This window comes from Nelumbo nucifera, chromosome 6 (assembly GCF_055504915.1).
Source record: "Nelumbo nucifera cultivar China Antique chromosome 6, China Antique-T2T, whole genome shotgun sequence".
Lineage (NCBI taxonomy): Eukaryota > Viridiplantae > Streptophyta > Magnoliopsida > Proteales > Nelumbonaceae > Nelumbo > Nelumbo nucifera.
In genome coordinates this window covers 15,956,905-16,028,348 of record NC_142654.1, presented here as the reverse complement: position 1 = coordinate 16,028,348, position 71,444 = coordinate 15,956,905, and the positions used below count along the sequence as shown (strand labels likewise).

Sequence of the window (71,444 nt, the reverse complement as noted above, 5' to 3'; positions counted from 1 at the left end):
AATGAAATATAAATATATTTATGATATTGGAACAGATTCGTTTGGATTAGATAGGAGCAATCCAGATTCAATTTGATTTTTAAACAAATAATATTTTTCAATATGATCCTATTTGAAAATTTGATAGAGGGATGTCTAAATTCGACAAAATAGGATTGGATTTGAATTTGAATCAGATCATGATCCAGTCCATTTGCACCCCTACCCAACGGCCAACACGAAGATAGTGTGCACATCTCTCTTAAAATTTTATGGCTTAAACCTAGGTCAGTTAGCACCTTATCTTAAATGTAGCTTTAAGCTATTAAGCCACCATTAAGTGTAGCCAAACCGTGAGGCACACGGTTAACATCTGACCGTGCACCACATGGTTTATCTACACCGTGCAACCGCAGTCCAACCCAAGCCGTGAACCACATGGTTTTCTCATAACGTTTGATGCACGGTACAATAAAAATTACTGAAATAAATAAAAAAGTAATTAAAATTGCTTTTGACTGAAAATTATTATACTATTTATTTAATTACTTAATTTATTTTGACTGAAAATAATTAATGCACATTAATGAAAAATCACTGATATGCAAAAAATGCTGAAAATATTGAAAATTATTGCAAAAATACGCTAAAAATGTGGAAATTTCTGAAACATCTAAAACTTAATTAAAATACTGAAAATAATTAAAAAAAAGCAAAATTAACAGTATTATATTGCAATTTTTTTATACTTATTGAAAAAATGTTGAAAATTAACAGTATTTTTTATTCACTATGGCATTTAATTAATTCACATTATTTATTAATATAATGTATTTTAATAAATACAGTTTTTGAATAATTATAGGATTATTAAGTAATTAACAGTATTTACTAAAAAATAGTATTTTATTAATTAACCATATTTTTAATAATTACAGTATTTTAATAAATATAGTATTATTAATTAATTAATAGTATTTATTAAAATAATATATTTATTCATTACCAATATTTTATTAAGTAAAAATTTAACTGTATTTATTAATAAAATCAATAGTACTTTAATAATATTGACAATTAATTTTAATATAGAAGTACTTATTCATTAAATTAATTATAGTATTTGTTAATTAGTATATAATTAAATTAGCGGTTATTAATTATGGTATTTAATTTATTTCTGAAAACAAATGCACATTAATTTTGTAGTAAAAATTAATTAAAAATGAATAATACAAAAAATTCTAAAAATACTGAAAATATTGAAAAATACCAAAAATTAAGAAAATACGGAAATTTATGAAAAACCTAAAAGTTAATTAAAATACTAAAAATAAAAAAAAATAAATTTAACAGAATTTTATTGCAAAAAAATTTTGAAAATTATTGAAAAGTAACAGTATTTTTTATTAATTATGGTATTTATTTGATTATTTAGTTTATTTAATTAATTAAAATTATTTATTAAAATATAGTATTTTTGAATAATTACAGTATTATTCATTAATTAATAGATTTTATTAAAAACAGTATTTTATTAATTAATAGTAGTTGTTAATTATAAAAAATAAATAAGTTAAATTAATTACTGTATTTATTAATAAATAATAATAATAATAATATTTAGGTTGTCATTTGACGTATATTAGTTTGTGTTTTTAGTGTTTCCATCTATACTATTACATTAGAATAAATTAATTTTCACAAAAAAATCTAACTCTAGAAAATTAATTTTTAAGAAATTTTATTAAAAATTTAGTGTACTTTTCAAAATTTATTATTTATTAGGGTACTTTTGGAAAATTACCAAAAAAAAATGTTGTAAAATATGTTAGCAACATGTTATTACACCACTTAAACCATATAGGTCCAAATCGTGTACTACATGGGCTTCTAAATATGCTACCAACCCATGTACTACATGGGTTGATTTTTGGGAGAAAGATGGTTCAGCCTAGGGTCAGAATTTATAGGCACTACAAAGTACTGTTGGGGTAGGTGCCATCTCCGAATTGATACCAAGTGATGGGCATTGGTGCATAGAGTGTGGGTTGTTGCCATTTTGAATGTTTATAGCTATGTAGTTGAAATCAGAAATCTACATTGGGCATGTCCGTATTTCTCTGTTGATTTTTATTCATTAATAATAATAATAATAATAATAATAATAATAATAATAATAATAATAATAATGATGATGATGATGATGATGATGATGATAGCAATAATGAAAATTTGTGTATATTTCATTATAAAATTATTGAGCATCATAGTTAAATTAGAGTTAATTAAATTTTGATTTCTTTGAATATGTTATTAAATTAGAATAAATTAATATTTAAAAATTCAACAAAATCCAACTTCAGAAAATTAATTTATAAATTTAGTGTAATTTTCAAAATTTATTATTTATTAGTGACTTAGTGTACTTTTGGAAAATTTCCTCAAAATGTTGTAAATAATTGTTGATATTTACTTTTTGTATTTTCAATAGTTACTGAAAATTATTGCATTTTCAAAAGTTTTCTGAATTTTTTTATTTTCAATAAAATATTACATTTCTGAAATTTTTTAGAAAAGCATATTTTGGAAGATAAAATGTAAATTGGTATACTTTTCAAAAATTTGGAAAATTTATTAAAATTTATTAGATTTGTGCAATTCTGAAAAATTATTGAAAATTTGTGTAGTTTTCATAGTAAATAATTATTGTCATTGTAAATTATTCGATATTGGGTAATCCATAACCCAATATGAGCCTGCTCAATACAATAAAGCATTTGCATTCCATAAAAAATTTATAAAAATTAGTTAAAATAAGATAACTAATAGTGGTCCAATTAGAAATGTCATAAAACTCCTACTTAGGGATGACCATTTTTAGGCTCAAGCAATTGCTATCTTCTAAGCAAGGTCTAACTTAGATCTGCACCAATTCCATACATAACGCGAACTATAGGGTTGTAAATGAATCGTATTCGGTTGCATCTGCTTCCGCATTTGATTATGAAGTATCTAGATCCACATCTACATCCGATTATTATGTCATATTTTGGATTGGGTTTGGATTTAATCCACAGCCATCTTATTGTGTTTAAAAATTACCAAAAAAATAAAAAAAGTTTTAAAAAAGCTAATTATTTTTAAAGTATATAAGTATAATAAATGTATATAATATAAAATATTAAAATAATATTTTTATTGGACTCAAATTTTAGATGGGTCAAATGGGATTAAATTCACATATAATCTGATTATTAATTAGATGCAAGTTCTAATATCCAAATCCATGATAATCCGATTCAAAGTTGAATCAGGTATCAGACTTTCAAAGTCCATTGATAAACCTAGCAGGCAAGGCCCAAGTTAAGCATCCCTAAGCTCGGCTTGAAAGTTATATACATATATATATTTAGAGAACAATTTTTTTATTAATATATCAATAAAAATTATTATATATTTTTTATAATAGACTAGCACCTCCCACCCATGTATTGGGAACATCTCCCCATGATAAGTATGAGAGATATTTCTAATGCATGCTGAAATGTGTATGTGGAGGGAATTGGGATTTGTTCCTCACGAAATGCATCTCATACCGACTTCATGGTCCTATCCCACTGTGTATTGGGAACATTCCCGATTAATAACAATACAAAATACGAGAAATATTTCCCATTTGCGGGGAGGCATTGTGAGGTTGGTATGAGGACTGATCAGGAGCGCTTTGTAAGGAGCTGATCCGGAGTCTGTGGGGCGTCAATGTGATTTTGGTGTGACACGGGGATAGAATATGAGTTCATATCTCTGCCCCACAGAACATCCCCCCCATGTATTGGAAACATCTCCGGATGATATATCAGAATCGATGATATTATCATTGAAAATATTCCCAATACACTGTAGGGATGTACTATTGGGCGGCCGCCTATGGGGCAGAGATGTAAACTCATAAAACATAGAAGTGGGTAGCAGATTCGAAGCCCAGTTATTGACTTATTGTTGGAACGTTTTGGGATGGCTTTTTTTATTGGGATGAAAATGAATATCGTTTGACAGAAAAGTACAAACAGGCCTAATATAGATTTCTAATTTCTACTGGAAAGCTATAAACATTAAAAATATCAACAACCCACACTTCTGATTTGTTTGAAAGTGGTTATCAGTCGTCACTTATCACTTATCACTTCTGTGCCTTTTCGGTATTATAGACAGAATAAGTAAAGATAAGAATAAGAAAAGGAAGGGAAAGTAATGGTGGACGCTGGCACAATGCTTTGTTCATGGAAGATAAGAATCAAAACCCTAGAAAGGTACATTTTGGTAAAATGTACAGTGTTTTATTGTTCTGGTTTCCTTTGTCAAAAATTGTCTGTTCTCATTTGTGGTTCTCTTCATTTCTAGTTTACACTCTTCTTTTTGAATCTCAAATTCTGGGTTTTAATTATTTTTGGTTTGATTGCAGAAGGTTTATCAAGACTTCGATGAAGTAATGTGGGTTCTCTGAGAGGGAGCCATGGAGGATCATTGGAAGCTAGTTTTCGCAGTTTTTCTGTGCTTTGTTTCAGTGGTTTCTTGTGCCACTGACCCTAACGACCTCAAAATTCTGAATGACCTCAGAGACGGCTTGGACAACCCAGAACTGCTAAATTGGCCTTCTAACGGAGATGATCCATGTGGCCCTCCTTCATGGCCGCATTTGTTCTGTTCTGGCAGCAAGGTTTCGCAGATTCAAGTTCAAGGCTTGGGATTGAAGGGATCTCTCCCTCAGAACTTCAACCAGCTGAAAATGCTCTCAAATTTGGGACTTCAGAGGAACAACTTCAGTGGGAAGATACCGACGTTCAGCGGATTGTCTGAATTACACTACGCTTATTTGGGTAATAATCAATTTGACACGATCCCTTCCGATTTTTCCAATGGACTTACTAGTTTACAGGTACTGTCCTTGGATAACAATCCATTGAACGCGAGCACTGGTTGGTCTATTCCTAGCGAGTTGCAGAATTCAGCTCAGTTAACCAATCTGTCCTTAATGGGATGCAATTTGGTTGGTTCTGTGCCGGATTTCCTAGGCTCAATGCCGTCGCTGACAGTCCTAAAACTTTCCTACAACAATCTCACCGGAGAAATTCCGGCGAGTTTTAACCAGTCGCAGTTGCAGATTCTGTGGTTGGATAATCAGAATGGTGGCAAGATGACTGGTCCAATAGATGTAATTGTGAACATTCCCTCGCTGACGCAGCTATGGTTACATGGAAATAAATTCAGTGGGACGATTCCTGAGGGCATTGGACAATTGTCTTCTTTGACAGATCTCAACCTCAATACTAACCAACTTGTGGGTCTCATTCCCAAGAGCATAGCAGGTATGCAACTTCAGAAATTAGATTTGAGCAATAACATGTTGATGGGTCCTGTACCAGAATTCAAATTTCCGAATTTCAGTTATGATGGAAATTCATTTTGTCAAGGTATTGGGCTTCCTTGTACTCAGGAAGTTATAGCCCTCCTTGATTTTCTTGGTGGTGTGCAATTCCCATCAAATCTTGCTTCTGCTTGGAAGGGTAATGACCCATGTGCGGGCCCATGGTTAGGAGTGAGTTGTGAAAGTAATAAGGTTTCTGTTATTAATTTGCCTCGAAGAAACCTTAGTGGTATTCTGAGTTCTTCACTAGGGAAGCTAGATTCTCTGTCTGAAATCCGACTTGAAGAAAACCATCTAACAGGTTCAATCCCAATGAATTTGATTGGTTTGAAATCTTTGAAGTTGTTGGATCTAAGTGGGAATAATATTGAACCTCCACTGCCAAAATTTAGTGAAAGCGTGAAGGTTGTTATAGATGGGAATCCTCTATTCAACACTAATCAGTCTGCTACACCTTCCTCAGGTAATAATTCATCCTCATCAGGGACTTCAAGGTCTCCACCCAGCAACCCTTCTTCTCCACCCAAAGGCTTGAAACTTGTTGGTATTGTAGCCCCACTTGCATGTTTTGCTTCCTTGGTTCTTCTGGTTGTTCCTCTGTCTATATGGTACTGCAAGAAGAGAAAATGCACCTTCCAGGCACCGAGGTCAATTGTGGTTCACCCCAGAGACCCATATGATCCAGAAAACATGGTTAAGATTGCAGTTTCTAATAACGTTAATGGAAGCTTATCTAATCTAACAGAGAGTAGTTCTCAGAGTATACATAGTAGCAGAATGGGAGAATGTCATGCGGTTGAGGCTGGGAATTTGATTGTATCAGTTCAAGTTCTACGTAATGTGACCAAGAATTTTTCTCCAGAAAATGAACTAGGACGTGGTGGTTTTGGGACAGTTTATAAGGGGGAACTGGATGATGGTACAAAAATAGCAGTCAAGAGAATGGAGGCTGGTGTGATTAGCAACAAGGCTTTGGATGAATTTCAGGCTGAAATTGCAGTTCTTTCAAAGGTCAGACACCGGCATCTGGTATCTCTGTTGGGATACTCCATAGAAGGTAATGAGAGGCTTCTAGTGTATGAGTATGTGCCTCAGGGGGCTCTGAGCAAGCATCTTTTCCACTGGAGGAGTCTGAATTTGGAACCTCTATCTTGGAAAAGGAGGCTCAACATTGCCTTGGATGTTGCTAGGGGAATGGAGTATCTTCATTCTCTAGCTCATCAGAGCTTTATACATAGAGATCTTAAATCTTCAAATATACTCCTTGGTGATGACTATCGAGCAAAGGTTTCAGATTTTGGGTTGGTAAAACTTGCCCCTGATGGAGAGAAATCTGTGGTGACGAGGCTTGCTGGGACTTTTGGATATTTAGCACCAGAATATGCTGGTAAGTAATCTCTTCTATAACTACTGTCCATCTATTATTTTCCATTTCTAATACACATAGAAGTGAGCTTTCTTAATATTTGGAGAAATATGAAAAGTCATATCATAAAAAATTTGAAGAAGTTCCACAATTTGTGCAAAATCTGCTTCAGTTTTGAGCAACCAGTCCATATAAATTTAGATGAATAGGAGGATATATCATCTTACTTAGTGTTGTATTAAAGGAATAATAGCATATTATCGTATTACATTAACTCTTGTATAATGATCAAGATGTAACACAAAAGAACCTGATTTAATTCTTGACAACTCTGTTCTGGAGACAAAAAGATCAATGAGTTAGCTCCAACTAGAAGATCACCTAAGCGAAGTCGATTAGATCCTATGTTTTGAAATGTGGAAGCATGATGCAAGGTGTTCTACCATCCTAAGGTGTGAGGCACAAACTAGAATACAAGAGGCATAAGCTTCCTGAGCATGGATTTTTTAATTAACAAATAATTAAAATATCCCATAAAAATAGGAAAATTTATTAGAAATTAGAAATTTCATATTTTCAATTTCTATCAATAATAAAACCATCATATTCAAATATAGAATTGAAGTATCCCCGCATTAAGGATCATTATCCATAATTATACAAGTATCATTAGCCATGAATGTGTCACTTAATCAAAATTTTAGAACTAACAATTCACATAAATTGCACAACATTAATGCAAAGAAGTGTATCATCTCTTATTTAATTGAATATAATGCATTAAAAGAAATCAAAGCTTTGGTGCTTCTATTTCTTTTTATAACATTTTATTGTAATATTACAATAAACAAATTTGGAGGATTTCCATCCTCTGTTTTGCATTGATATATAATTGGAAACATGATATAATGGTTCCCCAACTTTAATAACATATTTTTATTAACTAGCTTAAAAGGTAAAGAGCATATGAGGTGTATGACTCCTGTATAAAGGTGCAAGAATCATACCTTTACTGGAGGCACATGCCTTTATACTGGAGGTATATGCCTTTATACTGGAGGTATAGCACCTCACCTGGAGTCATGCCTTCAAGCACACCTCCAGGAGCTTTTAAAACACTGATGAGATCAGATGATCCAAAAATTCTAAACTGTTTTTCTTGTTTGATGTATTTATTTTCATTTTTAAGGGTAGCTTATATGCATAGAAATATTGTCCTGTGATGATTTCTCAGCTAAAGAGATATCCATGTAAATATTAGTGAGATACATACTGCAGTATCATCACAGTTTGGTTTAATGTATGTAATTGCCTACTAATTTTTATTTCCATTGGTCAATATGTGCAGTCACAGGGAAAATCACGACCAAAGCTGATGTCTTCAGCTTTGGAGTCGTGTTAATAGAGCTTTTGACTGGACTGATGGCACTTGATGAGGAGAGGCCTGAGGAGAGCCGATATTTGGCTGCATGGTTCTGGAACATCAAATCAAGTAGGGAGAAGCTAATGGCTGCAATTGATCCAGCTCTTGGTGTGAATGAAGAGACGTTTGAGAGTGTATACATCATAGCTGAACTGGCTGGGCATTGCACGGCAAGAGAGCCCAACCAGCGTCCTGATATGGGCCATGCAGTGAATGTACTAGCGCCATTAGTTGAAAAGTGGAAACCATTGTTTGATGAAACTGAGGAATATTCAGGCATTGATTACAGTCTACCCCTCACTCAGATGGTGAAGGGCTGGCAGGAAGCTGAAGGTAGAGATAACAGTTATACCAGCCTTGATGACAGCAAGGGAAGCATCCCAGCAAGGCCCATTGGTTTTGCTGAATCCTTCACTTCTGCTGATGGTCGGTAAATCATAGTTTAAATGCCATTCAGCAATTGGTGATTTGCCACTCTTTGCATTTTAGATCTTTGTCTAGTCAGTCTAATCAGTGAAGGTTTAGTGGGTTTGATGGATAGAACCATAGATTCTTGTTTTTAGGATTTCCCATGTATTTTCTTTTTTTCCTTTACTTTTTCGTTTGTTTTCCTTTTGAGAGTGAGAATGTGTGGAGTTGATGCTGTATATAGAAGTATAAAAGAGAACTTTGTTAAGTTCTCTCCTGATTTATATTCATATGTTCCACGTTTTCAGTGGTGTGCTTGCTAAAAGATTTGTCATTCAGTTCTGTTTTGATGTTAAGAATGCTTCTGTACTATTCTGTTCTTTGCATCTTGTTCTCCAACTCATTGTTCTAAACCAATCAATAAGCGGGAACCTTTTGGTTTGGATGAGGCTTAGCCCCAGCAACAAGACTGACTGTACCACATATACCCATTTCTTTTATCTAATTCCATTTGTCTGGATTAATGAGAACCATGCTTATAAACAAACTCTGCAATCTCTGTGAACCATAGAATAGAGTTGTAGCACCAGGTCTATTCTATCCAGCACAGAGCTATACTTGGAACCAGAAACCAGTGGTCCTTCATCCCTTTAAAACTTATTATGCATGGGGGGACCCCCGGCCTTGGAAACTGTATCATCTGAATCATTTCTTAATTACTCTCTGCTGTTTGTTATAAAGATAAAGCTCCATTCAAGTTTAAACATTCTGGAGTTGGCAAAAAAAAGGTTTAAACGTACCAAAGAAAGAGAAACCAATTCTGCAGGGTCCCTAGTACCTTTTGAGTTACTGTAGGTATATTTTCTCAAAAACATAAAAAAAAATTAATACCTCTTCTCTAATTCTAGTTTCTATAAAAAAATAAAAGCACCTTATTACTCAAATAATATAGATGCTGAAAGAGTTAATATGAAATTTAATAAAATTTTTTAGTGTTTTATACGGGGCATAGCTGCATTGGCAGCTGTTAGTTTTTCATTATTTTTTGACTAAGCTTTCAATTGAAGAAACCCAATTACCTACATCCACATGCATCAAAATAAGCACCTCACTAACAAATAGAAGGTTGACGTATAAAAATCTAAAAGAAAAACAAATCATAAAAAAAAAAAGAATTTCCTACTTAAAAATTGTCTCATTTGTGGACAGATTAAGAAGTTTGAAATAAGAAATTAAATGAGGTTGCATGGCATGCCTTTTGACAGTTGTTTACCAATAAGAAGCTAATAGCTGTCTGATGTGGACTTCTTGATTCTAACATCTTAATTTGTATTTTATTGAGGCCAGTTGAAAAGAAAACGAAAATAAGAAAAGAGTAGCTTTTGCAAGAATGACCCATGAAATAGTTAAGAGGAAGTGAAGTCTCTTTCATTGCGTATCTGTTGGTTAGATATAGATAACGCCTTATTGGAATGACTTGTGATCAAATGACAAAAGAGAATGCCGTCTTGTGACATTTTATTATTTCATTGGCTAAAAAAAAGATTTTTTTTTTTTTGGTCAGACTCAAAGCCAATGACAGAAACTGAGGCTAAAATGGTTCAGACTTCAGCTTAAAAATTTTGATTTCAAGAAAGCTAGAAAAATTAAGAGCTTTGTTTTGCCACATGGCAAGTGTTGCTGATGTGGAAAATATGCTAACCCTTTTTGCCTTTTTGGGTTAACCACCAAAGCTTAGCTGGCCCGTCAAAGATCCCCACGTCACAAATAAACTGCGGTATCATATTAATTAATTATAAATTATTTAAAAAGGGGGGGTTTGATTCACTGAAGCATTCCCCACATGAGGGGCCACTTCTCTGTTGTCAAATTGGCAGTTGTTGAGACCCATACGCCACCAATCTATCGGTAGATTGCATGTGAGGGTATCCTCATTAAGAAATGAATAAATAAATAATTGATTGACGATTGATATTAAAAAATGGCGTTTTGGACAATGAATTAATAATTGAGATGGTCAGTTGGTATCTCTCCAAAACTCTAATATATTAAATTCATGTAACCACAAATAAAGTTAGTAAAGTTTATAGGCATTTTATTTTATCCCCACCTCTGAAACCTGAATTACTAATTAGTCATATTATTGTGCTGTCTACCAAAAGAAAACAAGAAAAATCACTCTTGTGCTAGAGTGTCTTAGGGCATCTTAGACGAGCCTCAGGAATTCGAACAAATAAAGGTCATGTGAATATTTATGGACACCAAAACTTGCCTGTAACTCTCTTAAAAAGGAGGGAGTTCACATGGATAAGGAATCTTAGCTCTTTAAGCGGCTATCTGAAAGATAATGGATGTCTGTGGCCTCACCTTCTATCTACCTTTGGGGATGTTTGTGGATGATGGTTCGCTGCCATAATGCCAAAAGAAGTTCTTTTTCATGGATTAATGGTAATTTCTTTGCATTTTTATCCAATTTCGACAACTTACTACTACAGAAAAACTTTGAACCTGGAGAGGAGTTTTATCTAGGGGGGCTTTTCAAAATTAATGTGTTTATGTAAATAACGAATTATATAATATTCATATGGTAAATACAAAAATAGACTCAATTCATAAAAAAAAATAAAATAAGGGCAAATTAAAGGTTACTACCCTGTACTTGGGTACTCGGTAGTGGCAATTACACTCTTAACTTTCATTTGTAACAAAGACATCCTTCTGAACTTTCAGATTTCAATAAAGATCCTCTCTCCATTAAGTCGAGTGACGGAAGAAGTTAATTGCAACAAAAAACTTAGAAACTTCTATGAATATCAATTCAACCAGTAACAAATGGAAATTCAAAAAAAAAAACACTAAAATGAACCCCACTACTCATTTTAGAAAATTTTTAGAATAAAGAGTAATTCAGGGATTTAAAATAGTTTAAATAATCACATGAGAATCTCTTCCAAAGTTAATTAACCGAATGCCAAGAGGGTCTTTGTCAGAACATGAAAGTTTAGGGAGTCTTTATCACAATGTTCTAATCGAATATAAATGATGTTGAGCAATAATGTTTATAAGAAATTTTATTGGGTTATTTTATGTAAAATAAAATTGGTGAGCAAATGATACTAAACAATGCACAAAAAAACTGTTTTGAGAAAGCGTATGTAAAGACTACCCCATTTCACCCCTTCAGGTTTTTTCTAATCATGGATGGGGGTATTAGCTGGATTGTCTCAGTATTGATGCCGAATTAAATCCCGCAATCATCACTTTGGAAAATAAAAGGTGGTAAAGGGGAAAAGGAGAAAATTGTTGCTGATTAACCAAAAAAAAACACTAGGCATAAGCCTCACAAACAGGGGTCCGCATGCGCCCATGGGTGGACTGGATGCGTGAACCCATCAATCACGTTTGACCACGTCGTCTAGGGAAAAGAAGCATAACGTTAACAGTGTTAACATGGGTTCGGTGGTTCAACCAGACAGAAACCGGCCACCGAACCCTACCCACACACGGCAACCATACCACAGCAAGTGATCCAAACCAGCAGCCATTGGCAGCGACAGCGAGAACTCTGGTGGTACGTTTTCTGGCCTCCTCTTCTTCTTCTTCGTCTTCTTCTTACAAGGGTCTTCTTGTGTTCACTTTTCAACAGAAACCACCTACTGATGGCGTGTTTTCTCACATGTCATCTATTTATTATTTTCAATCCCATCTATCTTCTACCTTCTATAAAAGCCCCACTTCTCTATCCTCCTAATTAATCCAAATCCAGTTCACCTCTCTGTCTTTACTCTCTTCCTCGCTCTCTTTCTGTATCCCCCTCTCTCTCAACTCTCAATCAAACAAACCACTACTTGTTCTTTTTCTCTGTTGATCAAACTTCAATTTTCGGGAATGGATGCTAATGGGAGAAGTTGTAGCTCCGGAACTCAAAGTGAAGAAGAAATAAACCTGAGGAGGGGTCCATGGACTGTTGAAGAGGATCTCATACTCATTAATTACATTGCCAACCATGGCGAAGGTCACTGGAACTCCCTCGGCGATGAGCAGCTATATATTACAATCAATCAAACTCACTGTTTTACGGTTTCTTTCTTTTCCTTCTTAATTTGTCTCTGGTTTAAAACAGGGAGTGTTGTAGCCTGGGACTGGTTTGAAAACCAAGAGTTTCTAGCTAGACCCAAAGTCCATGAGCAAAATAAATAAATTAAAAAACGGGCAAGAGAGAAATGATTAAACATTCAGAATGGCGTAAAAAATCGAGGGTCCAAATGCTGATTTCGGTACTCAAAGCAGTAGTTTGTTCTTCTTCGGGAAGAAGAGACCAGCCAACTTTGGTTCAGAGAATATGCATATAGATGATCAATCACGACCAATAGAGAGGAGGAAGAAGAAGAAGGAGAAGAAGAAGAAGAAGAAGAAGAAGAAGAAGAGGTCAGAAAATTTATCCTTGGAGCTCTCACCATGGCCGCTGATTTGGTAGCCGGTTTGTCTGGTTGAACCGTCGAACCCATGTTAACACCGTTAACTTTATGCTTCTTTCCCCTAGACGTGGTCAAACGTGATTGGTGGTTCACGCGTCCAATGCACCCGTGGGTGCACAGAAGGCGGCGGACTCCATAAACAGGTCACATAATTAAAGGAAAATACATTTTATTTAATTTAGAAATTACATGTAATTTAAATGAATAATGTTATATAGGAATGTTCATCCAAAAACTAAAAAATCATTAAAATATATTTATACACATTAATGAAATAGATGCAAATTGATTAATTATCTTTATCATCATTTAAGCCTTATTCCAACTATATGGGGTTGGTAAAATGAATCTGGTTTAACCATTCTATTCTGTTTAATCCATATCAAAAATGATTTAAGGTTGACTTATTCCAACTATATGATATGTATCTTAGAAATTCCAACTTATACAATTTTTTCAATTATATATTTCTATATATTATTTAATATTTTAATTTCCAATAAACAACAATATATTTATTGTTTACACAAGTAAATATATTATATTACAAAATATTTAAAAATATAAGATTTAAGGTGACTTATATTTTTGTTATTTTAAAGAAGTAAAATAGTGAAATAGAATAGATGATTTTTTTGACTAATCATATATTTTTGTATTTATTAACACTTTAAATAAATAATAGCTTGCTCCATTGACCAATCAATAGAGTTGTGTGATACCCACATTCCATATGTATGCATAACCAACTCATCACAGATTCACAATACGTTTCAATTTACAATTTTACTTGATAAAATACAACAATACCCGTATTTTGAACCTTGTTTATAACCCTAGTTTAATAGGATTTTGCTTTTCTTAACAAAAGGCCCAAAAAAAAACATTACTTTGATCCTCATGACTGGCCGGCATCTAGGGGTGTAAACAGTCGAATTCAATTAAATATTCAAATATTTGATTTGATTTAAATTTGACTAATTAATTATTTTAAATAATTAATAAATATATAAAATAAATATTTTATTTATATAAAATATATAATTTAAATATTATATATATAAATTATATAAAACATTTAAAAATTTTATATATTATATATAAGAATTAAATAATCAGTCGAATTCAGATATTTATCGAATCGAATCAGGTCATCCGAATTCGAATCCGATTAATTATTCGATATGAATAAGATGTCCAAATTCGACCGATTAGATATTCAAGTTATCCGAATTTGATTCAATTATGTTGAATCTCGAATTCGAAATCAGATTTTCGAATACCGTTGACACCCCTACTAGCATCACCATCACATCTCCTTCTAAAGCGGAGGAGCTCGGATCTCTATCCACAAGGATCCTACCCATACCTACCCACAAGACATTGCAACTACTACCATCCATGGGGAGATGTTCCCAATTAAGGGTGGATTCGAGCCGAGTCGAGCCAAACCGAATAACTAAAGCTCAGCTCAAACTCTACTTGAGAAAAATGTTTTATAAAAATAAAAAATTATATATAAAAATTATTTTTATTTTATATTTAAAAATATTAAGAATTATAATAATTAGTTATTATTATATATAAAAATAAAAATATTATGTATATATATATATATATATATATAATAATTAGCTATTCAAGCTCGGCTCACGAGCCTCACGAGCTGAGCTTTATTAGACTCAAGCTTGGCTCGATTAATAAACAAGCCTGTAAATTCGGCTCAAAGCTCGGTTGAAACTAAGCCAAGCCTAACTCGAATAACTCATGAAGAATTAGGCTTGTGGCCACCCTATTCCCAATGTACAGCTGTAGTATTATGTGGGTAGGATTCCGTGGATAGGAGATCCGGATTGTGCAAAGCGTGGTCACAATTGTCAAGATCATGGTGAAACGAATGGTTGATTAACTGAATCAAAATATGTACCCTTGTGGTTTTAATTGGTCTATTCGAACAACTGCAAAGACCCAGAGCGAAACCAAAACAGAACTGGCGAACTTCCTGAAACCACGTGTAATTGAAATTCAATAGCAGCTAATATGGCCATCCTCCTTGCATTCAAAGTACGTTGTTTTTCTCGTCTTTTTTTTCTGTTCCACCTCCCATTATTCTACAATGGTACCTAATTTCACTTCACTAACCCACCCATACAACATATTTCTTCAATAAACAGCCAACTTTCAAAGTACAATCGTAATGCTTTTGAATTAAAACATAAAATCTGCACACCATGGTTACATGAAATGTCAATGAAGCTCCCTAGCCACGAACCGATGCTCGAGGTACAGCAGGTAAGCCTAGTTCATCTTCAGCCTGTAAAGCATCACAGTTTAAGAAAGGAACATGAAAGCATAAAAGCGGAGAATAAAATGGGAGTGAAAAGTCAATAGCCTTCGTGGAAGAACTGCCATTGCATTAAAATGGTCTTCTCCATTATAGAGAAACATAAACTTGCAACTATACAGTGTCTAGAAATTATGGAAAAAATAAGACGACACCATATAAGAAATCCAACGGGTCCTTACTATGCCAGGTTTTCAACCATAAATTTTGTTAGTGTCCTTGATAATTTACTTCTGGGTTGTAATTAGGTTACCAAAGAAAAGGTTGTAATTACAATATTTGCTATATTTGCACCTCTTGTTTTCAAATTTTATACAAAATAGCAATTTCATGTCAGTTTCACATAACATTTTTTTTTTGGGTTTTGTGACGTCAAATCACCATTTTCTTTTGCTTTCATAATTCTGTAAAGACCAGGTTAAGCAGCTTGCTCCATAAACCAGTAGGAATAAAAAAGAAACTTTGATAACAAGGCTTATGATATAATAAGCTCTGTATCAGTGTTATCGAAGTGATGACTAGTCATAACGAGTAGGTTAATACTCATGAAGTGGTTGCCTAGAAGAACTAAAATCATTGATCAGGTCGACTAGTCAACCACAAAATCATTTAAAGTTTTATTTGTTTTGTTTGTTTGTATCTCTAATTATTTGAAATAATACTAGAATATGTTTACATTTTGTTATACTCGTGTTGTTTCTTCAAATATTTGTGATGGAACATGATAGGATGATGGTAAAAGGGCAGCCACTCACGAGGTTCCCACCAATGCAGGGTCTGGGGAGGGACAGATGTACGCAGTCTTACCCCTGCACATACAGAGGCTGTTTGCAAGATTTGAACCCTGGTCACCCAGGTCACAATGGAGCAGTAGAGGAGTTCTTTCATTCAAATTAGTGGTGTGTTGGGATGGAATTGCCACAAACAAAAAGGCATATCAAATAGTCTAAGGTTGCACTTTTTCTTTGGACAACAAGGTCGGGATTCTTTTTCCTAGCCCGTTCAGCCCAACTTTTCTTTGTCTGCAAAACAAAGACTTAAGTATGATCTCTAATATTAACTTATTTATTAAGGCATCAATATCATAAATATAGAACATATCTTTTCTTATTGTCTAGTCAATGCATAGGCACAAATTTGACTTCACATTGACTAGAGAGGAAAAAAAGACTAGTCATTGCTTCACTAACATTGATAACCCCACATTTTTTTAGTGAAAAAGAAAGTAAAGAGTCCACAGGAAATAGATTCTCTTTGTGTGGGATGGGGGCTTGTTGTTGGAATGGAGAAAAGTAAAAGTCATGAGGGTTAGAAGGTTAACGGAGGGTGATTGTTGTTTATGTTCCATAACAAACAGTATGTGGAATGGGTTTTAAAGACAGAAAGTTCAAAGAAAGATTTTGACCTGAGATTAGATTGGTGGTACCCAGCGGCAGAGGAAGTATCTGCAAATAGGAGAAGACACACGATTTGGATTGGGGTGGCAGGTATTCCATTGCATGCTTGAAGCATCTAACCTTCAAAGAAGTGGGAAATCACTGCAGCAGATTCTTTAAGTTTAACGTTAAAAACAGATCATGGGAGAAGTTGGACCTTGCAAGGATAATGATTGAGGTGGTAGGCACTTCAGCTATTCCACATAGCCTTGACCTTATTTTTGCAAGGGAAATGCATGTGTTGAGGATTCTGGTTGAGGGAGAAGATGGGACCTTTCTTAGAGTGGAGGGGAAGGGATCAAGTGGAGCAAGAGACAATGTTGGTGAAGGGGTGAGGAAGGAACCGGTGGGAAGGGCACTGTTGAAGATCATACTGGCTTCAGAGCTGAGGAGAGGTTGGAGAAAGAGAGGAATTCGAAGAGTTGCATGGAGGAAGAAGAAGATGAGGTGGCAGTTTCAGAGGGAGAGAGGATAACGTGGAGGGAGTGGAGTTGGGGGGTTATCAAGTGGAAGGCAGGTGGTGGGTGAGTCATGTAAGGTGGTGGAAGACCAACAGTCAGGCGAGATGTGGGGGAGAAGGGAGAAGGAATAGTCACTAGTAGGTGGATAAGATGGATTTAAGGGGTGGTGCCAAATTTTTCCAAAGAATGAGTAAGGACTTTAAAGGGGAGAACCAGAAAAATAAGTTCGGCTTATGAAGGGCACTTTTGGGAAAAAAATGATTTATGTTGGGCTGGAGGATCCAAAATGGGAGAAATAATCATAGAGGGCTGGTGATTGGAAAGGATAAATTGGTGTGGGCTGTAACAAGGTTCGAAAAAGGTAAGAAAATCTCAACTGAAGGAAGGAAGATGAAGGCAACAGTGAATGATTCTCATCAGAAAGAAGAAAGCTCAACAAGAGGATCATCGGCTGAAGCCCAATTGCTGGAAAATCAAGTTGCAGTTGAGAACATTTATTTCTGGTGGCGATGATATCTCAATCAATGTCACTCAGGGAAGTTTGGAGTGTGAGGTGGAGTGCAGAAAGATCCCCTCCTGGATTGAAGACCCTTGAGATGGTTGAACAACTAAACACTATGTAAGTTCAGTTCCTCTTCCATCTTCGTCTGGGCTGATAGCCTCCAACATTGAAGATGATATTCGGAGAAGGGGAGTTGAAAGGGGTGGTTGGGAAAACAATTTGAAGGAGGAAATCACATGGGGAGTGTGACAGACTTGAGCAACAGCATAGACTGTATAATTGAAAGAGAGGATTTTCATCACAGGGAAGTGGAGGGATTGGAGCTGCAAGGGAAGAAGTGGATGTTAGGGGGAAAAGGGAAGAGGAAGTAAGGGAGAGTGGTGAGGTGACAGAAGGCCTCAAAAGAGGGGAATTTTTTTGGCAAAGAGAAAACTGGTGAAGGGAGGGTGGAGATTGAACAATTGGTGGAAAGACAAGTGGATGTAGGAAAATCACTTGGATTATTCTTTTTGGATGAGGAGAGGGCAGTCAAAAAGGCAACTGAACAGTTCGAAAGGAATAGGAGGGAAGAATACGATAAAAAGAAAGCAATTGGGGGAAGGAGAGGTGTGAGAGGAAGGAGAAGGGTGGGAAGAATGAATGGAATCGCCTGAAAGCTAATAAGGGAGGGGTGGGGTGTTTGAAGGTGAAAATGAAATTAATGTCTTGGAATGTAAGGAGATTGTGAGAAGGAAGGAGAAGAGTTCCAGTGAGGTTTATGCTGAGATGCATAAGCCAGACATTGTGTGACTTTAGTATGAAGAATGAAATCTGGGGTTTTAGTAATGGGGAGTGGGTGGCGATGGCCGGTGAACACAGAGGGCCTACAGGGTGGGTTGGTGGTTACAAAGATAAAGCCTGGAACAAGGAAGGTTAGGGGCAGCTATTGGTAAATCTGCATCATTTTGGGTCCTATATTGCCAGAATTTGATTAGGTAAATAAGGACCTAGGGGACAGTTTTGGGGAAAGTCTTAGGGTTACAAATATGTAACTTGCATGATTTGTTCTGAATTGGTGTTTCTCATTTTGTTGTTATATTTGTAGGTGTTTCCTTAACACCTACCCTGATTGTACTTTTTTTTTCTTTTAATGATTTTTTTATATTTACTTATCAAAAAATATAAAAACAGATACCCAACAATCAAAAACAAGCTAACTAGCATCCATCTACATATAAACAGAAAAGATGAAACAAAATATCTGAATTTTGTAGGAGCTATTGGATAGATACAATCATATAAAATTAAATAACAAAGAAAACAATGGTTTGCTTCTTTCTCAAGGATTAATTGTCTTCTAGGATGCCATGTGAAATAGAATCATTTCACTTCAGTATTGCATGGTACTTGATCCCACGTTGTTATCATATGAAATAGATTTGAGGGAAGTTCGTTTTCAGAAATCCTTGAGTTCTTACTTTAATGTTTACATAGATGTACCTGGGCTCTATTAGGTGGGACTGCCGCATGTCCAGACGGTGCTGAAGGCAAGTTGAGTTCCTCTTCCACATTATGTTCCTTCTCAGGTTGAAGATAACTGGGTACCCCATCCGACTCTGTCTCCATTCCCATATCAGCTTCCAAGGCATCAAGCTCTGAAAACACCGTGACAAAATAAACAAGAAAAAAAAAGGTGTCACTAGACATTAACAGAATTCCCTTGATTTTCCTGATAGAGAGAAACCTACGAATATCTCTTTTATGCTAGGAATTGAAAAAAAATTATCAAGATCATGTGAAATAAAAAATATTAGTTTACCACCCATGAGTTCCTCCTCATCAATGTCATCAGGTACATTATAGCTTCTACCAAGAGATTCTTGAATTTCAGTACTTGTATCCATCAGGTCCATCATTTCATCTTGCATGCTCTACACGTCACAAGAACCAGATGTCTAGTTTCTGAAATTGGCTGGGTAGAGGATAATAGTTAAGATGGAAATTAAAGCAGGCCAGGAAATACATACTTCTATATCTTGAATCTTCACGGTCTTCATCATTCCTTTCAACTCCTTGTTTGCAGATTTCAAAGCTGACATCTAAGTAGCAGCACAAAATTAGCATGTCATGAGCTTCTACTTAACACTTAATACCATACCAAAACATCAATAAATGGGAGAATAAAAGGTGTTGATTTGGGTTCATCCCACTTCTTTTACAAACTGTGCACATCTGCAGTCAGAATCCAAGAGATTGTCCCATTTATACTGATAACAATTAGTAAATAGAAATAATATTTGATAAATAATAGAGGGTGTCCTCAGTAATATCAACTACAAATTGTAATCAAAACGCAACCCTTAAATATGTGTGCTGTATCCTGACATTTGTGAACAGAGTTTGTCATGTACATGGAAAACCTACTAACAGCCTCAATCTTACCCGCACCCAATAGCACATTAGAGAAAATTTAAGAGAATCATTTAAAAAAAAATAGAAGCATTTTAATACATACAGTTTGTTGAGCATCTTTGATTCCCTCAGCGGCAAATGCAACCTGATCAAGATTGAAAGTTTGGTTGTAGAGCATATCACGCTGTCCTTCATACCTGATCAGTAACTAGATTAAGCGAACAAATATTGCAGAAAGAAGAAACATAGATAGGAAACTATTGCAGTACATCCTATAGGTCTGTTCATTTGATCATACGTGAAGTCAACATGGTGAAACCAGCATGTTTCTGCTCAGCTCAGCTTTGACTTTAACCATCAATCACAGAAAGGCTCATTCCCAAGCATTAGCATTTCATAATAAGTGGAGATGGCATCTAGCCCATTTAATGTTTTATAATCAGGAAAGCTAACATGATCAGGTCTCATCTGCAACCACTTCAAATGCTTCTGGTAAATAACTAAATTAAAAGTTTCTAGGGCCCTTCCCCTACCTCATGTGGCATAAATGGTTAAACTGCAGTTTGTTGGTATCCTCATTTGCAAACCCAAGCCAGCTGCAAATATGTATAAACTTCCTTAATAGCATCGTTTAGGCCTTCAGTGACGCCTTCAAAATGCAGATTCTACAATGGTCAAGGTGGTCACCTTTCTTAGAGGTGCACAAAGATCTAAGGGTCCATTTGGTTCAAACTCGGAACTGGAATTGGAATCGAAATCCTCGGAATCAGAATCGGAATGGTCTATTCCCATAGTCTGTTTGGTTCATGCAGGAATCGAAATGGGAATTGAAATCAGCTGGAATGGGATTTCATTCCCAAGGGAGGGGGAGGGAATGCCATTCCACCAGGAATGGGAATGGGATTCCTATTCCTCCCAACCAAACAGTTGGAAACAGAATAGCCCATTCCGTTTCCAATTCCAGACCCCTATTCCCGCAAACCAAACTGGATCTAAAAGTTGCATCACTCCCTTAACCATTGTCAGAGACATAGCTAATCTATACTACCTATAAAAGAGTGAATGCCCCTTCTTTCTGGAATTTTCATCGGACGTTTTCTACCTCTTATCTAAGCAGCATACAACGAGCATAAAGAGGGCACATATGTCCTTTACTCTCACTCTAAAAACTGCACACTTATAACTGTTCAAAAACTGCCCATGAATTGTAAATAGTTTTGTCTTAGAGATACTGTCATGTGCAAATGCATGTACGTGTTTACTAGTGTTATCCAAAGGAGCAAAATATTTTGGCATGGATCAATGAAACTTGCTCAGTATACTGCAATGAAACAATGGAAATTGTTTCATCCATCTCATTTCACATTAGATTGAGTCCAAGGGTCGAACTCAATCACTTGATAGCTTAGTCAGAAATCAACTGTTAATGGCCTGGAGGAATTGGGTGCAGAAAGTGGTTCTTTTCTGAATGGGGGCAGCTACATACCTGTGTAGGTTTGCAGATTGGAGATAGACATTTCTCTCAATCTTCTATATACAGTATGTATATCCCCCCATATACACTCATTCCATATACTATTTTTCTTATTTTGGGACAGGCAATGAAGAAACCAAAAGAGGAAAGGATATTTCATCTATGACAATAGGTAATGTACAGAGTGCTACTTGGAAAATGGTTGAGACATGGAATAGAAAGTGGTATTTGGACACGTCATAAATGGGAAATATAACTGAAATTAATATGGATGGAAAAAAATTGGATCACAGGGATTTGGGGGAGAGGGTAGGAATTGGAGTTCCAATTTTAGGCATTTAGATGTTTCCAACTGATGAATTAGAATATCTCAATATCCATGTATTTCCAATTCATGTAGCTTGTCAGTATTTGAACCTCCAGATCCAGAGGTGTTTGACGATTCAATTCCCATTCTGAATAGAATAAGAGATACTTACAACTTTACACTCTTGAAAGGTTGTTGTTACAGTGTAATGCCATAATATATAAATAGAAAAAAAAGGAGAATTAAATAGAATAAGAGATACTTACAACTTTACTAATTATACAATGTCATTGTATTTCATAATTTTACCAAATTTCTCCAAAAAAAAATTCTTTCTACTACTTTGGTTGGCATTAACAATGTCAATAAAGAGAACATCATTTCAACTACATAAATCTCCAGTCAAAGGATACCAATTAATTACATTGTCATTTCCAAAGGGCATGCATTTATTCTCTTTTTTTTTTTGTATTCTTAACCAATATTTCTCATTTATAACTCATTTTTACATGATAAATATATAATAGTAGGGATAATGCCCAATTTTTCTACATTTTTTTTGTAACTCTGATAGTAGGCCCCTAGATAACAGCTTAAATAAGGAACCAGAAGAAAAATTGCCTGATGAACGAAGTATCCTGTATCCAAATACAAGAATCAAGATTTCTGTAATTAAAGGAAAATAAATCTTTACGTTAGGATTTTCCTAATTTAAGTCTCTCAGTATTCTGTTATATGACTAATACAGTTCTTTGCAATGGATTTTTTGGCATTAAATGTCAATTTTTACTGCTCTTTAATATATTTTTATTTTACTTATAAAAAAGAAGGCTTATTAACTAATTCCATATTTTTATAAAACTTCCTTGATTACTTAGATTTTCCAAATATCTTAGCAAAATCAGTGAAATATCTCCAAAATTTTGCCATCTCTATATGGTGAAATGCCCACCAATATCAAAATTGTGAACCATGTTTCATACTTGTATCAGCCTTTATGTAAATTTTTAAATTTGTCAAACATTTTATCCTTGAATTTCATTAAGTAAACCCAAGTCTACCTGTACAACCATCATTAAAGTTAACAAACTAATAAATAATATGGAATAGATAGAACCCCAATCACCAGAATAAACTAGCGTGGAAGGAATAAAACACTACTATTACTCAAAGGATATGAAACTCTACAATGTTTTGAAAATTGACACACTTTAGTAGGGGCGCAACTTGGGCAGGACCAACCCAAGCCCAGACCGACACAGCCCGCAATATTACATAGTCTGGGCTTAAATTTTGGGTCCTCAGGCTGGGCTTGCACCTAAAACTTTGGGTTTTTTGGGCCAGGCCCAGGCCTATCACTTAGGTAGCCCAAACCCAGCCCAAGCCCAACCTGACTATGTGCTTACATATATACGTATATAGTTATATATTTGATATGAATATATAGGTATATATATTTGCACTAATACATGCATTCCATATACACATACATTTATATCAAATTTTAGTGTGAGCTGATTGACCAACCCGAGCCCAGACGGCCAGACCGAGTGTGTCAAATTTCAGTGCAGGCTGGACCCAGGTTGGATAGTTTGGGCTTAACATCAGGCTTGGGCCTTACTCCAATTCTTAGGGTTGGGCCTGGGTTGAGCGTAAACCCAGCCCAGCCCAGACAACTTACACCCCTATACTTTAGTTTCAAGGAACCAAATGAATGAGGGCAAAGTCTTGGCAAGTACAAAAAAGGAAAAGAAAAGAAAAAAGAAACACGACCAAGTCTTTAGTACAAACTAATTACTTGGTATTTATTAGTTATTACCATTAATATTAAATAATACTATTTAATCCTGCAGACCGATTAGATACTAGTGATGTAGTTGCTAAACCTGGAGGTACAAGCTACTAGCTTCACAACCACTCCCAAATCCCAATCACTCTCTCTGTAACTCAAGTTCCAAAGAATACAACAATAAAAAATTAAAAAAAAAAAAAAAAAAAGTGACACCAAAATTCAAACATTTTGTAATATTGGTGATCAAAAGTAGATCAGTAGTTAATTTGAAATGCACAACATAGAGTAATATTCCAATAGATAGGAATAATACCCTTTCCACCAATGGAAGAGACTTATCCATCAGGCAGAAAACATACCTATAATGTGGTCTAAAGCACCATTATCAAAAATCCATGACGGACTAGGAGTAGAACAAGTAGATAAATAAAAGGCAAATGTACATATTCCTTAGTAGGTAAAAGCTGAGGTAGTAGAGCTGTCCATTAGAAATGCCTTCCAATGAAAAATCTCCAATTTATCCTCAATAATAGGAGTCTGGATCACCTGCCAACAGAATACATTCTAACAACATACCAACATGATCTGACACCATACATCTCATATATGGCGTGTCCCACTTTTATAGTGGATCTCAGTCTCATGGTGAGATGTGCGGTGTTAGATCAAGTTGGTAGGGGGTTGGGGAATGTGTTTTGTTGGCAGGAGATCCCAACTCCAATAATAGACACTAACCTCTTGGAACCCCCAATTGTAAAGCAACAAAAAGATGGGATAGATGAATCTGTAGTAGAGATACTACTACTAGCATAAGAGTTCTACCCTTCTTATTAACCTGGGTGGCCAGCCATGTAATTTCCAACAGTAGTTCCTATCACGTCAATCTTTACCATAAAAGATACATATCTTGCCTCCTTTTCCCCAACTACCTTAGCAGGGCATTGTAGTAAGTGCAAACCTTTATAGAGGAGTTGCTCCATATTACTACATAGTGGTCCTCCTCTCCTCACTTTGAGGCTTGAGCCTTGCATATACTTAATTCAAGGTGGGAAGTTTTTCTCTACTTTAGATTTACACTCTAGCCATGTCAAATTTTGGGTTGAATATTGGTTACTTTCTACCTTATCCTTTAAGGAAACTGCATGCTCCGTGCACAATGGTGCATATTAGTCACAGTTAATGCTTCACTTAAGAATAGGTCTTGCTGTTGCGTCCCATATCTCCTTAGCAGCCTTAAGGAACAAGAATCCTTAGTATCTCATGTTGCACAGAATTCAGCAATAGGGGGCATGAACCTTAGATTCTTACCATGGGCTGGATGTCCCCATCTGTTTCCTTGGTTTTTCATTAAGATAACTGATAACCAAGTTTCCCATGCCTCAATAAACATCCATACAAACTGTGACCACTGCAAATAGTCGGTGTTATCTAATTTAACAGTGATAAGTAAAATCCCTTTATTCTCAAGTAAAGGAAACAGAGTTTATACTCTGTAGAATACCCTGGCTAGAAACCACTTCAGACATTTTACTAAAAGCCATACCACATCAATAAACACAAGTACATACCAATTGTGCAAAATAGATATTCTCCAATCAACAAAAATGTAGCCATACACAGACCTGGACCACTACTAGGAGAAATGCAGGACCTTGAGGAACCCAACAGGTCCAATAAGAACTCTCCTTGCCATTGCAGCCTATTGCAAACCAATAATAATCAAAGACTGATCAAACAGTCCAAAAAAGAGAGAATTCTGGTTAGGTGGTACATACGAACTAGAAAAAATTCCTAGAAAACTTAAAAGTGCCCCAAATAATGCAAGACTAGATTCACAGAACAGAGAAATATAGAGTGCATCAACTTTGCAAATCTAATTCAAAAACAGTCTACCAAATACTAATTGACCTCAAGAGTTTGAGAAAACAAGACAGGTTTTCTGCTATCCCTCAAAAAAAAATCATTCATCATCTGATTTTGAAACTTACATGAAAACCCTACACAAATTGAGATCTATCTGCTGGTATGATATGGCTTCTTTTGTATGCATTTTACATGTCTGGTACAGCTTCCAAAGGAAATGACAAAGCTAAACCTCACTTAAAATAAATTAAGAGGTAAATTCTTTTTCCTTGGAAGCATAAAGAACACCTGACTAGCTTAGGGTACCGGTTGGTTCCTATAAATAAAATACCCAGATAGAGAGCACCACTGAATGCTTGGCTCTTGCATGCACGTAAAATATGTGTTTCTAAAGCTACAATTGCATTCCAATTATTCAATTAAACATGCAAGAATAACATATTACAGTTATCACGAGTATAGTTACCATCAGATGGAATAGCATCAAAATGCACTTACATTCGCTTTTGTTTAAGGACCCTCATTGCCCGAGCTTTTACAGCTTCTTGAGCAGGACCAGGCCGTGTTTTCTTGATCTGCTCCTTATATCTACTTAGTTCAGCATCAAGCTTTTTTATCTTGTCATCCACAGTTTCACCTCTTTTATTAATCTGAGAAACAATTTAGATATCAGTCTAGTGGGTGAATAGAAATCATATGTTTTGGGCAATGTTGTAAATACTTTATAGACATAGCATGAATATGCTCTCTATCTTGTATAATTTGATGTATCATGTATATTTTCTGTTTGTTTTAATGAAATTATTGTTCTTTGTTGCCGATCAAAAAATATACACAAATAATGTGAATTTAGAAAACAAAAGGCAGATTTGGATGCATTTTATCAAGAAAAAAAATGGAGAAAATCATATCCAATACGAGCGAAAGCAAATCAAATTCCTAAAGATAGTCAAACAAGCAGAACAAGAACCAAATTCAGCAAGTAAGAAGTGGAAGATTTTAGACACAACATGCATTACCATATACTAAATCTCATAACAAGTGTCTTAAAAATTGCACTATAAGTTTAACGGCTTCGTTTTATTCATTTTTATAGGTAATGTAATTTCATTAAAAGGAATGAAGCAGAAAATCCAAGGAATGCATTTATCTTTCTTTTAGTAAAATTATGATCAATTGTGAAATATATATATACACACACACACAAGGAGAAAGATGAGATACATAATACAAAAACATAAGCCTAGAGAAACAGAAAAGCATGACCAAAATGTCACCATATACAAACAACATACGTTAAACATTCAACAACCTCTGGAGTCTGGAAATGTAATTTCATTAAAAGAAAGGAAGACATATTAGCTGCAGCCCAGTGTGAGGATTGTTGATGGAGTAATTGACATTTTTTATCAGCAAGCAGAAATATCAATTTATTAATTGTGGAAAAGAATATGTATGTTGATGTTCAGCATTCTCATGTGTTTCGCGAAGCTAATCAGGTGGCATACTGGCTTGCTAAGGAAGCTTCCAATGGCCTGGTTGTTTATGTTTCTCGTCTTCCTTGGCCTCTTTCTCTCAGTGTCTTTTCTGATTTTGGGGGATGTGCTACACCCTGTCTTGTGTAGCACCCTCCATTTTATCAAAAAAAAAAAAAAAGAAAAGAAAAGAAAGAAAAGTATGTGTGTTTTTTTGGGTCATTTACAAAGACAATATGCTTAATGTATTAACTAAGGCATTCCCTCTAGTTTGTATGTCACTAAAACACCCCCTATAGTTTGTCTTTACTTAATGCTTTGTCCATCAAGATCCGCTTTTACTTTCATTTGGGAACTATGAAATGGCATGGTCCCACAACCTTTTATTTCCAAAAATACTCCTGGTACTGTTCATCATCTTCACCCTTTTCAAACAGGAAGCAGAGCAGGGACCACGTAAGATCATCTCTCTCATACTCATCCCACTTCCTTCTCAAAGACAACTACTACCCAATGCTTTAGATGTATTTCCTGTCAGAATGGAATGTAATGGTTCACCATATTACCATCAAGCACCAAGGCCACAGTCTTGGGACTACGAATCCAGCCGGGAAGATTTATACCAACAAGCTTGAAAACGAAGAGCTTGAGAATAGTGGTAATTGGTGGGGCTGGTTTTGTGGGTAGCCACCTAGCAGATCGTCTTAACAGGAGGAGAGACTGTGTTATCACCATCTTTTTTGAAGAGTAAATAAAGATTTTATTAAAATAAAAAACAAGTACATTCTGTTCAGGTGTCAAGATAATACCTCACAAATCAAAGCAAACAAACATCAAATTTCAGTTCAGACTAAACTGATTCATATTACAAGTTTGAATCTCTAATATGTTCCAGAAATTCTCAGCAAAGTCTGAGGAACTGATTTCCTCAAATTCTTGAAGAGAAATGACCCAAGCTTGTGATGAGTTTGCCGACCAATGCCACCAACTTTTCAATGCTCCTCTCCTTTCCATCAAAGAGCCTCCTGTTCCTTTCCCCCCACAAAGACCAGCAGACTGCAAAGGGAGTGCAGCTCCAGGCAAGTTTAGCTTTCGAACTTCCTTTAAACTTTGGCGATGTAGAAAAGATCTCTGCTGATGTTGATGGTTGGAAGAGGGGCATCCCAAAGAGGAAAGAATAGAATCTCCAAATGAAATTTGCTAAGTGGCAGGAGAAGAACAAATGCAGTACAGTTTCCTCATCTGATTTGCACAAATTGCAGTAGTTAGCCAAGCGGAACCCTGTACTTTTTAGATGATCTGTTGTAAGAACACTATCCAATGCAGCCAGCCAAGCAAAAACTTCAAATCTTGGGGCACTGGATTTCCCCATTATCCCCTCAATTGCTCGTTGCTTACATTATCCTTGATGAGAGCCAAGTAAAATGACTTCTCAGTGAATTTTCCATTTCTGCATTCCTTCCACCACAGGCCATCTTCTCTAGTTGTAGAAATTCTGGTTTGTTCCAAACTGTCCAGCAAGATAACACATTCCTCCAACTCTTGGTCCCACAGAGATCTTCTAAACTTTGGGCTCCAAACCACCTTATCACCACTGACTTTAGAAAATTGGGCCACAGAGACCTGATGTTCAGTCAGCCTATGCAATCTTGGGCACAGATCACACAATTTCCCAACCCCACTCCAATCATCCTCCCAAAGCCTCACTCTGGTGGATCCAGTTCCTACATTGAAACTAACCCAACCTCTGAAATCCTGGTTGAAACTCATTATGCGCTTCCACACACTCACCCCATGGGAGTTGGATACCTACTTTGGTTCCCATCCAAATCTCACCACCCCATACTTCCGCACCACTACTCTTCTCCATAATAAATCCTTTTCCTTCTCTAACCCAAACCTCCATAGCCACTTTCCCATAAGAGCTTTGTTGAGAACTTTTATTCTTCTGAAACCCAACCCCCCTGAAGCTTTCAACCTGCAGATTTTCTCCCACTTTACCAAATGAAACTTCCTTGGACCCTTTGTCCCCTCCCAAAGGAAATCCCTCTAAATTTTTTCTATTTTTTTGGCTACAGAAGTTGGAATTTTCAGCAATGAGAGATAATAAGTAGGTAAGCTTTGAAGCACACTCCTTATGAGAGAAATTTTGCACACCCCCCCCCCCCAGTGTTTTAAAGCACAAGGCGCAAGGGTCAATTTGTGCCCAAGGCGCAAGGCGAGCCGCGCGCCTTTTTGAAGCAAGGCGCAGAAGTAAAAAAAAAAATGCTAAACAATCAAAAAAATGTCAGAAAAATCAAAAAATATTAAACATAATATTAATAAAAAAATATAAACTTTAAATTTTAAAATAAATGTTTTAAAAAATCTATTATCTTAACTTAAAATACATAAACATAACATTTAAAGCATATTAGAATGTGAATTTAAAAATAAAATCAAACATATAAAATATTTTCAAGCATGTAAATATTACATATAAAAATATAAAAAAATCTTTTTTTCAAACATATAAAAAAATCTTTTTTTCCTCAATTACTTTACTTAAAGTAGCTAATGTGATGTAAAAATATTACATTCCTGATTCTACGAGCCGCCTTTGTGCCACGCCGCTTGAGGCAAACCCAAACAAGTCCATGTTAGGGTCCTAAATTCTTAGTCCTCACACAAAAATTAATGATTTTATAATTTTAATAGCCTTTTAAGAAGATGTTTTAGTAGGATGAATGAATGAACAACATTACCAAATAGGGGGTCCTCAAATCTCCCCATCCCCACACTATATCTCCTCTTTCTTCCCCCTTTCAACTCATTCCTTCTTCTGACAGTGTTGGAATCCCCTCCCAAACACCCCCCCAAACTTTGCCTTACCCCTCTTAGCTCCTCCCAGAACTCCACTCTTTACCCCTCCTCATTTGGCCCATACACATTCGTCAACCCCCAAATGCACTCCCCATTTGTCTCCTACAATTATATTGATACTGAAAACCTCCCAGCCCACTCCCCAATCTTTCCAAACATTCTTGGATCCCACAGAATAAGTAACCCTCTCACCAACCCATCGGCTTTCAGTTCCACCCACTCTCCCCCATCCTTCCCCCAGATCTCTTTCATCACATCTATATCTGTGAGTAGTGTGGTAAGGCGACGTACGGGGATCTCCTTGAAGGACAAAGGAAAGCCAAGAGCAAAGGATAAGCTAAAGGCTAGGGTAAATAGAATGATAGAATGATGTCCTCGTTATGAGTTAGACCTCTAGTTATAGGGAGAGATCCCAGGGTCCCGAAAGGAATAAGCTAAAAGTGTTTGATTCCCACTAGATAAGGGAATCTTGGATTCGGTGTCAATTGTTAGGAAACACCACTAGGGTTTCACCACGTGTCTTATGAGATATCTCAAGGACGGGGTTTCCTTTCGTCTGAGGACTCAAATAATACACGTGTGTTACTTCCTTTTGTGAGTCTCTTAGACTGACGTAGCACGGATGACGTTAATACTTATCTCACATGTCTTTTCTAATCCTACTGGAAGTTTTGTCACGCACGTTATTAATGAAGCATGTGTTTCTTTACTCGTTTCTGACCTGCGATGAACTTGAGCTCATCACGGGTTTGTGAGGGCTCTGAGTTCATCATAGCCTCATGGCGGCTCATACTCATCGCATATGTGCAATGAATCTAGGCTCATCGCAGCCTTGCGATGGCTTTATGCTTATCGCAAGTTCGTTTTAGGCTCTGAGTTCATCGCAAGCTTGTGTAGACTCAGAGCTCATCACAAGTTTATGCCGAGTCCTGAACTCGTCACAGGTACCTTTGTAATGTTGGTTTAACACCATCTGAGTTACTATGGTCGTGGTGATCAATATGTACTTACAATGTCGAAATCCTCCAACTTTGTTTCCTACAAGAAGACGACATCAGGCTTCTGTTTTCTAATTAAGTTGTGTACCAAAGCTCTCTTGTTCTCCTCCCTTAACCCCCTAACATTCCAACTTAGTAGCTTCATCCTTCCCCATCCCCCCTCCATTATTTGGGTCCCCTCGGTTTAGTCCTCACTCTTTGACTACAACTTGATCCTCCTCTGCCCTTTCTTCATTCCAGATTTTCTCTTATTCTCCTTCTTTCAAAATGTTCGAAGGCTATTTTGGCAAATCCCTCTCCTCCCCAAGAGAATAGTCCGAGAGATTTTCCTAATGTAACCTCTTTGTTGACTATCTTGTTCAATTCCAAATTCTTCTCTACAACAATCTCTCCATATCTCCCCTTCCGCCTTGGCCTCTCCCTTCCCAACTCTTTCCACTACCTCTGAACTCCCTTCCCCTCCTAGTATCTCCTTCTACCCCCTATTTCTTTGCCAAAACCCAATAGCCTCCTTCTACTATACACCTTTTTTCACTCTCTGAATTCCTCTACCTCCCTCTTTCTTTTTCTTTTTCCCTCACTTCCCCTGCTTTCACCAACCCCAAGTTCCTCCTTTTCACCTTCTTCAGTTCTTCTCACCTCACTGGGGATAGAGGAAGTGGAAGCAGCAAGACTTACCTCTTTTGATATATCTACCACTGTAAGATCGAAAGACCAAGTCTCTGTCTCTATTTGTTGTATTTGCTCTTCGCTTCTAAGAGTTATCAATGTTATTTCCTTCATGGGGAGGAAAGAGATTATAGGCAAAACAATAAATAGGATATATCATCTTAAATGCCTTCCTCTCCTGTTATTAGAGGTGTAGCATCTGATTGAACCGTTTTTAGTTATTTCTTCACAACGGTGATTGTTGTTAACAGCAATCTCTTCCATGCCCTGCCTCATTTGATAATGTCTTGCATAAGCATACCAACAACTACATATCTGTTGAAGGCATTTTTTTAATCCAAATAATATTTAATAAATTAGAACTCAAATAAGTGGATTGGCTAATCTGCTAGCCAAATCATTAAAACTATAAAAGAGTATCCCGTATGGGAGTTCCCTCTCTTTAAGTGGGAGGGACAGGTGTCCTTCACCTAGGAGGTGGAGGTAGTTACATAACTACCCCACTCCCTATTTAAACTCCTCAAGGGGAAGCTAGAGACACAGAGAGACTCTTCAGAGAAAATTGTCACAAGAGATTCTTAAGAAAAACAAAGACAAGGAGAGGAAAAAAGAGAGGTGCTCAAGGGAAGGCAGGGAAGGAAAAGAAGTCTCGCTAATACAGGTAGGAAAAGGAACGTCCTCTCAGAGAACACTTCCTATGTAGGTCTTCTACTATGTATCCTTCTTTCTCTCTCTTTTATTTTCAGTTTTGAAAAAGGAGATAGAGGGAAATAAACCATCTACGACCAAGTACCTTTACTTGGTTGACTATAGTCCCTCTTCTAAGACAAAGCTTGGGATTAAACCATCTACAGTCTAATTCTCAAAGACTGATTATGGTTCCCTTCAAATGAGAATGAAGAGCAGGAGAATAAAATCGTCTACAATCAAATATGCCTACGGTTTCCTTCTTGTTTGCAAAAATCCAAAGGATTAAGGCTATCTAGAATCATAATTTCATTTGATTGACTACAGCTTATTGTGAAGAAAGGAGTGAGAAGGAAATCTTCTTTGTATCAAAAAGAAAAGAGAGAAATTTATTGTTGTAGTGTTTTGTTTTCTTCTCATTCTTGTACACTTGATGTAAAAGAAAAGCAAATGAAAAGCTCTTTTAAAGTACTCTTTTGTTCTGTGCATTCATTTCTCCAAGTCATAATCAAAAGGTGTTTTTTACTTTCTTGTGGAGATGTAATTAAGGGGAACAATCCGGATGATTCCCTAAATGAGCCTTACCCAAAATAATAAAAATTCAATCACTTGATTGCGTGAATTATGTTGCATGAGAATTTATTAAAATTTTCACTCCAACAGTATCTTCATCACATAAATCGGAAGAACCCCAAAATGAGATAAAGAATCATTAATTTATGAAGGTCTAGTCACACAAGGGAGATTTTCATTGTGTCTATATTTGATCACTGCCTAAAAGCTCATCTACACAGTTTATGAAGGCCTATAAATATTTCTTTACATTTTTGTACCCCTTCCAACGATCTTTTGCAGTCAACCTTCAACCTAGCCACCTCCATTCCAGTTGCTGCAGAACTCTGTTGCTGAAGTTCATTGATTTTCTTCACCAACACATGAAAACTGAAATATGAAGCATCCATTACATCACTAGTAGCCTAGTAGCTTCCTGAGGTACAGTAATGATCCCTGAACCAACATTTTCATTTGTGTAACATAAAAGGAAAATGGAACTACGTATGCCCTTTCTGGAGTTTCTTGAGTACCTCCCTTAATGTCATGGGTCTATCCAAAAACAGCATGCAATAGACCGTATTTTAAGGTGTAATGAAAAAATGCTAGACTGTTCAACAATGGAGCAAAAGCTGAGCACCACCACAGATCATATCTTGGCATTAGAGGCCCATTTGATTTCCCCAAGAGAGTTCAATGATTTTCTATCTATTTTAAGGTGAGAGAGGCCGAATTGTGCTCATTCTTCTTCTCACTTTGTTCATACACTTTATTTCCCAATCCTCCAAATTCTATTCATTGCTGATTATCCCAAGACTTCATCTCTTTTATTTAGTTTTTTAATCAATGAGTGGTCTAGTTTGTAATACACTCTATTAATCACCGAGCTAACAAATCAATAGTAGTTCAATCTAAGGATATAAGCTGATTTTCCTACTCACATCATAACTAAGAGGATCAGTTCTGGGGAACAATTCGTCCTAGGAGAAGGTATTCAAAGTTCAAATCTGGTGAAATTAGCCTTCTCCTTCTGTCCATCATATGCTTATTTTACATTCTAGATGGTGCAACTCAAGTACCGTTATTGGTTTATTATGTCTCAATTGTTTGCATGACATTCTATTCATAAATTAGTTAGCTAAATACCATTACTAATACGTCTGTATAACTTCGTTTCACAGTAAATCAATATTCACTGCCAAAGAGAGCACAAAACGAAAATTCAACAAAAAGGACTGCAATTTAAAGAGAGTCTTGTACAATAAAAGCTAAACCAAATTCTATGAAAAGTGACACAATTCAAGCAAAAGAAGAATCTTTGAATTAACGAAATCCAATGATGTCTGTAAAACTTAACTTCTTAGTATCCTACAACACGACCATGGAGGAAAAAAATAAATTACTAAAAAAAATAAAAGATCGTCAACCCTATTAAAGAAAACAAAATCAAACAAATAGAATTAATACGAACAGAAAAAAAAAATACAATAAGCAAGAGGTAATTTGATAACAAAAAACGTACCCTATCAGAGGAGTCCTGTATGGAAGGAGGGGGTTCTTTCTCTTTCTTCGCACCGAAAACTCTCCTCATCTTCTTTCCCTTTCTACCTTCTAAGTTGGATCAATCCAAACAGAAAAAAGAAAAAGATGCCAATCTGAAAAGAGACTATGGGAAGAGTTCTGAATTATCGTGAAATCCCTACAGATTTTTAAGACTGTAAGTAATTGTTCAGATTTCCTAGGGTTTCAAAGTTCTGGATGAACCAGGTCAGAATTTAGAAATTAATTTTTCAAATAATTAATAATTATTTACGAAGCTTCCATTAAAGAAAGGAAGTAAACAATCCGAAGGAAAGGATTTTAAAACGAAAAGTCGATAAACCATCCGTTCAGAGCAGGACTGGTAGAGATTATATACGAGACAGAAGGCTGACTCGCCCGCTGTTGTCGCTAACCTTGGTGGCCGTTGATAGTGGGTGATGATTGATGAATCCTTCACCGTAACGTGCGATCGTTTGTAGCCCGGCCAGGAAATTTCCCAATTTGGTCCCTCGGTTTTGTTCAGGCCCGGTCCTGGCCCCGGCCCCGACCCCGACCCGATTTGACGGAGCTTCGGATTTATCAAGTCTCAAGTCGCCAATTGGCTCAATTCTTCACTTCTTCCATAGACTTTCTCTGCCACTCTCTCAGCTACCTCTATCTTCCCATGAATCTTACACGCCCCCAATAACGCACCCCACAATGCTTCGTCGGGCTCCGCCTTCATATCCAAAATCAAAGCCTCTGCTTCTTCCACATGTCCCGCCCTCCCCAACATATCCACCATACACGTGTAGTGCTGCAACCCCGGCCTCAACCCAAACCTCCCCTCCATCATCTTGAAATACTTGCGTCCCTCTTGCGTCAACCCGGCGTGACTGCAAGTCGCCAAAATCGCCGTAAAAGCAACGCCGTCTGGCAATACTCCGGCTGCCAACATTTCCTCAAACAACCGAAAAACCTCGTCAGCAACCCCATGCATGCCATATCCAGATATCATCGCCGACCATGTGATCGAATTCTTCTCCATCATTTTGTCGAACACGCGGCGGGCGGTGGTCAAGTCACCGCACTTAGAATACATAGTAATCAACGCGTTACAAGTAGCGACGTCGGAGGAGAACCCGTTGACCAAAACGGCGACATGGACCTGACGGCCAAGGTAGAGTGCCGAGAGGCCGGCGCAGGATTTGAGAACCGAGGTTAAAGTACGCCCATCGTACTGCTTTTCCTCCTGGAGCATCTGACGGAAGACGGCGAGGGACTGACGGAAGAGGTTGAGAGAAGCGTAGCCTCTGATAAGAGAGTTGAAGAGGAAGGTGGACTGACGATTTGTACGGGAGAAGATGTAGGCAGCTTCGCGCATCTGTGCGCAGGTAGCGTAGGAAGAGACGAGCTTGGCTCGAATGAAGTCGTGGTGGGTTATTCCAACGGTCAGGATTCGAGCGTGGATTTCTCGAAGGCGTTTGAGATTCTTAGCGGACGAACAGGATTCGATCAGGGAGGCATAGAGGGGTATAATGCTGTGAAGATTGCACATGATAAAGAACACTGAAGCAGAGAGAGAAGGAAACTCCTGCGAAAAATTGCTTCGCTAATAAAACTCGGCATAGATATGGATGGATGAGGGTGGATCCATTTATTACTCTGGACTGGACCCACCACATAACGAGTCCGGCCCACTGGTGGCATATGATTCTAAATTTCTAAACGTGTCAATAACAAGATTCCAATCAAATGGATTTGCACAAGGTTGATTTCATGTCAAAGCACCTTGCCTACGATTTTGGAACTGTGTTACGTGATAAAATCATATTATATTATGTCAAAGTTTTCCCAACATGCACAATATTACACGATATCAATCTTAGGCCCCGTTTGGTTCGTGGGAATAGGGATCTTGGTTCGTGGAAATAGGGGTCTGGAATCGGAATCGGAGTGGACCGATTCCCAACTGTTTGGTTGGGCGGAATCGGAATCCCATTCCCATTGGCATTTCCCATTTGAGGGAATGGCTATTGAATGAAATCCCATTCCTGTCCTGTCTGAAGGAAACAAACTATGGGAATGGACCATTCCCATTCCGAGTCCGATTCCGACTGCGAACCAAACGGACCCTTAATGTGAGTCCATTATCCATAACGTGATTACCTTGGTCAAGTAGACATGTATGCAGTACAGAGCGGAAACATTACAAAAAATTGATGCACAAAATCGGAGCCTTTCGTTAAAGAATCTGAAACTGATTCCCTGATTTTTCTGGTTGAAAAGCTGCCATTTATCACATTAAAGATCAAAACACCTACAACACGTAAATTCCCTGATTTTTCTGGTTTTAGAAAACATTGCTTTTCACGGCAGGGATATTTTCAGAGAGAAAGAGAGAGAGAGAGAGAGAGAGAGACTCATGGAGTCTGGGGCTTCTTAGGGCTGCCACCGTTATGGTGCAGAGGATCAGGACCTGACGGAACCCTTCTTAGATCCCAACTAACCAAGTTCCCACCACGACGTCGAGAATCCAACGGCCTAAAACTCTTGAAAACCTCTTCCGAGCCATGCAAAAGCTGTTAAATAAAACATAGAACAGAAGAATATATGTAAATGCTATGGAAAAGAAAGAACAGAGGCCCAGAAATAAATGCGACCGAGATATAGAAAGAAACCTTTCGGCTTTGGTTCTCCGTCGAAGCTAGCTTTACATGAAAACAACCATACCTACTGCCACAACCTGTGTCAACCACCAACAGTTTGGTAATTGGTAATTAAATAAAAACAAGAGATTCTTTAAACAGAGAAAACAACAAGGAAACTATCAGTCAATCACAGACCCCAAGCTTCCTCCATGACGGAAACCACAACCACCGTCAGAACAACATACGCCAGCACCGCGACCAACCGAACTGCCATCTTTAACAACACACACACAGCACAGAGGGGGTTCGGGGAATATGGGAGAAGCCAATTTAAAGATGGGAAGCAAATAGAGTGAATGATTGCATAAGCAGCCATTTCTGGGAATGATTAAAGACGGACGTCGCATCGTTGCTGGTCGCCGACGGCCACTGGAGATGGTCTGTTCCGCTTTCCCCCCACCACATCATTCATCGATTCAATCTACGGCGCAGGCGCAGACCTTTCTCTGCCGGCCAGCCGTCACAGCCACGTCATTCAACACGTGCCTGGCGCTAGCACGTGCTTGTCATTCTCGTATCTGCATTCCGCAATTCTGTATCAGAGAGAGAGAAAGAGGGAGAGTGAGAAAGAATGACGCCAGCGAGCAGCGACTCTGGTATTTTCGGTTGTGGTGTTTTGCTTTTTTATGGGAGAGCGCGACAGCGCGAGTCATGTCTGGCTCTCTGAGATTTTGCTTCTTTTGATTGGAGATATGCGCCAATGGTTCTGCGTTTAAATATAGGAGAGTCGACGGCAATGATTTGGTATCAATCTCATCAAGCGACTGACTTACACTGAGTCGACTAACGTCGTCTTTTTTCGTTGATTCGGTATCCCTATCCTTTTGTTAAATTACAAAAAAGAACCCTGATTGGTTGCCAAATGCCAACCGAATCCGAGATGAGAATCAGATGGACTTAGGCTAGGTTAGGAAATCGGACCTGGTCCTGGGGCCACGGAATGACGTGAGTGGGATTATAGTCGGACATGATGGGGGCAGATAATAATGAGAAAATGACTAAAAAAAGTGGTTGACAAGAAAAAGATTTGTGGCTTAATGTTACTAGATTCGGGATATTATGGTGGTAACTACTGCAACTTTGCAGCTTTTTGGGAATTGCCTTTTGGGGCTGCCGGGCTGGGCATATAATTCGGTCCAAATCCTACCCGACAGATCAACCCGATGAATGCTGTGGCGGGCCTGGCGTTACGCCGGTCGCCGGGGTCATCATTTTCCCTTTTATATTTTGTCATTTTAACCACATGGCCCATATACCAGTATTATTTATACATAAATATATACATGTTATGGGATAGGTTTAAACTTGTGACCATTCAACCGATATTAGGGGTGTGGTATGCGGGTCGTGCTGGGTACGATATGATGGGTTGGGTTATGTTGGGCTTAGGTTTTCAGGCCCATGGGTTGGTACAGGCTGTACAGCACAGCACAATATTGTTTACGGCCTACGACCCCGGTGTATATATATGTGTGAAATTTTTATTTTTAATTTTATTATTATATATATAAATAATTATATACATTAAATTCGTATAAATAAAATTTTAAGTTTTTAAATTTTTCTCTATTTTATTAATTATTTTATAATTTTTTTTAATTTACCTCCCACGGCTTGGCTTAATCCATGGCCTGACCTGACCCAAAACTCGACCTAGGGACTAACCTACACAGCTGGCTCTAACCAATATTGTAATGTGTTAAATACTATTAATCAATCAAGTGATATTTATGACCATGGGTGGGTTTTGATTGAAGCTTGGATCTGCTCCCCACAAAGCGCTTCTCAACAGTGGGATGTGGCTATGAGATCGGTGTGAGGAGCAGAAACCAGTTATTTTAATTGGTCAAAGTTATTATATCATGTCTTTTAGATATAATAAATTTTTCCTATCATATATTTCTAAACTCACCATGGTTTTTTAATTAACATATCTCTCAAACTCACTATTACTTTTCAAAACCTTCAAATAACCCATTTTGTTAGTTTTATTGTCCAAAACGCATATCCATTAAGATTTTCATTAAATCACGATTAGTGATCATTACAATAATAGAATTTGTCCAAATAATCATTTAAGTATTTTACATATTGTAATTTTTGTAGATTTGATCCCCACACCTCCTTTTTGAAGTGACGCCAAATAACTATCTCAATTGTTAGGTCATCTACGGTTAGGGCTGTAAATGGGTCAAATTTAATCCAACTTGAATTCTAACCCGATTGATTCATGTTGGATTCAAATATTTGTGGTCATAGATCATAATTAGTTCAGATTGGATAGAAAACATGATGTGTTTATTAATGAAATCAAATTTGAATGTTGTTTGATTGGATCCGCTAAGATCCAATCCTGATGTATACCTACATATATAAAAAGTTGTTTTTAGTATTAATCAGATCATATTTTATAAGATTTGTTAATACGTTAATCAAATCAGAAATTCAAATATGTAAATGAATCAAATTGGGGTCTATGTTTTACTTATATAAATTTTTCATTTATAGTATTTGTTTTTTTATATATTTAATTATATAAATTTATGCAAATTTTATAAGATTTGTTAATACGTTAATCAAATCAGAAATTCAAATATGTAAATGAATCAAATTGGGGTCTATGTTTTGCTTATTTGTCAAATATCAGAATTGGTTATTACTAGGACAAAAAAAGGGCTTAATAAAACCTTTGTGTATCAAGATGTTACTTTTTTTAATACCCTTTTCTCTGAGTTTAAGCCCTACCTAGATGTTACTTTGGACCTTTGATCCTTACTTCCTTTACCTATACGGCCACTCAAGTAGAGAGAAGTAGGAGCTAATGATTTGTTTATAGACTCCATCATCTTCTTCGTCTTAGGTATGGTCCCTTCCTCATCTCCTCAGTAGACCTGTTCACAGGCCTGATTTACACTGTGTGGGGTTTTTGGGCTTTGGGCCGGGCCTTATTCAAATTTTGGCAAAAGCCAAGTCCAAGTCCGGCCTATATGCTTGATACCTCATTCTTTTCCTACCTAATAAGCAAATTGTTGATTAAGTGTGCATAATTAAGCATCAACAAGACAGGAGTATAAATGCATGAGAATAAATTATTGGAGTACAGATAAATTAAGGCTGCGTTTGGAAACGATGTAAATGGAGTGTAAATCCTGGTTCAGGGTAAATTTGCACTCTGGTTCACTTTTGTCTGTGTTTGGTATTATTACATTTATGCATTGACAAATGATAGAAAACACATTTTCAAATACATATTTATATTGATAATAAGATGTAAAAGTACGTCAATAAAAAAGAAGTAAATTTGCATTCAAGTGGGCTTTTAATAAAAAAAATGGATATGCCTTACTGGAATTCGTGTTTGCATCTATTACAGCTAAAAGTTTGTTTGGTAAGAAGGTAAATTTGTCAGTATAAAACTAACCCAACTTTGTAATTTATATGGACCGTTTTACATTCACACTTATTTGTATCGTTTCCCAACACAGACTAAAGGACAATTTGGTTGTCAAAAGGTGCACTCAAACTTATGACATGCATTATTAAAGACATTCTCATTAATGGCCAAGTTTGGCTTAATATGTTTTGTCATTTCCCTAACAATGTATATTAATTGACTTTTATTTTAGTTGGACACCAAAAATGCCTTTTCCCCATGACAATTATCTTGAGGAGGTATATATAGAGCAACATCCTAGCTTTGTTGCTTAGCTGTGCAGTTTTTTTTTTTTTTTCTTGGCACTTGGATGTGCAGGTTAAGGCTGGCTATTTATGGGCTAAAATAGTCACTACATGTTTGGTTTAGTTATGCAGCATTAGGAAAGTCTTAGTGTGGTCTTTTGGGCTTCACCAAGCTCGAAAGATTGAAAAGCAACATTTTTCTGTTTGGGAATGAAAAGCTGTAAGACCAGAAAACGCATGCATGAAAAGACTCAAAAACACAACATTTTAAGAAGCTTCAAATGAAGCTTTCTAGGCTTTCCACATGATAAATGACCTCTAAACACATTTTTAAAAGCCCAGCAGATCGAGAAACTTACCAAACGGTCTTTTTCTTTAAATACAAGATCCCAGAAGCATAATACATCTTTTTGCCATCTAGACTACTGGAAGATCTTTCTAAAAAAACTTGACAAACGACACCTTAATTTAGTAGTATTCTGCAAACGCTTAATCTATACCAATGTATTGTTGATCATTCTATTTTCAGTCATAATGCTTCAATTAGGTAGATTTTTTAGTTGTTTATATTAATGATATAGTTCTCGTAAAAAGCAGGATACAAGTAATTGCTAAATTAAAGAAATTTCTGTGACTGCATTTCCAAATAAAATACTTGAAATAATTAAATTAGATACTTCATGGGTATTCAAATAACAAGATCAAAATATAGAACCAATTTGTCATAGAGGAATTATATTGACTTGTTAGAGGAGATGGGGGAATGTTGAGAGCAAAGCCAAATAGATGCTAATAGATTTTAATGGGAAGATGACTAGTGATAAGGGGGAGCTGTTAAATGATATTTAGACAAATATCAAAGATTGGTTAGTCAGTTGTACTAACCTAACCATACCAAACGTGGCATTTCCTTTAGTGTGAGAGTGTTTAGTTATGCGAAACTCTAGGACTTCTCATTGGGAAGCAATTGTCTAAGTTTTGTGCCAATTAAAGGTGCTTCAGGATGTTGTTTACTGCTTATAACCGGAAGGATATATGAATGTTGATTGAGCTACATCGTCAGTAAATAGAAAGATTACCACAGAATATTACCTATTCTTAGAAAGAAACCCTCATTTGGAAAATTAAAATGAGAAACAACGTGTGGTAGCAAATTAAGAGTAATGCAAAAATAATGTGTAGAGAGCCATGACACATACTACAAACTACTCCCAATATCACATTACTGATTAATCTATTTCGTGGTAATCAAACTACTCCCAGTATCACATCCAAATCTGCATTTAATAAAAGAATGAAGTATACCGTCCATAAAAAAAAATGAAGTATAGTAGTATACTGAAGTGGATTATCATTTTATGAGAGAAAGTTATAAATAGTGATATATCCACACCTTTTGAAGTCTGAGGACTAGCTATCCTACCTATTCACTAAGAGCTTGAGTCACCTTAAAATGAAATTTTTTTTTCCTAAAAGTCATATATATGGCTATTTCCATTGCATCAACAAATGATCACTCTTTATGGTAACTAAGACCTACCTGGAGTTGGAATGAATTACATATATAACAAACTAGTTATATGATATTTATTTAAGGAAGGGTATTCTGGACATATCACATGTAAGATAGTCCTAGTGTCAGCTCGATGTGTTGCTCTATTTTAGCAATTTATGGTAGTTGTAATTATTTGGAAAGAGGAAACCTTCGGGATTTGTTAGATAATTTTGCTTCTACATATGATCTCCCTTGGATTCTTGGGGATTTCAATGTGGTGGCAAACCTGAATGAGAGATTAGTTTGTTTGACATTCCTATGGTTCCCTCTCAACATGTCATTGATAGAGTGTAGGGTGTGATGGAATCTTGCAGTGATAAACTCCTAATTCCACCATCTTATTAAACTCCTTCCTCCATTATCACTTGGATTATTTGGAAGGAAAGATAGCAGCCGTGTGTATGAAGGCAAGGACTCCCCAACAACCACTCTGATTAAAAGTGGTGGAGATGGAGTGAGAGAAATAGTATTGGTGCCTTCTGCTTTGCTTTTCAAAACCTCTATGGCATTAATCTTTGCTATACCCAAGGAATAAGAGATGTAGAAATTGAGAGTGATAACAAATGCCTTGTTGACATTTTTGCTTGGTTAGCTTGCTTGTCCTTGGCAGCTCACCTACATTTTGTGAGAAATCAAGAAGAGTACAAATATGAAGCTTTCTTTTCATCATACTCTAAGGCTGTGTTCAGTTTCAAGGAAATAGGGAAAGGAAAGGAAAGGTAGGAAAACCTTTACAAACCTTGTATGGATTTCCCTCACTTTCCTTTCTTTCCCCCACTTTTTCCTTCAAACCAAACTTAGCCTAAGAGAAGGAAATGGGTATTCAGACTTCATGACTAATAAGAGCATAGATGAGGAGAGTTTTCAGATTTTTTACTCCATGAATAGTGTTCCATGTGGTCTACAGCAACCGTTTTGTGAAGATGATAGACTTTCTGTTTTATACTTAGTCTGTGTTTGGTCTGTATAGAATTCCCTAATACCTTCCCCTTCTTTCCTTTACCTTTTCTTTCAAACCAAACACAGCCTTAGGTTAATGGTTTTTACCTTTTCTATCATTGGTTTGGTTGGTTATTTTTAAGCCTGGTATGGGGTTGGGTTGAGATGCTGAGGAAGAGACGAAGAGTGCTTCCATGTATGCGTCTGGGGTAAAGTAGATTACGTCCTCCCTGTTCTATAGTATCTTCTTTTGATAATAGTTAATAAAATTTAAGGTAACCATCCCTCCACCTAATTAAAGTTAGGGTTTAATATATCAACATCTATTAGCAGAGCCCCATTGTCGGTGGATGCATGTTGAATCACCTTAATACTTTGAGCAATGGAACTGATAGCTTTTAGCCATTAACATAGTTCCAGACCAGGAGGATTGATCAATAGTAATGTGCCTCTCTAAATTGCCCATAGCCATATATTGTGGCACCTGAACCATCTCGTATGCATAGGTTTCTTACATCTTTTGCGATCAGACAATAGTATGGTAGTATTTCTAAGAAAGATAGGAAAATAGAATAATTATAATCAAGGAAGTGATTAAATTTGGTCTTACCTCCCTAGTGTGACAAGAAAGATGCTAAGTGAAAAAGGAATCAACACTGAATAAGATTTCTGTTTAGAAAAAGCTAATTATGGAGATGAAACTCACCGGTTAGACTGTTGTGTAGTTCAGTTCCAAAGTTTTTCTGTTTTTTTTTTTTTATTTGAAAGTAGTTCCATAGTGATTTTTTTAAGCCCCGAAAATTTACTCAGTGGAGGAGTGGCCCATAGATTTTATTAATATTGAACAAAAGAAACCTAAGAGGGGGGGACGTAAAAACCTTACCCCTCAGAAGATCTATACAAAGGACCACCGGCTCATATCATAACAAAGGCTGTCCGGCGGAACCTAAAAGTTAACAAACTCTAAGAAAAGGAAGACCGCAACCATCTGGTCTAATAAGATCTTGAGCGTGTGAAGGTATACTATCCAAGCTATCATTTGCAAAATCCTTTGTACCAGGTTGTCTGTGCAACTGTGCAAAAACAAAATAGTATCATATAACAAGGTCTAGTAAGAATAACTAAAAAAGAAAATGAGTGAAGGAAAATGGGAGAAAAAAGAATATTATTATACAACAAGCACTAATTTCTTTTTGTTCATAATCCTATACATCCACTAATTACTTTGAGGATTAGGTTCAAGACCCAGTTGCTTCCTTGTCTTCCCTACAAATAAATCCCTTGACTTAATCAAGCCAGGCATTCGCCCTATCGCTGTTATGAAGGGGAGTTGTGCAACAGCATCTCTCCTCCCCAGTGAAACAATTGCAATTGATGAACCTGGTTTATAAGTTGCCATCTTGCTTTCATCGCCTTCAGTCATCAACATCTTCAAGTTCCTGGCAGCAAGTAAAGCATGCCTCTGAGCCAAGTACCCCTGTTTGATTTCCTGTATTTTTCATCTATCAGTAATGATATGGATTTATTAATATTAGAATTACCAAGAAATATGAGAAATGAAATATTCTAGAATATTTCCATCTTAGACTACAGATGGTAATTGTCATTTATGTTTCTAATAAATGCAAAGACTTGATGTGCAGGCAACTTTTTACCTGTAATAAAGTTCATAGCTTTTCTAACGACTTGTAATACTTGTGGGTTAGCCTTATAATTGGATTTATTCATATAACACTGTAATTTCTACTTTTTTGTTCATCTCTTCATTATATTATTTGCAACTGTTAGAAATAAAGAAATAGTAGGCAGCAGCTTAGTTTTGTAATATTTACTTGAGTCACTTAAAGGGCACTCTAGTAAATTTATTTGTAATTAGATTTTTTAATAAATAGAAGTCAGCTGCAAGTAGGAGATGTGATTTTTCTCCCTATTGACTCTCTCCTCTCATCTCTGTTCTAATGTTTCTTATTTCTTCTGCTGTTTCAATTATTGTTCTTATATTTTATTCATTGGTATCAGAGCAATAGTTTAGGCAATCATTTTTTCACTTAGTTCTCCTTTTCTCTTATTAGACCTGCAATCTCACAAATCTGAATCCACTCTTCAACATAAGCCTTCAGGTCTGTGAATTTGTGCCTGTTGGTCTACTTATGGCTATCAGCTATGACTACTTAAGTTTTTGTGGTTGTGTTGTTGTGTGGTTGTAGTGTAATTCCCTCTAATTGGCAGTTCAAAGAGGGACAGGGTGGTTGGTTGTAGCAGAAGATTTGTGAAGGTTTTCTGGTGCATACAACTAATTGATTGGAGTTATGGTGAATAGTACCACACAGTTAGAAGAATGATGACTGGAACTGTTGAAGTGGAATGCTAGTGCTGGTTGATGGTTGTAACCAGACATGGAACGCTATTAGGTTAAGGATAGCATGATATAAAAAACAAGAAGTTTCAGTTGGAAGAAGAGAAGAAGAGTGAAGAAAACAAGGGTTTTCAACAGGGAGAGATTCAATTGTATCTACCTAGCTGTAGACCCATCTTTTATATAACTTCTTAACCGAAGAGAAAATTACATTTATGCCCCAGCTTAAGTAACACTTACAAAGGATTAAGGATAATAATAAATGTAAAAGACTATTCTACCCTTACAAAAAATACTTTGACACTCCCCCTCAAGTTGGAACATATATATCATAGAGTTCCAGTTTGTTACAAATATAATCCATCCTAGTGTGCCTTAAGCCTTTGGTGAACAGATCAACTACATGGTTTGAAATGTCCCTAAATTTTCTAATATTTCCATGACATATTTCCATTTCAATGGGTAGTGATGAAATTTTACTGGAACTGACATATTCCCCAGTGAACAATACTAGCACTATGTGGAAGTTTTGTGAACTTACAATTCGAGTAGGGGCAGTCTAAAATTTATTTCTAATTAGTTTCTTATATATAAAGAAGTTAGCTGCAGGTGGGAGAAGTGTCTTTTCTCTCAACCAATTCTCTCTTCTCATGTTGTTCCTTCTTCTAATACTCCGTCATTTCTTTTGTTGTGCTCAGTTATTGGTCTGATATTTTATTACAGCATGCATATCCCTGCTAATAAAAAAATGCTTCATGTACTTCTTTTGTCCTACAAATTATCAATTGAGCTTTTGTTAAGTGCCACTCCATGAACCTTACAATTAAAAAAAAAATTGATGATATTGACTATCTATATTCGGTAAGTATATGACTCCTTTTCAAAGGTACAGACACAAACAGTATAATAATACTTTATTCAACTCAACAGAGCCTTGTCCCCAATTATATGGGTTTAGCTACATGACTCCTGTAATAATAAAAATATAAGTATAGCAGAGGACATAAGTATTGATGTCCCCTTGCATAATTCTTTGCCATTATTTATATCCAAACAATTCCTTAATTACATAAAGTGAAAAGTGAAAAAAATTCTGGACATTGCTTTGGCATGGATAGAAGTAGGATTATGTGTAGATGGATGGAATATGCATGTTAGACATTTCAGACGGGTGAGTATTTGGCCCTATATGGTGCATAACATAAATATGTAAGTATTGGTTACCTTTCAAGAAAGAAAAAGATAAACCAAACACTAAGACTTGGGATGTGATGAAGGGGAATTTGGCCCAACCTCGCAATCACCCGACACGTGGCAAAAACAAGCAACTCAGGACAGTAGAGCGCCCGAAGCGAGCACCGAAAGCAAGTCCAAGCTCACTACTGAGCCCGAACTCCACCAGACCGCTCTAAAAGGAGCCCGAGCTCCCTACGGGGAGTCCGAGCTCCCTATTAAGAACCCGAGCTCCCTACTGAGAACCCGAGCTCCCTACTGAGAACCCGAGCTCCCTGCAAGGAGCACGAACTATATTGGGCCCCAAGCCTCACAAAGCTGTGACCCGAGCTGGCCCATGGCAGCTCGGAACACTCCCCAAACCGAACTCAAGACATCTCGCTCGCCACTCCAACACTTCGCTTCCGAAACACCAGGCTGACCAAACGTACCTGACACCAAGGACGTCCGTATCCAAGGGCGACGCACCTGACTGATTTGGGATCTGACGCCTGACAGCCGCACTTCAAACGGCCTCCTGCTACCGCCACTTGCCACCGTCGTTACTAGCCGCAGAGACGGCTCCGAAAAAAGGAGTAGTGGCGGTTCTGTCCGGCCAGAGGAAATGACATCCGAACTGGTAGGAGTTCAGAAGTAATTATGCCCGATCTGACGGAGGCCTGGAAGTGAGTGCGCGAGGTGGTTATAAAAGGCTCCTACCCCCCAGGAACGAGGTATGCTAACTTTTGCGCTATCTGGTCTATCTTGCCTTTGAAAGACTCTAACTTGAGCTTCGGAGCCCTTACGCCGGGTTCTCCCCGGAGCTTCTCTTCTCCCTCCGTTTTAGGTCCCTGCCACCCAGTTCAGAGGCAAGATCGTTGACAGCTATGATCGGTCGGATTGTGCATCATCAGGATGTATTCAGTTAAAATGGCTTTTCTACTAGAGTAACTAATCAACAGGACAATAGTTCACTGTTCATCTCAAAGAAATCTAAAGGGTGTGATATTTTAATCCTACAAAACGTGCATTTTCTTGTTAATTTGGATACAAATATTCATACCAAGTATGTTAAAAATGACGTGGACAATATTTATCTCAATTACAGTTACAGGTTTACACCCTATCAAGTCATCTTTGGAAACCAAGTAAAATGGACAATACAAATTTCACTCACCAAAATGCCAGTAATATCTCCAATCGCAAAGATGTTCTTCCGGCCTTTCACTCTTAAGTATTCATCAACCATCAATTTTCCAATAGTATTCAAGCTACCGTTCAGAATGGTTTTCTTCAGCCAAGATGAACTTGTGGATCTACCAATACACAGGAAGTGGCAATCAGCATCAATGGTTTTTCCATTGGACAATTGATATACCTGTTTTCCATCTGATTCGGTGTTGAAGGTAACTGATTCCTCCAATATCACTTCAACATTCTTTGAAGTCAACCATTTTAGTGTCTTGGTAGAAGCTCTTGGTCCAATGAATTGTAACAACCTTGAACCACTGTGGACCAGAGTCACCTTCTTATCAGGGAAATCTGTAGCAATCTCTCCAGCAAGTTCAACTCCAGTAGGGCCCCCTCCAATAATTAAAATGGAATTGGCAGCTTGTATTTTTTTATTCTCTGCAATTCAAAGAGACTAGAGTAATATAAAATATTGAGTAACTCCTTTAGGAAAAGCATCATTTTTTAAACTAAATAAGTAAAGAGTTGGTGTTCTCAAATGGGGCCAAGAAACTACAAACTCAGAATTGACCAGTCCAACCTCAAAAGAATGATACTGCCTAATGTTCAAGTCATGGTTTTTATTATATGTTTAATATATATCCAAGGTATCTAAGTTAGCACTATTCATTTTAATTGGAGATGAGAGGGAGATGGTTTTATTGGTATTTTGCAGACTATGGAGAACTCAATGAAGATCAACAATGTACATTCAAATCCTCAAAACAGTTGGTTATTCCCTCATAGATCTAGACAACCAAAAGTAATGCAGAAAGCCACCATATATTGATTTCAAGGAGAAGAAAATAATTATTATTCCAAACAAACAGGAATCTAGTTTGTGGTTCTTTGTTACCAATATATGGGTGACATGTAATAGTCAGTCTTGTTTGATGATCGAGAGGACATAAACAAAGCCAGATTCAATAAAAAATGCAACAATCACTAAAAATAAAAATAGATGATATAGGTCACATGGATAAAATAGGCTTACTAAATGACATAAGCACCCCTAGATTCTGAATCCATAAGGAAGCACTCATTTCAATTTCAAATATGAAATTATGTGCATCTACAAAATTAAAGGTTCATTTGTGAATAACCAACCATGCTGTGCCACTGAGACTTGGGATCCAAATATTCCTCAACCCAGTTTCTTAAATAAACTATGAACATGGTGCACTCAAAAAAGTGTTCTCATTTACCATGCCTGACCAAATCATCCAACCAAACCATATCTGAAATTTGCCTTAAAGCAGTGACTTCGGTGAGTCAAAGTCAAGTTATCTAATCATGGATTTTAGTAATTAATACTGCCTCAGATTAGATAAATAGGGCAAATATTGCACCAGTTTGGTAATACTAGCATTGGATATTCAACAAAACAAATTGTTTCCCATAAGCCAGCCAAATAATACAAATAAACAGATGGTAACTACCATCTAAATTAGTCTACTTACCTCAAGCAGATTTGTCAATTTTATAGCTATTATGTTCATTAGCAACAAAGAGTTGAAAGTTTAATTTTTAATTTTCAATTTTGAACCCACTGATATGCGTACATACCTGAATTATGCTCTTCGAGCCTCTCCATTTTGGTTTTGGGAACAGGGTCGTCATGTCCAGTAGCTATAACAAGATAATCATATGTAATTGGGCTACCCTCCTCAGTCAATACTTCAGTTTCTGTGATGTTAATAGCACGAGATATAATGACACGTCCATTTGTAAGGTACTCACTGTGGTTGATCACTGATCTCTCTGCAATCAACGGCTCCACCATTGCTCTCAAGTTTGTCCATGGGATCTCAAAATACTCCTTCCTATGTTGTTTTTCATTTTTGATTAAGCACCCAAAAACAGCATAAAATATAAGCTTTTTATTTGAAGGATAAAAGGAAATTTCATTAACCAATTATAAAGATGGTGTATACAACATTAAAGGCATTATATTAAGGCAATTCTAAACTGAAGTGGCAACCAATAAAGGTGGGGGAAAGGGGAATCTAACCATTTACATCCTAGTTCTAGACCATCCACAAGAACAAACTTCAATTAGATGGAGACTGTCTTTTACATGTCACAGGATGGAAAAAGAAATTAACAGAATGACCCTAACCTTCTAATTGCTGTGACTTATTACTGTATGCTATTATTTTTCTCCATCCTCTAAATAAGAGTAATCAGTATGATATTTCAGCTTTATCAAATAAGTATGAAATCCGGTTAAGGGTCCATCTAAGAAATGCTCTAGGTATTAGGTAGTCTGGGCTAATATGAATTTCCACCAACTAGAGTGACTGGTCGAGCAGTCAGTCAAAAGATCTCAGTTAAGACCAAAAAATAAAATAGAAAAGAAAATAGGAAAAGAATGATAGAATAAAAGTAGGGATGCAAACGGATTGATCGGATTCGAATCAGGGTATATCCAAATCCGATCTGGTGAACTGTCATCGGATCTCGCAAATATTTATTCGGATTCGAATCCGATAAGGGTGTAGGATATCCGAATATTATCCAATCCGATTTAATTTTTTAAAAATTAATATATTATTAAAATAAAAAGGAAATATACCAATTTAAATCAAGAAAAACAAAAAATAAAACATTTTTTCAACTATTTTCATCATATATATACACATGTTTTTATAAATAAATAAATAATATAAACAATTTACAAAAAAGCAATATAGATAACATATTTATAAATAAATAAATGACTATATTATATTATCAGAACGGATAGAGGTGATCTGAATCCGATCCGATCCAAAAATCCGAAATGAGGATATCTGAATCCGACAAAATAGGATCGGACATTGGATCAGATCATGATCCAATCCATTTGCACCCCTAAATAAAAGTAAAGAAGAGAGGAGAGAATGGGAGAAAATGGAGCAGAAAAGAATAGGACTACCACCTCAAACAATTGTATTTATATGAGGATCTTATAAAAGATGTACAATGACCAAAATACCGTGCCACCCTAATAAAATAATAAATTATAAAAACAGCAACATAAAAACAATATAAAACAGAATATATGGACAGAATAAATGATAATAAATTGCATCTCTACACTCCCCCACCCCTCAAGTTGGGAATAGATATTTGTCATTGCCAACTTGCATAAATCTGTCTCTACCTTGACTTTAGCTGCTTTGATAAAAATGTCAGCCAACTACATGCCAAATGCAACATATGAAAAACAAACCTCCTGATATGCAACCCTCTCCCAGATAAAGTGCCACTCCGCCTTAATGTGTTTTGTTCTATCATTCTGAATTGAATTGCGTGCAATGTTAATGGCAGCCCGATTATCACAATACAATATTAATAACATATCATAACTAATCCTCAAGCAAATATCTCAACCATAGCACTTCTCGCAACCCATGAGCTAGAGTTATAAAGTGGGTCATGCTGCCCGCAAGCTAGTACAGTTTGGCATGGCTCGAGCCGTGTTGGGCCTGGGGTTTTGAGGCCTACGAATTGGCATGGCACACCTCTAAAATAGGACCATGCTAGCATGACCCATGGCTCAACATCACGAAGCTAAAACACATGCCAGCCCACCAAAATAATATAGTTGTTTGGACCCCCTTGCCATCCCGCCAAAATATTATAGCCGTTGGGACACCCCCCCAAATGACTATATTCTACTTTTTGGGTGTTTTTTTACAGAAATACCCCCAACAGCTATTAACAGCTAGTTTGGGGGGTATTTATGTATTTTGCCTTGGGCAAAAAATGACAAATGCCCCCCAACAGCTACTTTAGGGGGCATCTTAATAAAGTGATAATTAACTTAATGAAATACCAAAATACCCCTCCCAATAACTATAAAACGATTGGTTTTAAGGGTATTTTAGTTAATTAAATTATTTCCACTCCTATAAATACCCTTACCCTCCCTCATTCTCATGATACCAATTCTCATACTCTCATATACTCGCATACTCTCTCATACACTCTCATACTCTCTTAGTCTCTTGCTCCTTAGTCCCTAATTCTCAACTTTGTTCAAGTTTCAACAAGGATAGAGCTTACTCAAGTGTCTCAAGTTATCAATTTGGGAGGCTCAGAAGCTTCATTAATTGAAATTAAGTTGGGATACCGGACCAGCAGACTCTGTAAGTGGTAATTAACTTCATTTTTAGGGCTTTAATATTTTAAATTTTTTAAATTTTAAAAACATGGATGATATTTTAACTTCATTCTCAAAATTACCACTCGGTAAGTGGTAATTAACTTCATTCTCAAAATTACCACTCGGTAAGTGGTAATTAACTTCATTCTCAAAATCCCTTTCACTACAACATGGATGATATCCAGTCACAGTACGATAGCACACCGATGTATGTGTCAGTGGTAATGCTATTGAACAAGCCACTCCTACTACTACTACTAGGGGTGGCAAGAAAAGGATAAGTGATGTTTGGGATATGTAGAATATAGAAAAGGTTGAGGGAAAGGGAAAAAGAGCAGTTTACATGAAATGTAGAAGTGATTTTAGTCATAGTAGTACCAGCCATTTGGCCAAACACATGGCCAATCATTTAAGAAAAAATAATAATGAAAACCAAACACAAATTGAGAATGGGTTTTTTGGTAAATTTCAATATTCACAAGAAAAATGAGGCAAGAACTAGAAAAAAATTCTACGACCATCAATGATTCCACAATTTAAAAAAGTTTCTAGAAATACTATAAGAGCATATGCTTTGAAGATATTTATTTTCATATAAACAAGATTTAATTTCTACTTTATCAACTGTTTTTTTTTATAATTGAAAGAAATTTATTAATCAGCAATTATAAATAGAGAATGTCCCCATGGAGAGGCACGAGATACAACCTCTCCAAGCTAGTTAAGTACAACTTTCCAATATACTATAACAAGTTACAATGTAGCACAAAAAAGATCCTCCCTGGAAACCCCCTGTTTGGCCAAAGAATCAGCCATTATTAGCTGACATGCTTACCCATTTTACCTCAACTCTCATATTACTAGTTAACCACTTTACTTTTTTGATGAGGTCTTTGTAGCCCCAAATGGTAGCATCCGGGTTTAGAAGCCACCTTGTTACCACTTGAAAGTCCCCTTCAACTAGGCGATGTTCCACCCCAAGCTGGTTAGTGATCTGAATTCCTTGTACTGCAGCTAGTATTTCTACCCTTGTAGAGTCCCCCACTCCCACTGGCCCTAAGAATAAGGAGATGATGTTGCTGTCCTTATTCCTCAAGACACCCCCTATACCTGAAGGCCCAGGGTTACCTTGGCTGTTTCCATCAAAATTTAACTTGATGACACCTTCTGGAGGCGGATCCCATTCTAACAAACTTCTATTCTTCTTTGTAGAAGTATTAGCTATTACTAACCAATTCTTCCACAAGTCATCAAAAGAGAAATCAGCAAATATATCCAAGATTTTTAGCCAATGTATTGCTCTTGTTAGAATACAGTCCTTCACTTCATCTAAGCTTCTTTCCTTCTCTAAGAAGACTCTTGCATTCCTTTCCTCCCAGAAAGTCCATAAGGTGGCTGCCCTGATACATTTCCACATGAACTTGCCTCTTCTAGTGTGGTATACAAAAAAAGATGGGTTAAATAACAAACTCAAATCAGATGGCGGGGACCACCTACCTCCAAATAAACTAAAGCTCCAACTCCATAAGGGTGTAGCAAATGAACAGGAGATCAGCAAATGGAAACAGTCCTCATTCTGGGCCTTACACAAGGAACACCAGTTCGGGGAGAGACAAAGAAAGGGTCTCTTTTTCTGCAAGTTTTCCAAAGTATTGGTTTTCCCATAGTAGACTTCCCAACAGAATACATCAATTTTTGGAGGAATAGGTCACGCCCAAACTTCTTTGAAGGGGAACCCTTGGGAAATGGGGTTGGAACTGAGGGATTTTAGAAAAGAAGAACAAGGTACCTTTTGGAAGAGGAGTCCAAACTCTTTGATTAGAAGATGTGGGGTCCAAACAAACTGACTCAAGTAAGTGAAGTAGCTCAGTGACACAAATCAACTCACCATCCCTTAATCCCCTACGAAATTCAAAATCCCAATTTAAAGACATGGGAGTAAACGGGTTCGGGAGAAAATTTGCAATTGGCTCATTTTGTGAAGGGAGAGAGAGTAAAGCGAGGGGAATCGATCTTTAAGGGGTTGAATACCCACCCAAACATCCTCCCATAACCGAATAGAATCACCAGAACAAGCATCATACCTAATAAACTTGAGGAAGCAAGGGAGAATACCATGTATAGCCTTCCAAGGTGTTGTAAGGGTAGCTCGACAAAATATGGATCAAAGGAAGACTCAGTCTAAAAATAAGAGAACAGAAGATGGCCACAATTCTTGCGGAAGGCTCAAAGATGATTGACTGGGTGAAAGAGTTTGTCTTTGATGTAGCAACTAAAGGGAAACAGATAAAATGGAAAGAAAACGTCTCAAAGACAGGTAGGAGCTATGTGATGGAGAACAAGAGGAATGCAAAAGGTGCATTCATATCTCTTACTGAATATTTCTCTAAAGGAAGGAAGCAAATGGTTTGTTTCCCTCAAGAGAAGAATGGTCAAGGATGGATAGGGGTAGCTGGTATACTAACAAATTTCCTAAATAGAAGGGAGTTGGAGAAAAAAGAGTTGTTGGAAATTAATGAAAGTGGACAAAGACCAAAAGTTAGCATCCAGATCCTGTGTAAGGAAGAGGAACCAAAAAAGAACTTTTTGGCTATGGCAAACAATAGGAGGGATTCTTCCTTGTAACAGATGAGACAACAGGAAAATGGGAAAAAGCCTTGAGCACGATTGGGTGTGAAGACATGACTGCATACGCCCAGTCCCATATGCATGAAATACAAGACTTTTTCATTCCTTTCTTTTCTAACATGCAAAGCTGTTATCTAGATATCCAATTCATCCTCCGTATAAAGTTTGTTGATTCCTCATTATGAGATTTCTAGTTTGTTGATTCCTCATTCATTGTCAAACATTGAACTTCTGCAATGGTAATTCCATGGAGGACTTAGGTTAATTGTAACTCTTATTTGCTGGAGGGGATGGAGTTCGTGCAGGCAGGTCAGTGGAGGAGATCCTTGAAGATAGAAGCAAAAAATCTCCTGTTCGAAGAGATGAGAATCAAGGGGAAGGTAAGCTTGAAGGTAAGGGAAGCGAAAAAGGGTACAATATTGCTGGAAGGATTAGAAGTGATCGAGTGGCTAAGAAAGTTCATAGTTGGAGCCTGTTCAAAAGGTAAGCAGATAAACTGGCAGGATTTTAGTACATTAGAAGGGAGAAGATATGTTGTTGAATGTAAGAGGAATAGAAAGGGGTTCTTCATAGCTTTGACTGAATTTTTTTGGTAAGGGACAGAGGCAACTGGTGTGTCTACCAGCAGGAAAACAGAACCAAGGCTGGGGGGAAGTAGATTGGTTGCTCAAAGAGTTCTTAGCTCAAAGAGTAGCAAATGAGAAAAAAGCCTCCATAAGGGAGGAGAAGGCTTATCTCAGTAACAGCAGGGTACAACAAGGGCCAGTGGTCATGGCAAAAACAAAAGGCCATTGCAGAATGGTGGGAGGTCTAGAGAGAGAGGAGGGTAGCTGACTTACTGGCAACCAGGTTGAAGTTGAAGAGTGTTTTCATAGTAACCCCCTTCGATAACTGTAAAGCCATCCTAGATCCATTAGAGAATGATTTGGAAGTATTAGCTATCAATGTTCAGGCTGAGTTCGGATCATTCACAGTCTTCAAATGGAATCCAACATCCAACTCCAAGGATTTTTTTGTTGAAGATGGTGTGGTGGTGCGTGTAATAGGCTTGCCATTCCATCTATGGAAACAAGAAATAGCAGAGTCTATAGCTGTGTTGTGTGGAGGAATCTTGAAAGGTGCTTTCTGGGGCGATCTCTATTCAGTAGCAATCCTGCTAAGTGGTGTGAAGCCAGAAGAAATTCCACGAAAGGTAGAGGTACGAACAGAGGGGAGCTTTGTCTCTGTGTGGTTAGCTTCCTCCATTGAAGCAGGGCTGTGGAAGGAGGCTCGGTTGGTAGGAGGGGAGAAGGAGGAAGAAGAAGCACTACGTGGACTTGTGAGATTGGGTAATTCAAATGGGAAGGGATGTTTCACTAAAAAGGGCCAACATATTCTGGGAAGCCAAAAAGCCTTGGGGCAGTTGGAAGGTCAAACCTGGAGAAAGCAAGAAGAGGTTATGACAAATGGCAGATCCTTTGCGCAGGTGGTGTCAGGGGAAAAAGACAAAAAGCTTCTAGTGTCGAAAGGGAGAAGGCTGAACCAGCAATCTCAGACAGGGAAGGTTGCTGGTTCGACCATTAAAACAGGGGGGGTGTGACTCTTTAAGTGGTCACGTGGGACGAAAAGAAGGGCCCAATCGAGTGGATCCCTATTATGGTGGGCCGGAGAAGGCTCTTCAAGTAAAGGACCTAAAGTTGGGCTCCTATAGTCTTGAGCCCAAGGCCCATTATAAGACAGATGGGCCGAGGGACATGTTAAGTAAGCACGTGACTGGGAGAAGGGATGAGCTGATAGACGAGAGAAAGCGTCTATCTTCTTCAACCCCGAACCCTTCCTCTCGACCGAACAGTTCAGGTGCAAAAAAGTCTCAAGACTCGCAGTCTCGAGGCTCTCTATAGTGGGTCCCATCCAACCTGGCGAACCGTCTCTCACCAGATAGGCGCAACCCGAGATACATGAAGCCTAGTGATGAGAACAGAACAGGGTTTGAAGATTGGTTGAGTGAACAAAACAGCAATGACGATTCTGATAGAGGCGAAACGCTAAGTCTGGGAAGTTTGTCTCCGAAAAGCAACAATGATCTTCTTGAAACAGAAAGTTTTCATACAGAGTTGTTTTTAGAGGAAGAGACTGAAGAGGCAGGTGGCGGGAAGACTAGGAATGGTGAAGAAATTGGTTCTGAAGCTGTGAAAACTCCTCCTCCCTTCGTCGAGGGAGCTGACCCTGAGTCTAATGAATTACAGGATGTTGGTGGAGAGGGACAAGAATCGGCCGTGAGGATGGATGCGGGTATTCCAGTGTCGGAAACACAAAAAAAGGTTTTCCAAGTGGGTAGGTCGTTAGGAAGTGACTCTTTCACCATGTCTACTTCCCAACCTTGTCCAAAAAGGGGAAAGGCTTTAAAACCATGTGCCGCCTGTCAGCAAGTCATTTTCAGTGATTCTAGTCCTACCCCCGTTCTATCAGGTATGGGTGTCAATTATGTTTTAGGTACTGACTTGTTTGCTATGCCTGTAACAGATATCCCAGCTTCCCATCCAGGAGGTTCTGATACAAGAGAGAGGGTGATAGTGAAGGAGGAGAGAGGGTGTTGGAAGGAAGTAGTAAGGGGGAGGCGGATAGAATTTGGGAGTTGATCTGTACAATGATGGAGGAACAAAATAAAAAGGAAGGACTCGTAGAAAGATGTTGTAGCAAAAATAAGTGTGAGAAGGGTAAAATTCTTTCTCAAACATTGGCTGGAAAGGATGGAGAAATTGGGAAGGGGGGGGGGAAAGAGGAACAAATAAGAAAAAAAGATCTGAAGTGGAAAGGCTAATCTCAGACATTGAGGGGGATTTAGAATTCAGTGGTAGAGGGGATAGGAGGAAGGGCCTAAAATGAGGAGAATATGGCCTCTTATTGGGTTCCTTTGTTTATTTTGTATCGATGAAAATTATTAGCTGGAATGTAAGAGGGTTAGGGAGTGCAAGGAAGAGAAGGGCGATCAAAGACCTACTTCGAAGGGAAAAACCTGATATTGTGCTGTTACAAGAATCCAAACTGATGGAATTAGATGGGAGATGGGTGAGGAGTTTTTGGAGGTTTAGAGGTTTAGGTTGGAGCTCGTCTCCTTCTTGGGGAGCCTCGGGGGGGATTGTAACACTATGGAGGGAGGATGTGGTGGAAGTAGTGGAAGAATTGATAGGCATATTCTCAGTTTCCATTAAGTGCAAGAATGTAGAAAATGGGTGTGTATGGGTCTTAACCAATGTTTATGGCCCTAATTCCTATAGAGAGAGGAATGAGATGTGGGAGGAATTATATGCAATCAAGGGGCTATGGGATGGTCCTTGGTGCCTGGGCGGGGATTTTAACGTCATTAGATTCTCTGATGAAACCAGTAATCCCCAACAATTACACTTGGTCCAACCTTCAGGAAACCCCGTTGTGCTCAAAGTTGGATAGATTCCTTTTTAACCTTGCCTGGAAGAATAGTTTGGAAAACTTGGTTGCTAGGGCATTACCCAGGGTCACCTCCGATCACTGTCCTATCCAAATAGGAACCGAGTCTTTTCCTATAGGACCCAAACCTTTTAGATTCAAAAATATGTGGCTTACCCATCCAGATTTTGTGAAAAAAGTGAAGGAGTGGTGGGGTGAGGAGGAGAGGGGGGTAAGATGGAAGGGGATCAAGTTCCACAAGAAATTAAAAAGGTTGAGAGCCAAAATAAAAGAGTGGAATAGAGATCGGTTTGGTAGAATTGAGGAGCAAAAATTGGGCTTAATCTCTCGAATAGAGAATTTGGATGTAAAGGAATCTCACAATGGGTTGACCGAGGAGGATAGAGTGTTAAGGAGACAATTAAAAAAGGAGTTGGAAGAAGTGTTATTGAGGGAAGAAATCAGTTGGAGACAAAAATCTAGACACAAGTGGATTAAGGAAGGCGATGGGAACACTAGATTCTTCCATGATTTGGCAAATGGGAGACGAAGAAAGAATTTTGTGACCAAGCTAGAGATAGAAGAGGAGGTGATTACCAACCAGGATGACATAGCCAGAAAATTTGTGGACCACTTCAAATCGATTTATAGAAGGCCTTTGAGTGAGAGAACAGTCATGGAAAGAATGGATTGGCCAAGAATTGATGAAGAAGTGGCAAGGTGGCTGGAAAGGGATTTCGAGGAAGAAGAGATTAAGAAAGCTGTCTTCCTAATGGATAGATCCAAGGCTCCGGGTCCAGATGGCTTTACAATGGGTTTTTATCAAGACTGTTGGGAGGTGTTGAAAGAGGATATAGCTGAAGTCTTTAAGGAATTTGCAGACAATCACACTATAAGCCCTGGAATTAATGCCACCTTTTTGGCCTTGATACCTAAGAAGAATGATGCCAACCACCCAAAAGATTATAGGCCTATAAGTCTGGTGACAAGTATCTATAAAATTCTGGCTAAAGTGCTCTCATTGAGGATCAAAACAGTCCTCCCTACCATCATTAGTGAAACTCAGGGGGCTTTCATTCAAGGGCGACAAATAACAGATCAGATCTTAATTGTGAATGAATATGTGGAGGAAATGAAAAGGTCTAGTAGGAAAGGATTCATTTGTAAATTGGATCTTGAAAAGGCCTATGATTTGGTGGACTGAGAGTTTCTATTAGAGGTTATGCGAAATGGTGGATTTGGGGACAAGTGGTGTAGTTGGATCTTTGGGTGTATCAGTACTTGTCACTACTCTATTCTGGTAAATGGTATGGTGAGGGACTTTTTTCCAGCTTGTAGGGGTGTCAGGCAAGGGGATCCACTTTCATCATTCCTTTTTACCTTAGTAGCTGATGTGATTAGTAGGATCATTGCTAAGGCTGACAGCGAAAATGCCATTAGGGGTTGGAGAATAGGGAGACACCAAGTCCCCGTCACCCACCTTCAGTTTGCAGACGACCTAATGATTTTTTGTGAAGGAGGTCTTAGTGAAAAGGTAGCAAACCTAAAGGAGCTAATAAAGGGATTTGAAAGTGTCTCTAATTTGAGAATAAATCTGGAAAAGAGTTGCGTAGCAGGTATAAATTTGGAGGTAGGGGAGGTCGAGGCTATTGCGGAGTGTCTTGAGTGTTCCACCTCTGATTGGCCTATGTCATATTTAGGGCTTCCTTTAGGGGCAAATCCTAGGGAGAGTAGATTTTGGACCCCAGTGTTAGAAAAATTTGAGAAGAGATTAGTCTCATGGAAGAGGAACTATATCTCTTTAGGAAGAAGAATTACCCTAATAAGAGATACCTTGGCTAACTTACCTACCTATTATTTGTCTGTCTTTAGGATACCAGTTAGGGAAGCTAGGAAGTTGGAGAAGTTGATGAGAGGCTTCTTATGGGAGCCGAGACAAGAGAAAAATAATCACTTGGTTAATTGGGAAATTGTGTGCAGAAGTAAAGAAGAGAGGGGTTTGGGAATTGGGAGGGTAACTAGAAAGAATCAAGCTCTGTTAGGGAAATGGTTGTGGAGATGGCCTTTGGAAAGAGAGAGATTGTGGCATGAGGTGGTAGGAAGCATTCATGGGAGGTCAGAGAATGGATGGGATGCTGGTGTATCGAGGCAAGCTAACCTAGCAGCACCTTGGAAGGCTATTCACAACACCCTTCCTCAATTCCTCAATTTTATCAAGTATGAAGCTTGTTCTGGCAACTCTATCCTTTTTTGGGAGGATATTTGGGTAGGAGACTCACCGTTAAAGGATTTGTTCCCTTCGCTTTTTTCTATTTCTTTGTACAAAAAAGAGGTGGTTTCAAAATTTGTCTCACCCTTGGGAACACCCTTAGATCCTACTTAGGATTTTGGTTTTCGTAGAGGACTTAGGGATGCTGAAATTGAGTCTCTTTCTATTTTGCTTGGGTGTCTTAATCAGGTTTGTTGGATCCTTCCAAGCCAGATAAGAGGGTTTGGACTCCTAGACCCAATGGAACCTTCACTTGTGCTTCTTTTTTCAAGTCCATCTCTCAACTTTCTACTCACCAACCCTTTCCGTCAAAAGAAATTTGGTGTAGGCCAGTTCCCCCAAAAATTATGGCTTTTTGTTGGGAATTTTCCATGGGAAAGTAAACACTTTAGACAACCTACAAAAGAGAAGATCCTTTCTCTGTATTTCTCCTAATTGGTGTATCCTCTGTAGAGCTCACGGTGAGGATTGTTACCATCTATTAGTATCTTGTCCCTTTTCTGCAGACCTTTGGGTTTGGCTACTTTCGTTGTTTGGGGGTAGTTGGAGTCTACCAGCAGAAGTTCACATGCTCTTCAACCATTCTACCTTTTATTAGCCTACAAAAATAGGGAGAATTATGTAGAGATGTGTTCGTGCTGCCTTGACTTGGACTCTTTGGGAAGAAAGGAATCTCAGAATTTTTCAAGATAAGGAAAGGAACAGCCAAGATTTGAAAGACTGTGTGTTAAACAGGGCAATACATTGGCTGAAGACCTTGGAAATCTTTCATCAATTCTCCTTTAATGACATTTGGAGAAATTGGTCAACAGTAGCAAGGTGTTCATCTTTAAAGGCCAAATCAATTACAAGCTGGTCTCCTCCACCCGAAGGTTCAATTAAGTTGAACTTTGATGGAAGCAGCATGGGTAATCCAGGATTATCCGGAGTGGGAGGTGCTTTGAGAAATGAGAAGGGAGAGATTTTGTTGCTCTACTCAGGTCCTTTGGGAATTGGGAATTCCATCAGGGCAGAACTTTTAGCTGCTGTACAAGGGGTCTAATTTGCAAACCAGTTGGGGGTACAACACCTAATAATCGAGGGGGATTCCAAAGTGGTGATGGGTTGGTTGAAAAATTCTGAAGAGGCTATGTGGCGATACAAGAATGAAATGAAGAAATTTAGTTGGTTGACAAGGAATATGTTGGTCACTGTACAGTGGGTGGGGAGATCAGCAAATACCTTGTCAAATGTGTTAGCTAAGCAAGGGGTAAATAGGGAAGAATTATTTTGGGCTCAGTTGTGATTCTTGTTTTTCTTTCCTAGTTTACTTGTAAGTTTCAAGGAGGGGCTGCAGCTCGCGCCTCTCACTGGGATGATGTATGAACTCACTCTAATTTGCTTCTGAATCAATAAACTAATTATTATTCATCAAAAAACAGGAAAATGGGAAAGAATGCTAGTGGTTGATGCTGGAGGGTTGGTGAGTGGTGACAGATTGGTGGAAAGTTGCAGAACTATTGAAGTTCAAACTAGAGCTAAGGAGCACCTTTATTTTAATTCCGTTCAATCTTGCTAAGGCAGTTCTAGACCCTCTTGAAAACCAGGTAAATGTTAAAGCTTTATGTAAAGATGCTCTAGGGACTTTCTCAGTCTTTAAATGGTCTTCATCTTCAAATTCAAAAGTATTCTCAGTGGAAGATAATATTAGTGTTCGAGTGATTGGGTTGCCATTCCATCTCTGGAATCAAGAGATAGCAAACTCAATTGCTTTGCTGTGTGGAGCAGCTAGAGCTCGCCTTGATGGTGTATTTTGGGGAGACCTGCAAAGTGCAGCCATTCTACTGGGTAGAGTAAAACCAGAAGATATACCGAGGAAGGTGACCGTAGCTGTGGATGGATTGTTTTTACCAGTTTGATTACTGTCCTCCATTGAAGCTACCCTTTGGAGAGAGGCCAGGAAAGAGGAAGATGAAAAGGTGGAGGAAATGGAGTTACGTGGCAGATTGGAGTTGGTTAAAAAGAAGAAACAGGGAAATTTCACCAAAATGGAAACACAACCTTTTTGCAGCCCAAAAGATTTGGTCGGGAGATTAATAGGAGACGTGTGATACAAGGCAAGGGTAATGACAACTAGCAGGACCTTTGCTCAGGTAGTTGCTTGTGGACCAAGCAAAATATTTTGAATGGCTTGAGTGAGGGGAAGGGCCCGGTGACAATACAGATTGAACCACAAATTGGGGGAGGTAAACCATCAGGTCAGGCTGGGGTCTTGTTAGAAGCAAGAAACTTTATGGCGGCTGACCCAGCAGGTCCAAATTCAAATTCAGCTTCTAATCCTGGGCCCAGTAGGCCCAAATCTAAGTCAAGTGGGCCAAAATCAATTGACCCAGGAATTAAGTTGGCGTGTGAGGACTTAAAGGAGCACATGACAGGGGGAGAACCTCAGGTAGACAGCAAACAAGGTCTACCATCATCTTCCTCGAGCTCATCCTTTCGCTCAAACAGTTCTGCAAAGGTGTCCAGCTCCTTATAATGGATCCCATTGAAGAAGCTGGTTCGATCAGCATAGGATCGCCATAATCCGAGGTGTGTGAAGTGCAGTGAGTTACATGACTTAGTTTTGGACAGGCTGACAGATGGCGAAGAGTTTTCTGAGTCGGATTCAAAATCTGGAGAAACCATCAGTCTGGGAAGTATTGACCTCCAAAAACCAAAAAATATCTTGCAGGAGGGAAGCATAAACACTGAACATTTATTTCCAGAGGAGGAAATGGATCCGCAAGATTTTGGCAATGACAAACAACAGAGAAATCTGAGTCTCAACAGCGGCGAACAAACATCTTCCAATCCAGGATTTCCGTACAAAAAAACAGATGGTGTTGGAAACACTTGAAGAGGTCCAACAGATTACATTTCCGCCAATAAACAAGTCTACTCCATTTGCACAGCCTATTCAAGACATCGGGCCAGAGAGACAAGAACAAGATCTCACGCCTTACCTAAGGATTCACGTAGAGGGAAAGACTAGTGAGGCATCTTTGACTATAGGGGGTGAAAAAGTCTTGGTTGAACCTAGTTCACCTCCACAGCTGAGTCAAGAACAAGGAATGGGACTGGTCTTGCCTTCAAGAGTTGATACCCAACATCTGGTCCCATTGCAATCACCTCTGCTACCTTCAGGTAAGCCTGTCCATTTGTTTTTAGATACTAATCTGGGTTTTGTGCCTGTAACAGATATCCTGGAATCTCAACCAGACCAGACCAACCAAGTGGCAGCAAGGGAGTGATGAATGTTAGTGTTGGAAGTCGAACTGAAAAGGGGGATTGTTTAGTAGAAAGAAAACAGGAGGAACTGGAATAAATTTGGGAGCAGATTTGTACACTATTGGACGAATATAAACAGAAAGAGGAAATGATAGAGACCCCAAAAAAACCTAAATCAGATACAAGTCCAACAGATTGGGGAAGGAAACAAGAAATAAAGGGCTGTCTAGGAAGTTAATGGGTAATAAAGATAGGAAAAAGAAGAAGAAATCTGAAGTAGAGAGACTAATTTTGGACATTGAAGGAAATATCAAATTCATTGGAAGAGGGGAAAGGAAAAAGGCTTCTGTAGAGATGGCCCATAGGCTGTTATTCTATGTTATATTTATATTCTTGTCTGTAATGGGCCTTATTCTGGGGCCATCCTCTTCTATACTGTGTTTTTGTAGTTTCTTGCCCAACCAAGGGCCTCTCTTGTAATTTCTGTAGAGTTCAGTTTTGAACCTCTCATCCTCTAACTCTCCTTGCCGCCAGCTCTCTCTCTTCATCTTCACCAACCTTCTCATCTGTTTGCCTTTTCTGGTTTTCATCTAATCTTACACAGTCCCATACTTCGAAGGGCTGTTTTTCAACTGCTTCTAAATGAGGGGAAGATAGTGTTTGGAGGGCTTAAATCATGAAGGCTAATGAAGATAATCAGTTGGAATGTGAGGGGTTTGGGCAATGCTAGAAAAATGAGACTGAAACTGAATAAGGAGTTGCTTAGGAGAGAAAGACCTGATATTGTAATGCTACAGGAGACCAAAAATAGCTGAACTGGATAGGAGGTGGGTCAGAGAGATTTGGAAAGTAAGAGGGGTGAGATGGTGTTCAGCTCCCTCATGGGGAGCTTCGGGGGGAATAATAACTTTGTGGAGAGAGAATTTCGTAGAACCAATAGAGGAGCTGATAGGAAACTTCACTGTATCCCTAAAATTAAGGATGGTGGAAGATGGTTTTATATGGGTGCTAACAAATGTGTATGGGCCAAATAATTACAAAGAGGAATGATTTATAGCAGGAGCTTCATGGCATTCAAGGTTTATGGGAAGGCCTGTTATGGACGCATTCCTCGGAAAGACGTACCACCGCCGCCGGCAGCAACAGGAACCTGACCCACCACCAGATTAGAATCATCTTGCTTGTTCTTATCTTATTCTATCCCTCTTATCTTATCTTGTTAGTAAGTTATCAGATTAGGATTAGTTTATCTTGTTATCAGATTAGGATTAGTTTATCTTGTTATCAGATTATGATTAGTTTATCTTATTATCAGATTAGGATTAGCTTATCTTTAGCATGATAGAATTGGAAGTCTCCCTATTCAGCAAGGAGACTCCCTAAGATTAGGACTCTTGTAATCTCCTATTTAAGGAGACACCATTATTGAATGAGGATATCGAATGTTCAGTTTTCCAAGTTAAGGAAGAGAGCAAGGAGAGTTCGGGTGGTCTCTTGGACAAATCACCCACTAGGTAATCAAAATAGGGTCTGTGCGCAAGGGAAAGGGCAAGGGAAGACCAGAGGTTCCTCCCGTGGACCGACCCGTGACGCGATCCTACGCCTGGGCCCATAACAAAGCCCTTGGTGTTTGGGGTTCACAACTGAGTCAAAAGTCAAATAATCTCAGACAGGCCATCACGACTAGCATGAGGAAGTTCAATGACTTCATTAATTTTTATGAATTATGAGAGCTTCCTTTACTACAAGTTATCTTCACTTGGTCCAACTTCCAAGAAAACCCAACTTGTTCGAAGCTTGATAGATTTCTTTTTAATGAGGGTTGGGAGAGCCATTGGAGAGGATTTGTGGCTAAGGCCTTACCTAGGATTACCTCTGATCATTGCCCCATATAAATAAGACAAGAACCTCTTGGAAATGGACCTAGACCATTCAGGTTTGAGAATATGTGGTTAACACATCCGGATTTCTTGTCTAAGGTTAAGGAGTGGTGGAGTGAAGAGATGAGGGGAGTGAAATGGAATGGGGATAGATTCCACAAAAAATTAAAAAGGTTGCAAAATCTTACCGTTTTTTAAAGAAAATCATTAAGTCATATACAAGGATACTAGTTCATTGTTTGGTTTATGGACACGCAGAAATGAACAAGTATTCTGCCATAAGAAGCAAACTCTTTGGTCCCTTTCCTTGTTATTAACAAGGGGAGTTCGGGAAGTCATGAATCCAATGAAAAATTAAGAACTGAAAGAGGATATATTGCATAAACCAGCCCCATAAATGTTTCCCCTAAGACAGAAAGATTAAAATAAATCTTCATGCTGCGGTTAAAAAACACAGGTGACCCTGCTATAGCCTTTGCAAGGAACTTCACTTGAAAACCGTTGGTGGGCAGACAGTTAATAGTAAAGCAACCATCCTGGTCGCAGAGACATGGGCAATGAGAGAAAGTATCCTTCTAACCAATAAAATACAAAGTGAAGCAATGGTGATTGAAGGGGACTCTAATGTAGTCATTGATCCCATTACCAAGCACATTGAAGCATGGTGGCAGATTAATTCCCAATCAGGCATTCGCTAATAGCCTAATACTCGCTGAAGAAGCGTTGCATTTATAAAACAAAAGAAATATAGTAAATGGTTTCTACTTTCTAGATTCAAAAAAATGAAATAAAAACTTATCATTTTGGGTCCTACTTACTTTCACAGATAAAGTGGGACGGAGGGAGAGAAAGAACTCACGGGTCGACGAGAGTTACATCGGCATCGAATTGTATGGTCTTAGCGAGGAGGGCCCCGGCAACGCCCCCTCCAATGATCACCACCCTCTTTCGATCGGAGACTTCAGAGTCGGAGGTTGATTGTTCCATGACGGAAATGGAAGACAATGAACCACGGCTGATCCGTTTCTGTTCAAAATCCCAAAATAATGGTAGGATCTAAAGAACCAGGAGCGTCGTCAACAATAAAGTGAAGGTCTGGCACTAGGGGTTGATCATGGACCGGGCCGGGCTTAGCATATCGAGTCGGATATGGCATGTCCGAATTTGATTTATTAACATTCGAGTCCGAATCGGATGATATCTACGAGCCGATTCGAATCGAATTCGGATTATAATGGGATATAAGATTAGCTAAAAATGACTTTAATAATATCTTTTATGAATAAAAATGAATCGAAAGTTACTTGTATAAAACTTGAACATATGACAATTTAGTGAAAAATATTAAGGCCTAAATAGAATCGAATCAGATTATATCGAATCGAATACAATATATCCATATATTTGATCCAATTCTAAATAAATCGAATTCGCATCAGGCTTAACAGGATAAAATTCGGATTTGAAATTAGATAACCAGATGCCGTATGCAGCCCTACTTATCATGCCTCAAATATTAGTCCGTTTGGTTTTGTATTGGAAGTGATATAAATTGATTGGTTTGATTCAGCCGCGGTGGTTGAGCACCTGTGTGTGTGGCGTATTAAATACAGCTTTTAACAAATTGGAATTAGCTGAACGTGATGGCTGTTCAATAGGCTGTAGAATTAATAATGAGTTTCAACACCAGCCCGTTGAACAGCCATCATGTTCAGCTAAACCTTGCTCAGCTTCTAGCATTACTTCGGAACTACCTCTCTCACTTTCTTCAAAATTATCTCTAATTCCTATTTATCTTCTAAATTATCTCTAATTCCTATTTATCTCCAAAATTATCTTTGATTTAGTAAAAAGTTTTTCTCCTAAATTATCTCTAATTCCTATTTATCCTCTCCCCTACTTTTTATCTATATCTATCTAAAGAAATTTTGGATTAAAAAATTAAGTATTATTTAAATATTCTAACAAAATTATAAAATAATTTTAAAATATTTATTAAAAACACAAAAAATAATTTTATATTATCACAAAATATATCACGAAATTATGTAATAACAATTTAAATTATGTTTTCTAAATTATCAATGTAAATGTTTTTAAATAATTAATAATATGTAATAGCTTTAAATAAATAAAATTCAAATAACAAAAAAAAATAAATATTTTATAGATTATTTAAATATTTAAATAAATAAATATTTATCATAACTAGATTTTAAATAGTTAAAATAACGAAATTATGTAACAAATTTAAAAAATTTCTTCAAAGTAGAAAAGTAATTATAACATAATAGTTAAATTAATAATAATTTAATATATTACAAATTTAATAATGAAATTATGTAATCATAGTATAAATTATGATTTTATGGATAATTAAATTCAATAAACAATTAATATTTTAAAACTTAAATATTTTACATATTATTTAAGTGTTTAAATAATTAAATAAAAAAATTATTTAACATAACTAGATTTTAAATAGTTAAAATAAATAAATTTAAAAAAATATAAAAAGTATAAAAATAATTATAACATAATATTGAAATTAATAATAATTTAATATTTTTACATAATATTTGTAAATAATTAATTTCACTTATATCAAGTAATAGTTCGAAAAAATAACTTTCAAAAAAATAATATTTATTAATAATAATTTTAAACTCTTAATCTATATTTATTATATAATTATATAGACTAAAATTAATATTTATTGTCTTTTGTGATAAATGTATTTTCAATAAGTATGTATAAATATATTTTGTTTAGTTATTTAATAGAAAATTTTTCAATAATTATTGGAGATTAAATTACTATTGTTGAAATTTTTAAATTTAATTTATTGTACTTATTGTATTTATTGTGTTTATGTTATAAGTTATTGATTAATATTTAGTAGAGATTATACTATTTATTGACTAAGTTAATATATTTTTAGTACATATTGTATTTTTGTAATTTTTGTAACTATTGTAGTTTTCATTATATATATTTTCAATAATTATGTATTTTTGCTATAATTTTTCAATAATTATTGGAGATTAAACTATTGTTATTTATTAGAGATAAGACTATTAATTTAGCTGAAATTATGAGTGTTGATGAGTTGGTTTAGTGTGGTTGTAGGCTATTTAGTCAACCAAATTGACCTAGTCAGGTTAGGGAGTTGGTTAGCTGAAACCGATTAACCTTTTGCGAAAACTGACCCACTCAAGTTGTATTGGTTTGGTCAGTCTATTCAAAAGATTTAAACTTAAAAATTTAATTTAATTTTAAAAATTATAGTGCGATTATTAAATAATAAATTTAAAAATTAGATTTATGATATCAAACATTTTAGACTAAGAAATAAGGGAAAATTCCCACTTTTTTATATTAAAAATTATATTTAAAATATAAAATATTAATATATATCCATGGTTAGGTCGTTCGATTTTGGTCGGTTTACAAATAGCTAAAGTGGAACTGATCCAACTTGGTTGAATTGAGAAATTTTTGAACCAAAGCCAACCTAAAATACTGGAAAATCGACCAACTCAAGTCGAGTTAATTCGGTTGGTTGGTTTCATCAGTTTGATAAATAAACCTACAGGGTCAGTATTGAGCTTGTGAGTTATGAGCACAGGGTCTATGCTGGGCATTTCTGCCGCGGACCAAGCGAAAACATCTAAGTTACTGAGTAAGAAGCGTACCAGTTCGAATCGCAGGGGTTCTTCAAGGGATGCTCCGACCTGAAATAGTATGGTGGGGTCCTCTGCCGAAACAGAAATGGGAACAATTTCCTCTATTGGTGCAGCTCGCTCCTCCTTCTGTTCCGTAGGTTGCTCCAGTTCGAGGTCGCTGGTTATCTTGGCTTTTCCCTTGAGGGCGGCAATGTAGCATTTGCGGGACTCGAGTTGGTCGCCCCGCACTACCCCGATGCCGAAGTCCGTTGGGAACTTCATGGCCAAATAGTAAGTGGACACCACAGCTTTTAAAGCGTGGGTGATCGGCCAACCTACTATGGCATTGTAGGGGGAGGGGGTCGCGACCACCAAGAAGTCATGACTGAGTCTTACCGTGCTAGGCCACGTGTCAATTTCCACAGGTACTGTGACCTTTCCCATGGGCCTGACCTCTTCTCCGTTGAAGTCGACCAGCGGGGTGTTCGCGGGCTTCAAGTCACTCTCTCGGAACTGGAGCTTGTCAAAGGCCGCTTTAAAGAGGATGTCTGACGAACTGCCGGAGTCAATGAGTACCCGTCGGACTTCGAAGTCGTTGATCCTCATCTTTATGACAAGTGCGTCGTCGTGGGGGTAGTGGACCCTGCGCGCATCGTCTTCGGTGAAGAATATAGGGTCTTCCGTCCTAGGCCGCTTCGGGGGATTTCGTTCTTCTCTGGCGGCTTCCCGGGTTGACGCGCGAGCTGCTGCTGAGGTGCACCTTGCCACGATCGATCCTCCAACGATCACGTGGATTGTACCCCGAATTGGTCTTTCCTGCGGGGGCTGCTTCTGTGGTTCCGCCGGCCAGCTACTGGACTCGGGAGCGTCTTTGTTGTGCTCTCCCTGCCGATTGGCTTATTGCTATTATTATTATTATTATTGTGCTGTACAAAATTTCGTAGATATCTGCGACGAATAAGTTCCTCTATCTCGTCGCGGAGATTATTACAATGTTCGGTGCTATGACCGTGATCCCTATGGAAACTGCAATACAAGTTTTTATTCCTCTCGTTTGGGTTTCCCTTCAGACGAGGTGGCCACTTCACATACGGGGTGTCTTTGATCGTCATTAAGATATTGGCTCACTTCGCGTTTAAGGGTGTGTAGTCCGCCCGAGCTGCTAAGGGAGCTCGGAACGGCTGGCTTGGCTTCGTCTCCCAAACTGGGTTTTTCCTTCTTCTATCTGGGTTGGAGGGCTCGCCTTCCCTCTTCCTTTTCTCGATCCCACTTTCAGTCCTTTGGTTGATTTCCTCCTCTGTTCTCATGAATTTGTTCGCGAACTTGAGGAATTCAGCCACGGTCGCGGGCTGGTTAACTACCACGTGCCACTTGAACTCCTTGTGTGTCACTCCTCTTTTGGCTGCCGCGAGCTGCACCACGGGGTATAGACGCGGTATCTGCAAGCATGCGTCATTGAAACCGCTTGATGTAGCCCCGGATGGACTCTCCTTCTCTCTGAACTACTCCGAAGATGCTCTCCTCGGTTTGGGGGCACCGTTTGTTGGTAACAAAGTGCGCGGTGAAGACCTGCGCGAACTGGGTCCAGCTCCTTATTGACCCGAGGGCCAGGTTCCTGTACCAGGTGCGGGCCACCCCCTGAAGGTGGTAGTGAAGGCCACGCACATGTAGGATTCACTGGCCCTTGCCAGGTGCATTTGGGACTGGAAGGCATCGACATGGTCGTTGGGGTCGAAGGACCCATCATACTTGTCTAGAGAGGAGAGTTTGAAATCTCTGGGCATGGGGATTGCAAGGAGTTCTGATGAGAGGGGGGAAGGGACTGAGAGAATAGGGGCAGCTTTTACCTCGTTTGAGCTTGTCTCTCCTGTACCTCGGAGCTCGGGCAAGACGCAGGTGGTGGTTCGGCGACCTCGCCGGCGTCTTCGCTGCTGCTTAGAGGGTCTGGTATTGACGCTGCTGGCCTCGGTATTGCCGAGCTCAATGGGCCCGGACTGTTGGTAGTTCACGGCCAGGACACCGAACTGGTTCTCTGCGAGTGGGAGCTCGAATTTGGAGTGCCGAGGTCCTGACTTTGTTGGCAAGGGGGTTCCCGACCCGCCGG

The 71,444-nt window shown here is 37.7% G+C and overlaps 4 protein-coding genes and 1 pseudogene across 9 annotated transcripts; 1 reads left to right on the top strand and 4 right to left on the bottom strand.

The window, feature by feature from the left end:
• Positions 1 to 4,086: 4,086 nt before the first annotated feature.
• Positions 4,087 to 8,929, top strand: LOC104590153 (receptor protein kinase TMK1-like). Of its 4 annotated transcripts, none has more exons than XM_088889670.1 (4): positions 4,153 to 4,292; positions 4,445 to 5,348; positions 5,871 to 6,794; positions 8,122 to 8,929. In XM_088889670.1, the coding sequence occupies exons 2-4, from the start codon at positions 4,496 to 4,498 to the stop codon at positions 8,628 to 8,630; spliced, it is 2,286 nt and encodes a 761-aa protein (XP_088745796.1). In that variant the 5' UTR covers positions 4,153 to 4,292; positions 4,445 to 4,495; the 3' UTR covers positions 8,631 to 8,929. The 4 variants fall into 4 exon arrangements, with proteins under 4 accessions (XP_010247002.1, XP_088745796.1, XP_088745797.1 ...); XM_088889671.1 differs by having other exon boundaries at positions 4,161 to 4,292; positions 4,448 to 5,348; XM_010248700.3 differs by having other exon boundaries at positions 4,087 to 4,292; positions 4,445 to 6,794.
• A 6,141-nt stretch (positions 8,930 to 15,070) lies between these two features.
• LOC104590140 (vacuolar protein sorting-associated protein 60.2-like) lies at positions 15,071 to 36,040 on the bottom strand. Of its 2 annotated transcripts, XM_088889692.1 has the most exons (8): positions 34,851 to 36,040; positions 34,418 to 34,594; positions 26,151 to 26,302; positions 20,320 to 20,413; positions 19,832 to 19,903; positions 19,624 to 19,735; positions 19,305 to 19,459; positions 15,071 to 15,396 (listed from the first exon to the last, which is right to left on the bottom strand). In XM_088889692.1, exons 2-8 carry the CDS (start codon positions 34,484 to 34,486, stop codon positions 15,343 to 15,345), a joined length of 708 nt encoding a protein of 235 aa, XP_088745818.1. In that variant the 5' UTR covers positions 34,487 to 34,594; positions 34,851 to 36,040; the 3' UTR covers positions 15,071 to 15,342. The 2 variants fall into 2 exon arrangements, with proteins under 2 accessions (XP_088745818.1, XP_010246984.1); XM_010248682.3 differs by lacking the exon at positions 34,851 to 36,040 and having other exon boundaries at positions 34,418 to 34,830.
• Positions 35,024 to 35,974, bottom strand: LOC104590146 (pentatricopeptide repeat-containing protein CRR2, chloroplastic pseudogene; annotated as a pseudogene).
• A 716-nt stretch (positions 36,041 to 36,756) lies between the features above and the next one.
• LOC109114329 (uncharacterized) lies at positions 36,757 to 37,765 on the bottom strand. The gene is made up of 3 exons (XM_019196694.2): positions 37,263 to 37,765; positions 37,098 to 37,162; positions 36,757 to 36,998 (listed from the first exon to the last, which is right to left on the bottom strand). The coding sequence occupies exons 1-3, from the start codon at positions 37,441 to 37,443 to the stop codon at positions 36,840 to 36,842; spliced, it is 405 nt and encodes a 134-aa protein (XP_019052239.2). The 5' UTR covers positions 37,444 to 37,765; the 3' UTR covers positions 36,757 to 36,839.
• A 6,316-nt stretch (positions 37,766 to 44,081) lies between these two features.
• LOC104590118 (uncharacterized) lies at positions 44,082 to 66,745 on the bottom strand. 2 transcript variants are annotated; one of them, XM_010248657.3, is made up of 5 exons: positions 66,535 to 66,745; positions 49,664 to 49,920; positions 48,045 to 48,496; positions 44,524 to 44,788; positions 44,082 to 44,372 (listed from the first exon to the last, which is right to left on the bottom strand). In XM_010248657.3, the coding sequence occupies exons 1-5, from the start codon at positions 66,660 to 66,662 to the stop codon at positions 44,335 to 44,337; spliced, it is 1,140 nt and encodes a 379-aa protein (XP_010246959.1). In that variant the 5' UTR covers positions 66,663 to 66,745; the 3' UTR covers positions 44,082 to 44,334. The 2 variants fall into 2 exon arrangements, with proteins under 2 accessions (XP_010246959.1, XP_010246965.1); XM_010248663.2 differs by having other exon boundaries at positions 66,494 to 66,604.
• Between the last annotated feature and the right edge of the window lie 4,699 nt (positions 66,746 to 71,444).

Bases quoted from the DNA above. Each gene is read 5' to 3' on its own strand.
- LOC109114329 (XM_019196694.2), bottom strand. From the start codon at position 37,443: ATGGCTGCTTATGCAATCATTCACTCTATTTGCTTCCCATCTTTAAAT. The intron at 37,163-37,262 runs GTCTGTGATTGA...TGGTTGACACAG, and splicing joins CGTCATGGAGGAAGCTTGGG to GTTGTGGCAGTAGGTATGGT. The intron at 36,999-37,097 runs GTTTCTTTCTAT...TTTATTTAACAG, and splicing joins CGGAGAACCAAAGCCGAAAG to CTTTTGCATGGCTCGGAAGA.
- LOC104590153 (XM_010248700.3), top strand. From the start codon at position 4,496: ATGGAGGATCATTGGAAGCTAGTTTTCGCAGTTTTTCTGTGCTTTGTT. The intron at 6,795-8,121 runs GTAAGTAATCTC...CAATATGTGCAG, and splicing joins TTTAGCACCAGAATATGCTG to TCACAGGGAAAATCACGACC.
- LOC104590118 (XM_010248657.3), bottom strand. From the start codon at position 66,662: ATGGAACAATCAACCTCCGACTCTGAAGTCTCCGATCGAAAGAGGGTG. The intron at 49,921-66,534 runs GTGAGTTCTTTC...AAAACAACATAG, and splicing joins GATGTAACTCTCGTCGACCC to GAAGGAGTATTTTGAGATCC. The intron at 44,789-48,044 runs GTGAGTGAAATT...TGAAAAATACAG, and splicing joins GAGATATTACTGGCATTTTG to GAAATCAAACAGGGGTACTT.
- LOC104590140 (XM_088889692.1), bottom strand. From the start codon at position 34,486: ATGAGGAGAGTTTTCGGTGCGAAGAAAGAGAAAGAACCCCCTCCTTCC. The intron at 19,904-20,319 runs GTATGTATTAAA...GCTGCTACTTAG, and splicing joins TCAAAGATGCTCAACAAACT to ATGTCAGCTTTGAAATCTGC. The intron at 19,460-19,623 runs GTAAACTAATAT...CGGTGTTTTCAG, and splicing joins TGAGGAGGAACTCATGGGTG to AGCTTGATGCCTTGGAAGCT.